The sequence below is a fragment of the Mugil cephalus genome, chromosome 2 (genome assembly GCF_022458985.1).
Source record: "Mugil cephalus isolate CIBA_MC_2020 chromosome 2, CIBA_Mcephalus_1.1, whole genome shotgun sequence".
In the NCBI taxonomy this organism is placed as follows: domain Eukaryota; kingdom Metazoa; phylum Chordata; class Actinopteri; order Mugiliformes; family Mugilidae; genus Mugil; species Mugil cephalus.
The window spans coordinates 16983206-17055294 of record NC_061771.1 but is presented as its reverse complement, the minus strand read 5'-3'; the positions used below and the strand labels follow the sequence as shown (position 1 = coordinate 17055294).

General features: G+C 42.0%; 2 protein-coding genes across 3 annotated transcripts in view; both read right to left on the bottom strand.

Annotated features, from left to right (window-relative positions):
* Positions 1–2093, bottom strand: part of LOC125004482 (nephronectin) — a 6668-nt gene extending 4575 nt beyond the window's left edge. The window contains exons 1-2 of the mRNA XM_047579107.1: positions 1916–2093; positions 26–141 (exon numbers count right to left, since the gene is read on the bottom strand). Coding sequence (XP_047435063.1) covers positions 26–141; positions 1916–1992 — 193 coding nt within the window. The 5' untranslated portion in view covers positions 1993–2093. The remainder of the gene's footprint in view (positions 1–25; positions 142–1915) is intronic.
* Positions 2094–19544: 17451 nt separating this feature from the next.
* Positions 19545–50562, bottom strand: LOC125004320 (hedgehog interacting protein). 2 transcript variants are annotated; one of them, XM_047578838.1, is made up of 13 exons: positions 49725–50562; positions 45805–45997; positions 41333–41477; positions 39474–39675; positions 33498–33649; positions 32052–32225; positions 31804–31947; positions 31516–31634; positions 30413–30536; positions 29473–29618; positions 28179–28260; positions 22226–22374; positions 19545–21988 (listed from the first exon to the last, which is right to left on the bottom strand). In XM_047578838.1, exons 1-13 carry the CDS (start codon positions 49992–49994, stop codon positions 21792–21794), a joined length of 2097 nt encoding a protein of 698 aa, XP_047434794.1. In that variant the 5' UTR covers positions 49995–50562; the 3' UTR covers positions 19545–21791. The 2 variants fall into 2 exon arrangements, with proteins under 2 accessions (XP_047434794.1, XP_047434796.1); XM_047578840.1 differs by lacking the exon at positions 49725–50562 and adding an exon at positions 49011–49449.
* Between the last annotated feature and the right edge of the window lie 21527 nt (positions 50563–72089).

The window sequence follows — 72089 nt, the reverse complement described above, 5'->3', positions numbered from 1 at the left end:
TCGGTTGAATTGCAGAGTGTCTTACGCTGACAAATGCCGTCAACATTCCTCCATCCCAAACAACAGGAAGTGGTCTGACCATAGCTGCAGAGTCCCAGCTGTGCGTGACCCCCAGTGTGCTCGAGCGCATCCTCCGCTGACCTGTGGAGGCAGAGACAAAAGGTTATCAGATCATTAAACATCGTCAAGGCTTCAGGGCCTCAGTTTCAGCGCATAGCTCACACAGTTTGATCCGAAGGGGAGCACGCTGGACTTTCTGAAGTTTCCCTTGTTAAGTTCAACGACGTAACTGTATGCAATTTAGGAAATCACTTCTAAACGCAAGCAAATTTAGAAAACATCTCCATCAGTTTGACAATAAGCTCCAAATACTCACAACTGAATACTGAAATGTAGCTACCAAACACAGAAATGCAACGGAAATATGTTCCCACACAACAGTGATCAAAGGAGTGAATGTCTGAATATTATTAATGCAGTTAGCAGGTTATTTAAATTGGCTAGAGGGTTGTACAAGGAGTCATTATCATTATATTATCAATAATGATCAAAATAATGAACAATCAACAAAAAACGAGACCGTCCTAGTTAAGTGCATCACTTTCTTCTGGAAACATTTTTGTTGTTCATTGTGATGTTTGTTGAAGTGAGTTTCTGTGAAGCTTGAGCTACACAAAGACTCAACAACATAAGCCGACATGAGAGGGAAAAAGGAAGGAAACTGGAGAGATATAACTGCAAGAAATAAAGGTTCGGAGTTGAAGACAGATGATCCATACTACAATGTCAACTGAGCTAGCCGCTAACGCGTTTTCTTCTTCTTTTTTTTTTAATGACACACATACCCATAAAATTCAGGCAAAAAAAAAAAAGAAAAAAGAAATTCAGGTCAAAAAAAAATCAGGCACAAGAGAAAAAAAAAGCCAAGTGGAAAAAACCCTGCAGAAGCTCGACCACAGTGCCACACTTAATGCGACTGACGGGCTGGATTGCTCGCAGGTGCAACCACCAATATCCCTGCATCTGTCCACTTCCAGCTATTTCATTTTGTATGAATGCAGCCACCTCCTCCAAGTTTGTCTGGTTTTTCCTCCTGAACAAACAAAGTTTCCTACACAGTCTCTTCAGCGTCCTGATACTTATGACCACACCGTGTTCACGAGCTACAAGAGTTTCCTTATTACTGAAGCCAATTCTGAAATATAGCTTAATCAAGACATTTGTAGAGGTAGGCATGGCCTTCGACTATAGCTCGTAGTTTGATATTTTCTCAGTTTACTTATTTGCCTGGCCCTTATTTTCTTGTGCTGTTTTTTTTTTTTTTTTCTTTTTTGGCTGGCCCTAATACTCTTCTTCCAGACATTACTTCACCAACACCTACAACTATGTGGAAAAGGCACTAATTTACTTTCATCTACCTCTCTGATCACATATAAGCTCTGCCACTCTCATACATCGTTTTTGCTATAGGATCCTTCAAGCACACTGGAGCCCCCTGAATGTGGCCGTATATTGTAAATACTTCTGAGAAGAAAAAATAAAAGTATTCCCATGCAATCACAAGAAAAACCTTGATATCCAGTGCAATGAGAATTTCTCCCTCATTATTTGCTGCTATAAACAAAAGGGCAATAAACTACATGCCAACAGAACCACAGAACAAGTTCCACTCATAGCTGCTGTTAAATCTCCTCGAAGCCACACTGCATTAAGAGGCCATTAAAGGATCTGACACAGGCCAAGTAGGTTAGTTTTACACACTGTACTAGAAGAGGCCACCAACAGTCTCTGACAAAGACCCACAAGCCTTTCTTTGATGAAACTGAAGAGAGAATCCTGGTGTATTTCTGCCATGTTTAATTTAGATTCCCTTCAACTGCAAACCAGTAAACTTCGCGTCATTACGAATTCTTACCTTTCCTGACGGTGAGCCAGGGAGAGCATAAAGAGATGCCCCACCAACACAAAGACCCATCGGCTTATTCCAATCATTTTCTTCCACCACGCTTCCCAGTATAACCCCCGAACTACATATTAGCTTCTTCTCTCCTCGGAAAACCTTTTCTCAGTCAAACTGTGCGCTAGTTTAGTGATGTGTGTGGTTAAAAGGCAATTGTGGAGGTGTTCTGCGTGCCAAAGGGCATTTAAGTGTGTCTGAGCGTTTGAGGAGTGGTGCTGGGGTGGTGGTGGGTCACATGGTGTAATTGTAAGGTGCTGAGAGTAAGAGGTGTGACTGCTCACCTGTGTGAGCAAAACACACAAAGAGAGGCAGCAGGACAAAAAAAAGAGGAAAAAAAACAGAAGCACAAAGTGGAAGAAAAAATAAATCAATCTGTATAACTCAATCTTTACTTGATTACTTCCACGTCACATAGTCTTCACCTCTTGGACATATTAAGTGTAACATCATGGGGTTTCAGTGTCTGTATCTCAGCTATAAAATATCAAGATTAGCTGAAGCTCATTTACTGTCTGATTTTCTGTCACTTTTGACCAAAATGTCTTCTGCTAAAATGTGTCTCCCTGCCTTATTCAGGATTAATTGGACTTGGGAAACTGGTGATCTTCTCTTTAATATGCAACAACAATGACATTACGAAGTTAGAAGAGTTAACCCCCTAGGTCAGACCCTCTGTCCTCATACGGGGACATTAGGTTTCAGGTTTGCTGCGGCTTATTCTGCTTCATTTGAGCCCGATGTCCTCATAAGGAGACACTTTTGTCTGCCATGTACTGGTGGCGAAGGGTCAATACACTTGTTTACACTTTTCTAGTTTGATATGACATGAAAATGAAAAAAATTCACAAGTACACGTTTGAGGACGTCGGGATTTCATCGTAAAATCGTCTAAAATCGTAAAATAACCAGCTTTATATGTTGGTTACACATTGGTGACTTAAATTGTAATATACAGTGAAATAATCCCTGTGTCCACATCATTTATTTAAAAAACTACTTCCAGTTCAAGGATGATGCTTATTTTTTTGTTTATATTTTTTAGGTCCTCTAATCCCCCAGATCTTAATCTTATCGTCAAGAAACTGAGACACATTCCAAACAAATGCTTAAGTCTCAGCAGATTAAACTCTCCCTTGCCGTTTTTTATCAGGATTGTATTGACCAAATATTTCCTGTTCTTTGTCTACAAAATCATCCTTCATTGCAGAGACACATAAGGACGTAACTTGGCAAACCAGCAGGTGGCAATAGTCTGCATTTATCATACACAGTATTAGCTGTGAGGCTAGGAAGCTACATACAAAGTTGACCTCTCCTAAATCATGCTGAGGGGAGTCGAAAGTTGGTGCCATTTAAACTTTTATTTCCATTCATTGCTTACATTTTCTTTCCAACAGCGCAGGATGCACCTGAGAAAAATTTGTGTTTGCAAAATGTTTTCACACTAGTGTTTTTTCCTCTCTCTTTGGGCACAGAGGCTACTTTTTTTTTTTTTTTTTTTTTTTTTAGGTGGAAAATACAAAGTTTCAAAAGTCAGGGTCAGAAATAACCGCTGGCAGCCTCAAAGAGGCAGTGTCTTTGAAGCCTTAACTATTACCAGCACTGATCAGAGAGCAATCAGTTGTATTAAGCTCAAAGGCGGAGAACATGTCTGGATGCCCGGTGGTCTGCTCACTAACCGCCCGCCCCCACCTCGACCCACCCACCCACATACACTGACACAAAGACACACACACACACACACACACACACACACACACACACACACACACACACAGTCCTTTAACTCTGCATCTGTCTGATGGATGAATATCAGCTGGTAAAAAAAAAAATCACTTAATAAGCTGCTGTCATGTGTCACGGCACAGACCAGACTGATTAATACGCACCTACCCACCGAGGCGCAGCAAGTCCAGAGAAAACTGGACCTCTCTGCTCTCAACTGACACCTCCCCCGTTTGTCTGCCCCCCCACAGAACAACTAAATATTTGGCAGGTTCCTTCAAACCCCTACGACCAATTAAGAGATTAAGTGGCCCCAGGGTGTCACCGCTGCAGAGGAGACCATAAACCACACTGTTTTTAGATTCGGCCAATGGTACTCATAGGAAAATTAGATTATACGAGGTGCTGGGTGGGCACTGAAGAAGGTGCGGTAAAGGCTGAGTGAAAGCTGAAAATTAGTGAGTTTTGTCCCAGTTCATTTCTGACTCAGGACCCCACCCGCCCCTTCACCTTGGACGGTTTCTGTCAAACGTGTCACCGCCACACCATCAGCGAAGTGAGGTGGAAAGAAACCATAAAATGGCTGCGCACGGTCCGCCTTGAGCCGGAGCCAAACCTCACTCTGTATCTGTCACACACAATACAGTTAAACTTAGTCCTGCCTGCCAAAGAGGAAAGGAGTGAGGTGGAAAAAAAAAAGAAAAGAAAGTGGCCGTCAACAGTAAAAACCGAGTGATAAACGTTGTCGGTGCTGGCTCGGTGTGTGGCAAGTGCAGGAGTTAATCAGAGAGCTGAGGCTGAGCTCTCTTCCATCTGCCAGCATGGGCAGTGCGGGAGAGGATCAAGATTTTTCGAGTGCGTCCCAGAGCCAGATCTCCAGATTCTCCCCCTGCCTCCTCCTCCTCCGCTGACCACATCAGAGGTGTAACACATTGGTGGTCTTTGATTCCCCAACTTGAAAAGGGATGCCCCACAAAGAGATCAGATATCATTTAAAGCTCCTTCCTCGCCCCCCGCTCGCTCGAAAAAAATACAACATATCCGTCATATGTGATGAAGTTGAGCGAATCCCCTCATGTGGAAATGAATTTTGTGGAACAGTGTTGGTGGTCAGTCGCACACAACCTACAGACGGCCCTTCCACTCGCATTAAACTCCACTTACTCACATGTAATAGTGACATTTCGCATCCCGTTGACGGTTATCTGAAAAGAAAAGACCGCAGACCTTCTGGAAAGTCAAATTAAACTTAATTTTATAACTGCTGATCATCATTTCGGACTTGAACAAAGCCACTAATGGTTTAATTGAGGCTAAATTGTCAAAGGTCTGATTCCAAGATCAACGCATGCGGTTTCAGGAGTGTAGTTTTGCCCTTTTTTTTTTTTTTTTTTTACACTAGAGTGTTTGCACTTGTAGAAGAAGAGAGGTAATGACACTGCACCAGGATGTGTGACAAAATGAGAACATGTCAAAATAGCAGTCGGTGCAAAATAGCATTTAAAAGGCACCCGGTTAAATGAAAAAAAATAAACGGGAATACCGTGTACTTTTACCATCACCACAAATGAGAACATTTTAATGGTGTATTTTTATTTACATTTTTGGATGAGGAGCAAACCAAATGTCATAAAATATGCGCATTCCTCTATTTTCAAAACAACAAAAAAGGTTCTGGGTTTCAGTTCAACGCTACAGACACACAAGAACGGACGGTGAACGAAAACAGGCTCACACATTTCTGTCTGACAAATTAGATTATAATCAGACCGGCTGTTATTCAGTACGAAGGTGCTCAATTTAGATATTGGGGAAAGTGGATTAGATTACCTTTCTCCAGCGTCAATCATGTGAACTTGCAAATGAACTAATTTCAAGCGCGTCTGACTAAACCAATTGTCACCAGGTCTGGTTTATTCTTATACAAACAAGCTGTTGATGCTTGAGGAGGTTTAATGCCCAATGAATGCATAAAATATGAAGGACAAAAGATTATTAATAAAATAGTCTGTTTAAATAAACTGTTTATGTAAAGTTGCAACACAAATTTGCAACTTTCTGTTCTTTCAAAAATCATTTAAAACTGATTTCCCAGCATGAGAGCAACCTAACCTGAAGAGGGCAGAGGTAAACAAGTGACCAAGGGAGGCAATGTGACTTGTTGCATCAGCAACTACACAGTCCTGCACAGGTAATGGCTCAGCCTCGTGACTGAATTTTAAATTTAATTCTGACAGAAAATCATGAAGAAAAAAAAAAAACATTTCGGCAGTGTTGATTTTGGAAGCACAAGCAGCATCAGCAGAAATTAGAGCTTTAACGTTCAAAAGATGAAATAAAACCGCACAAGACGCACAATTTAAAATGTTAAAATGTTGGATTTGAAGACCTTTGTCCTACACTGTTGATGCTGTTGTCTCACAGTCTGTGAGACATCTCTCTGTTTGTCTGTTCAGCTCACAGAACAAGTTCACGTCGAAAGACAAACAACAACTTTTGAAAGGCATCTTTATCTCATCTGAACGTTTGGATACGCATTTATTTTTACGATAATGTTTGCGAGAGGAGGCAGGAGCTAAACAATCATGAGAGGTTCTGGGTTCCAAAAATGTCAAAATCCAGTAAAAACAAACGAACAAAAAAAAATGCTCACATTATATTTGTTAATTTGGCTCGCATCACAAAACCCACTTTTGGCCCTAACCCTTCTTCAGAGCGAGAATCAAGTCACTGAATCAAATCAGCTCGGTACGAAGGTTTGTAGCTCTGTCCAGTTTCCTGGCCTCTCGGTTAATAGCAGCGCTCCTTGTTTCCTGAAGACACACAACGTATGGTACGTGCCAGGTGAACGTCGGCTACAGTCTTTGAGGTGTGTTCAAGTGCAACTTTAGACTTGCTGGTAGATTTTTCATCCAGATTTGGTACGTCTGGGCCTTTACTGAACCTCTAAGAAAATCAAAAATATGTCAAACTATTGAATAATGAGGTTGTGACTCTCTAATTGTTGGCCACTTGCTTTCTAGGCAGAGGCTTTGCCTAAATTATAAGCTCATTTTAGTCGCAGTAGTTCCTCCACTTTAGTTTGAACACAGTGTAAAACGTAAAGCTGCGGTATTAGCAGATCAGTGTGCCTTGATTCTCAAAATCCGTCCTGACTGGAAACGCAGGAACATTTTTCCAGCAGTTCGATGGGAAATGCATTGGAACCAGAGGCTCTGGCCAAAATCAGATTAAGCAGGATCAGAACGAAATTACGGCCGAGGACAAGATCAGTGGAGACGCACAACTGAGAAGACGACGGCGCCATCCAATTTCTGTTCGGACGATTATTTAAAGTGATCGGGGGACAAATGAGTTTTCAGATTTTGAACCATATTCATGTGAAACATCCAGGCAACTCCTCACCACCAAGAAAGCCAGCGAGTCGTTGAACGCTTCACCTAAACCCCTAAATATCTGTTATGTGCTCGAACCATAACAGTTGCAAGAGAAATGACTTAATTCGTTGTATGTATACTGGATATGTAAGTTTATGTCATATGACATGTTACTAAAAATCTTTTCACTTACTCTTCTGCAGCTTCTACAACTTGCACAGCTATTTCAGTGCTTTGAGGTCTGAAAATGCTGAGGCTTTTATCGCCACCGTCTGGCTACTACAGCTTCTTTGGCTAATGCTTTAAACAGGTGACCCCAGAGTGATGGACAGCCGGGGGTCAGGGTTCAGAGAGGCTATGCAAAGGAGTCGCCCAGGTGTGAGGGGTGAAAGGCTGAAGGTCGGGAACGGAGGTCATGAGTCGGGACACCTGCGAGGGCCTGATGAGGACAGCAGGGACGGCTGTGGCAGGAAGACAATGTGACCGCTCTGAAGAAGAAAAATGAGGCAGCCCCCTCACCAGCTTTACACACTCCCCCTCATTCTGATCCTACAGTCGTTTACACGTACTTCTTTTCCGGGCCAGCTTGTTTTTGGACGACTTTGAGATCATATTAATAAGATTAACATGAAATGATGCGGAATATTGATTTTACTTGTTCTAAACAAGAGCTGGACAGTCAGGTGATGACTGTGTGTCACATACCTGTAAAACATCTTACAATAATTTACTAAAATCAATATTATATTTATATATTTAATATTTAATTAAACTTATATTTACTTACTTTAATCTTTGTCCTAACACGATGACTTAACCCTTTAAAACAGACCGTATCGCTCCGATGCGTTAAAACACGCGGTTTTTGAATTACCGTAACTCACAATTGCTCCATTGACAAAATTCAAAGTATAACTAACTATCGTTTTTACCAACAAATTCCTCCAAACAACTCTCTCTTCCTGGGGCTGCCCGATCTTCCGTGCCCCGCCCCCCGCCGAAAGCAGCGGTGCGTCGTCATTACCGTAATGGCAGTTTGTTTTGTTTGTTTGTTTGTGTGTTTGTTTGTTTTTTTGCCAGAAAGCCCAACTTCCCAGTGTTCAGCCACGCTTTGAATTTTCCATGGGTCCATCAGTGAACTACGGTAATACCGCAACCTTTTTTTTATGCGCATGTGATGTTCAGGTCTTAAAGGGTTAAATCAAGTTTTTCGCACTGTAGGTCTACACTTAATCATTTGTGTAATCACTCAACTTCACGTGTTGATTCATTTCATAAACTCTGACACCTAGTGTCTTCAGCTGCTGCAGTGAGGAAATTTATAAAGGAATGTTCATAAATAAGCTTTGTATGGGTTAAACTTCTAGACATTCACATGGATAATGTACAACAGCACTAACTGGGAGTAAGTAGCACTTTAAATGTGTGTGGTACTATGCATGCTTTCTCTTTGGGTCTGTTTTCAAAATGAATATGGAAGAACACAAACCAAAATGGGAATTTCTGACAAACACATGGTATGAAGCATTCAGAATTAAATAATTAAACTGCATAAAAGAACTTGAATTTACAATGAAGTGGGGTTAGGACTGAACCAAGCAGCAGCAGCAGCAGCATGGATCCACGTGATTAAAGAAGCTGCTTGGCTGATACTTATTCTGTCCTATTTAAAGAGGCAGCACAAAACATCAGGAATTGGGAATGCAGTGTGTCACTCGTATTTAACTGTTTGTGCTGTTCTAAAACAATTGTTTACAGTGGGAAAAAAACACTAAACACAATCAGGAACATTTCAGATCATCAACATTTTTAGATCATCAAACAAAACCAAACATTTGCTGGTCCTAGTTTCTCCAAGTAAATAATGCGTAATAAATGTGTAATGTTTTGACCTTTGGTCGAACAAAACAAGAAATCTGAGCAGAAAAGTTTAATTCAAACATCACGATCCGGTAACAAGACTGATTAACAGGACTAACAGCAAACTTATGGCAGTTCACGTCTGCGAATGCTGAAAAAGGTTTGTTTCCATGAGTAATGGCTGCGGAAGTGCGACATAACAAACTTGACTTTGCAATTACGACGACGCCTGAAATTTTAAATTGCAAAAAAAAAAAAAAGAGTTAAAGATGGAACCTTTAAATTGTGCCTTCCTTGCCAGTCTGTTTGTGCAGCGGCCTCTTCCTGTCACCACTTTGCCATGCCTGTTAGGCTGTAGCTGATCTGGAAGTACACAGTGTTCAGAGAGGCAGTGCAGCCATTCGACACAGAGCTTTGGAGAGATTAGGATGCACACAGTACACCACCACCACAGGCAGTCTCTGTACCAAAACGAGGATTAAGGCTTTTGGCAATGGTGAGGCAGCACCACCGAAAAACGCTTAACCATACAAAAGGCACCAGAGAATCACCGGTGAAAAATGTATACACCACATGTGCCTTTTTACCTCATGTGGCACTGACGAGGATGAATTGCCAGTATTTTTCTGAGGAGGAATGGACTGCGTTTCTTTTTCAGTCCGATATTTCACAAGTCTGTGATCCTCCATTTCTGGATTAATTCTGGCTTGATTTATTCTTTGCGATTCATTTCGTAGAGTGGGTTCTGACGCTGGAGCTGGAATTATGGGGGTGCATTTGTGTGATTGTGCGCCTCTGACTGACTGTCGCAGTTTTCTGTGATAGCCGACTCATAAACAATCAGATTTTGTGTTTACCAAGCCAAAAAAAGCTTTACTTAATTAAATGTCAAACTGTTAAAGAATAGCTGGTCATTCTGTGCCGTACAGTTTGGTTTCTTGCTTTTTAGGTTTTACAGTTTGTCTGTGTCTCTATTTGTTGCTTGTTTTTTCTTTTTTGTATGTTTTTGTTCAGTTATTAGACTATATATATATATATATATATATGTATATTTTTTTTTTTTTTTTTTTTCACCTCCCAATGGGACTCAAGATGGAAATTAGGCGTATGGCTATAATCTCTTGTATTAAGTGTAAACGTTCATTAATACGAACTCTCCAATTTTAAAAATCAATCAAACATCTATGACGTTGCTTAGAGTTCATGTGGTAACAGTGGCCGTAAGTCACAAGAGCTGCGTTACCAGGGAACCGTTACCAGGCAACCGATACCATCTAGAAGCCACAGAGGCTAGCGGTTAGCATGCTAATCACCAGGTACCTAAATGTAACCAAGCAAGGATCCCGTAATGATAGGTTATCAGCATTATCCTCGGACGTAGTAAAATAATTCGGAGAAAACTCAACACAACTAAATTACAATATGATCCATTTCTGGAAACTTCTCATATGTCTCAGTAGGTTGTTAAACTTGTACCTTTATGACAGTTTCAACTTATGAGGCTTTGAATACAACAAGAGGGGGACGTTCATATGAATTCATCCCGTGAACTCAGCTAACGGGGCAAAAAAAGACTGGAAGCTGCGAGGGACCGATCAGATAAACACAATAGGCTACACATTCAGTGGGCTAAAACTGAGCACAGCGACACTGAACTCTATAAATTTTATTATATTTATGATATTTTGGTATATACTGCGTGGGGTTATGTGTCTGGCATGTTTTATGGCCTCACATTGTGCCTTAATTTTAGTGGTTTTCTGTTGGTCAAATGTTTATTTTAACGTATCAGATAAAAACGTGTCTGCCAATAAGCATAAAGGATGATGCAAGACCTTTTGCAGGGGGAACAACATCGTAGCAAGGAGCTGGTTAGAGGAGGACACAAATGCATGAGTCAGGTGGTGGATAAGAAGTCTTTACTTCCAAGATTAGGCAAAGACAAAGTCTAAAAATAACTATGGAAAAAAGGTACAATGTACACTAGGAAAGGACTAGAATGACACGTGCTGCATTTCCATTACCCCCAGAAATGTGCAACACCTCTCAAAACCTCTCTCTCTCTCTCTCTCTCTATATATATATATATATATATATATATATATATATATATAGTTGTTGTTGTTTCTGTCAAGTGAATTCAATACACTTCTGTAGTTTATTGGTCGGGGGAGACGTTAATGTCTTTGGAGACACAATTTTACCGCAATACGTCCTCTGGAAATGGAGACAGATAGATTTAGGCAGTCCCACTGATCTGTTTATCAGAATGTCTGCACGTAAGTGTTCAAAAACACATTTAATGGATGTGAAAAAAGCAAATATTTGTGTTTTTTAGCGACGGACGGAAGTATTGTGTTGAAAGTAGTGTTTCAACACAACTGACGTGTTGTATTCATTCGAATCAAGACTCAGTTGTGGACATTAGGAAGGGACGTGGCGTACGTGGTGTTTGACGGAAAAAAAAAATAAAATGTTATTTTCCACATTAATTTCTGCTATTACATAAATGTTCATTTCCTTGTCATGTGCACAGCAGGAAAAATACAAACCATCAAATTTCAAATTCTTGCTTCCACTTGTGGTGTTAATACTCATAAATGAACATGCTAGGTGCTATGTGCTATGTGCTATGTATGTACCACATTAGATGGCAGCTAACTGGAAGGATTTAATCAGGTTTTTAAAGCAAGAATTGACCGAGCAAGAGTTTGAGGCGCACGTGTTCCTGCAAGTTTTTTTTCCCGTACAAGCATACGTGTAAATTTGGTTTGTGCGTGTGCATGTGAGCTATCACTTGTGTAAGACCCTGGCCTATTTGCTAGTGGCGTGTGATAAACTGCTTGGCGCTCACAGCCTGTCCAGATAACAAGGCGGCAGGCATCTGGCAGAGTTCACTGGCCTGGACACACAGAAACAAGCTACGGCTCCACTTCTGCCAGAGGAAACCGCATATTTGCAAGAAAACCGAGCGTGCTTCACCTTCTTTTTCTTCGCCGTCCCGTCGGGCGGGAAATTTCTGCGCGGAAGTCTGTGTTTGAAGAGCAAATATGTACGAAGACATGGTCATCAGAAAGCACTTAGTGTCTACACGCGGCTGGGAAATTGTTCCTGGCCATTTCTTTTGTAAACGCCGCAGCGCTCAGGTGCTGCGCAAACGGCAGCGGACACTTTTAGCTGACTCGCTGACCTTTTTTGGCTTTGCCTCGGCCTCTCTGGTTGACACACACACACCGACACATACGCCCAAAAACACACACAGAGTGTTTGACCCCAGTGTTAGCAGTAAGACTGAGGCGGATGTCCCTCTGTTGACTCTGAGCGATGTAAGCTCGAGATGAGCCCTGCAGATTAAGAGTGAAGGCAAACAAAGGGCCCTGCCAAGATGAGCCACAGTGTATACAGATTAATACAACAATACAGCCACACGAGCGCTGCCGTAAACCATTTGCATAACTCCTTTTAATGTGTTTCGGAAAATTTCCTCGCTTTGCTTTGAGGATATACCCCCACATGGAAACTTATACTTAGGTGGTCCATTCCAGCCGACATCAGTTGTTTACCTAGACTGAGAGGGGAAGCAGAGAAAGAGCGATGTGTTGTCTTTGACAGCCATCAGACACACACACACACCCACGTGCATGCGCGAACACACACACACACACACACACACACTCACACACACACACACAAACCTATACATATGCATTTTTCTGTACATGAAGTCACAGTAGCACATTTTACACGTACATGCCTTTTTATTTTGAAAATCTTCAATTTGATCAAGTGAACTGTTCTGCTTCATGTGAGTGGCTCTCAGCTTGGAGGGCAGGACCCCTGCTGCATCTAAAGACACTCACAGTCGTGTTATTAAGATTTATTCAGAAACTGAAATAGCATACAAAGTATAAAATGGCCAGAATTCTGAGAGATGAAGCCGACACGTTGGTCAAAAGGGGCAAAATCTTTGGTTGATTAAATGCAAAATGATGATAATAATGTTTATTTATAAATAGCACTAGTTCAATATAGAACACATATAGTAGATAGGGGGTCCCTATTTAATCTCTCCATCAGTTTGGGGCAATTGACCTGAAAAATGTTGAAGACCCCATCTCCAACGTACGGGTTGTTGTTCAGTAAAAAACACTTTCAAATGATACAATTCACGAACGGTGCAGAACCTGCATGTCTGCAGTGGCATCAAGCATGTCTATGTTTGCAGATCTGCGGTCATATCTGCATCTGTGTCTAGCTTCGGTGCCAATAGACGAACCTGAACACATCTTATGCCGTAACGGTGAGACGACGCTTTGAACTTTGAAGGGTGGCATGAAAAAAGCTTCAGAACAAATAGTATATTTGATTAAATTTATTGTTTAGATCCGATTATGGAGTTCTGTAACAGTGTCATAGATAACTGTTTGGACCCCAGAGAGCACTGGGATTCCACACATTTAACATCTATCAGACTCATAATTTCACAGTTAAGTAGATATTAAACCAGAGACATGTTTGTGGGCTTGTCTGACTTGATTAATGTGTCTGACCAGCTGCCCTAAGATTCTGAGTCTGATACACTCCTCCCTCCACCCCAGCTCCTCCGTCTCATCCAACGTGAGGAGCCAAATGCCAAACTAGAGGCTTCAAAACATTAGGCCCCAAGAACCAGTGGGTGACAAAGTTCATCTTTTCCACTAAATCACTGTTCATATCTGTTCATAATGAGCTGCTCTTATTCTTATACAGGCTATCTGCACAAGAATTTTTTTTTAATAAGTATTACCTGGCGGAAAATGAGATCCACTGATTTCCTCTTTTACATGTTGTTCGCTCCCTTTCTGTTTCTCTTGTTTTGGTTGTTTTTGTTGTATTTTTTTTTTGTTTTTTACCACCACCCCTCACCCACGTCAGTCTTACCTGTCGCCCCACAACACTCAGTGCTTCTCCCGGCCCTCTGTGGGGGTTTAGCATGTGTTAACATGACAGATTGAGCCCCAGTGGGAACCTTAATTGCATCATTTCATGGATGCGAATCAGTGCTGTGGTCCGGGAGAGTAAACAAGCTCTGAATCCAGGAGCTAGAAAGAGAGGGAAAGGAGAGGGAAGGGGAGAGGAGGAGTGAAGGAATGAAGAAACGCTGGCGAGGAGGACGAGCAGTAGGTGTAGTGGACCAGGAAATGGAGAGGAATGGGATGTAGACACAGACAGCAGACGAAGACTGGCGACAAAACAAATCAAAGTAGATGTCTAAAAAAAAAAAAAACTAAAATCAACAGCCTTCATAAACCCAAACCTCCTCCAAGGTGGTCACAACGCCGGGTTTGTTTTGATTAACGGAGAGCATAGTGAGGGAAGAGGAAAGGCAGCCAGGGTGGAAAGCGTGTCTTCATTAGTAAGTGATCAGCGACGAGGAATGTGAGATTTCAGCTGCCTCTGTCGTGAGTTTCGGCAGTAGTACTCACCGAGTCAGCCTAGAGTAAACACATGAGATCACCACGCAGACAGGGGTGTGACAAAACCACGCACACAACCGGAGAACACAGGCTAAAGCGTGCACACACAGAAAATAATGCAGCTACAAACACTGACACAACCGTCCCAGATGTTTACACTGTCCAGATCCTTGCATCGGTTGGCTGAGACCCGGAGGGGCCACAGCTGAAACTCGCAAGAGACCGAGTCTTGTTGTGGGCAAGCGTTAATGTACAAGATTAATCAAAAGTCAGCTGAGGAGCCTTCCCCACGACGAGACATCATGACTTGGTATGTTAACACATGACATCAAACTCGGCTAAATGTATAACACACTAAACATTTAACAGGGGTTTCCATGGCTTTGTGGCACTGTGGTCAAGTGTTTGAGTATGGTGAGATGTCAGTGGAAACACTTATTCATGCTGCGGGGAACTCTTGAAGGGACGCCACAGGCGGAGCGAAGCGTCGTGTCATGTGTGGGCACGGGTGGTATCAGAAAAATGAAATCATCTGAGTCATGGTGCCTAATGATGGACTATGATGTGGCTTTGATAAGCGAAGAAAACGTGACAAAAAAAATTAAAAAAAATTAAAAATGACTTTTTTTTTGCATAAGTAAATAAACAAACCCCGGTGGTCTATTTAAAACAATCTAGCAGATTTATTCGAATGTCCCAACACACATATTTATATTACATGTATAAAACCTTGAATGAGGAATGAGGGCATTAAATATTTCCCAGCGACTTCTGGGTTTTTCGAGGGACTCTCTAGAATTATGAGGGTTTTTCCACCGTGCTGGCAGAGTATGTTTTACCTCCACACGCAGTTTGTGCCATAAACTTTACGTCCATGGGGAGCTCGGTGTTCATTTACTGCATATGTTCACTGGTTTCTCCTGGTTACAGTCACTGCACAAATAGATAGTGTTAGCATTTCTGCTGCTAAACACCACTAAATCAGAAACGCTAGTCCTTTATGACTATCCCAAAGTCTTAGTCAAACCAACATGTTAACATTTAAAAATGAGTAAAACACAGTAATAACACTGGAAAGTAAAAAGAAAAAAAAACATATTAAGGTATGGACAAACCAAACCGACTAAACGCTAGTTTGAGTTTCCTCATCTTGTCCGTTTCTGGGCCCCCAAAACTCACAAAGACTACAGCCACTGGTCAGCTGACACATGTCTGCATCTGCAACTCTCCACACCAGGAGGTGGCGGTAGTCTGTACACGTCAACCAGAAATCGAGCTGGGAGGCTAGGAACAACTAGGAGAGCAACAAGTTATGTAACACCAACTGATGTAAGCTTCTTATTTCTTAAACAACCACATGGAAAGACACATTCTGCGGTGGTGGAAAAGATGTTAGTCTGTTTGAGAAGGGTCAAATCATCGGCATGCATCAAGCAGAGAAAACTAATGAGAGTGAAGCAGAAACTACTAAAATTGGGTTAAGAAATGCCCGACGTCTGATTGATTGTGATCAGTGATCATTTAAACGTTTGGTGAAATCAAATTAAAGAAAAAAAAAGGACAAGAACATTACATCTACAGGCACAATGTGAATGGAACTCGAGGGATTGGGACTGAACAGCTGTGTAGCCTAAAGAAAACCACTAACCAGTGAGACTAACCAGGAAAAAAGGCTTCAGTTTGCTAGGGAGCAATGGAAGGAGGTCATGTGGTCTGATGAGTCCAAATTTACCCTGTTCCGGAGTGATGGGGCATCAGGGTGAGATGGATCCATCATGTCTGGTGTCTAGTGTACCAGTCTGTGGGGGCAGTGCTATGATCTGGGGTTGCTGCAGTTGCTCAGGTCCAGGTTCAGCAACATTATGACCAAAGAATGAAGTCAGCTGACAACCTGAATATACTGAATAACCAGGTTATTACTTTAATGGAGTTTTTTCTTCCCTGATGACACGGGCACATCCAAGATGACAATGGCAGGAGGTGATTCAGGGCCACCGCAGAATCCAGATCTGAACCTCACAGAGAATCTTTGGGATGTGCTGGAGAAGACTTTGAGCAGTGGTGAGACTCTCCCATCATCAATACAACATCTTGGTGAAAAATTAATGCAACAGTGGATGGAAATAAATCTTGTGAAGCTTCTTATCGACACATTGCTGTAATCAAAGCTAAAGGTGGTCCAAAGAAATATTAGAGAGTGACATTGTGTTTGGGCGAGGCAGTGGTTTATCCATTCTAGGCAATAAGCTTGATGTGAAACTATCTATAAAATTGTTCCAGTGAGATAAAGATCTATGTCTGCGAGCCCTATGAACGTTGATGTTTTATTTAACTCCTTTACTAAAAAGGGAACGGGAAAACTACTGGCAGCACATTAAAAACTGAATAACTTGGACGTAAGCATATATGTATAAAAAGAAGAAACAAGTACAGCTGCACTTGTAGTTGTTGTTCACTGTCATGCAAGCAGATTCTTTAGTTCTAAAAGAACAGAAAGGAAAAGTTTCTACTTTCTACTTGGATGAAAGATCATCAAGAAAACTACAAGTCCAGCTGGTGATTTTTTTTTTTTGGACAGGTGTCACACTGTGGCCTGGATGCCTGAATTGGATATATATTGGATGTAAAACTACTGTAACTACTACTACTCTATATCTACTACTATAATATAACCGTAACATATTACGGCACAGAATACAAAAAGATTTTCTAAACAGTGGAACTTTTAACTATACAGTGAACAGTTAAAACAACTCTGTAGGATAACTGTAAATACAAAATCTGCCTATGCAATCAATGAATGCTGCATCACCTGGGGTCCACCCAGTAGTAGCATCTGTTGTGGGACTGTAGATGATGTGTACAATGGACAGTGTCAATTTTTGGGGGCAGTTGGGGAAGAGGAAGAGCCTTTAGGGGAACTTACCCCAGGTGATGCTCTGCCAGCTCAAAGACAACACAGGTTAATACACAGCGGTGCACGGCGCAGGTACTGTATGTTAAATCTCATCAATGCCTAACCTCAGATTTACTCCTCGTGCAACACAGAAAAACAAGTCGGTGCACTTTATATTGAGTTGTCCACCCTGTTCTAGAAAAGGGAAAAAAACAACAAAAAAACATGACGTGTCTCTTTTTAATCACTGGGCTATTGTTTTCCTCCTCTGCAGGCCTCCTCCTGTTACCCTATAAGTATTGCTTGTGCTGACTCTTTCAGTCATGTATACAGTATTATAGCATGCACTTCCAGCCATCTCAGTCCTACAAATATTTGGTATACAGGCTCCTCATGTTTATTCAAAGTACTGGGTTACACTGTTTGGGAAAGATAGCCAGACAAGGGCCCTTGGGGAAGGAAAAAGAAAACTATTCCCAATGAAAAGTAATGATTCATGCCACAGATAGTGTATAAACTAAAATATATGCTGGACCTCGCAGCACTATTGGACAGTTCCACTTCATGCAATTTTGATTGGATCTGAACATTGCATAGACAAGTTAGTATCGCATTACTCTAAATATGGCAGCGTGTGCACTTCTGTGTGTGCGTGTGTGTGCGAGTGAGACCAGAGTGAGGTGGGTGGTCTCCGCTCACTTATCATTATACAACACAAAAGCCTCATCGGTATTTTGAGAAGGAAATTAATATTGCCATCAGCGGCGGCTCTTGCGTGTGTGCCTCCACGCAGGGAACTAGTCTGCGCACTTCCGAAAAAACAAGAGTGGAGAATTTCCACTTCAGACCAGGAATTTCCAGCACCGAGCTTTTGAGCGATGGCGTGACGCTGCTGCGTGACGACACAGCAGCTCATCACGCTCCTCGCTGTCAACCCCCGCAGGTAACTTTTCCATTTAAAGCAGGGGTGAAGGGGGAGTCACTGGCTCTGGTTTAAATAAGAATATTATCACTCACGTGACACGTTTTATTTATTTTTGAATGGAAATGTTGCAGCTGACTTCTTATACATTTGATGACCCGTACTGACAGATTGAGATTAAGATTAAGAAAGAGGCTGAATAGTTCCCAAAAGTTAAAATTAAAAGTAGTTTGTACTCAGTCATATTCTGTATATTGAGAGTAGCAACAGAGACAGAAGGGAAACCTAGCAAGGGAAAGCAAAACCAAAACAAATACATATAATAATGTAATAATAATAATAATACAAAGTGTGCAGTAATAAACTACATAGATCATAGTTAAAATATTGACAAAATAGAGTCACATTTTATATATGTATATGCTGTAACTTATAAGAGCAAGTAAAATGAACATGTCCAAAGTTTAGTATAAAGGTCAATATACTGAATGTTTCTGGGATCCCTAAGGGGAACACCAAAGATTAGAAGCGTGGGTGTGACGACATCCCTGCTCCCAAAATTAAATATGCTCACGTTAAATAAGATCAAATAAAATGCTTAGTGTACAGTAAAAGGTTAAATACTTGTAGGGTACTGCAGGACCTAGACGTTGTAACCTACGCATGTAGCCTACGTCGATGCGAGACACTTATACCTGTGCACTCATCAGTCTGGGTCAGTCTGTGAAAACTCCACCAAACACTGGTCAGCGCTGTGTCTCATTGTGCGTTGGGTTCATTTTTGTTTCTACTTCCTGCAATAATGGCGACTGAAACTTCTGTCGAAATTTCGCAGAAGACGAGACAAACAAATGTTTGTAACGCTGAACCTCCTCAGTTTAGTTTTCCTCTCTGTTTTCTGTTTCTGTATTAATCCAAAACTATTGATGGGAAATACTAAAGAAGAAACACGCTGCTACAAAGCGAACCAATCACAGCTCTTGCCCTGTGCGTCGCCATGGTGACACCTCTGCGCAACTAACATCATTGTTTCATGGACAAAACATGTCTGAGAAATTTAAATGGTGTCTGAGTCAGCCTAACTTTACTTTTATTAAAACCTGAGAGCACACTTGGTCTGAACGTGTCATTTGTGACGTTTGTCAGATTAACATTAACACAGTGTAGTGTAACGGCTGCGTCTCTGGTCACATTTGAGATTTTTCTCTGTGTGAGCTGCAGGTGAATATGAAACGTTTTAATTGAGCTCTTTTTTTCAGGGAAATGATTTATACTGTAATTAGTATCAAATTACAAAGTTATCTCCTGTGAAAAGACACCGCACATCCAAAAACTGAGGAGACACATATTTCATACATGCTATAAATTTTAATAGACATATTGATATTTCTGAAGAGAAACAAAGTTATCCCTAGTTTTATTTACAATACAGGAATACAAAAAAAAAATGTCACATACAGTACAATGGTAAAAACAACATAGAGAACTTAAATAATTATTTTATTTGTGTAACTACTTAAATAATGAAAATGGTTATTCTATTCACACCACGCCGTCTCAGCAGCTACAATGCAACTTTCACATTAAGTGCTAAAAACAATTATAATTTTCCATTTTACAGCATGAATTCCATTTTGATTTATGAAGACCGGGCAGAGTTGATTTATTACAGCAAACACGAGCGAGTGACGAACAGTGAACACATCATTTACGGAAACTGAACTTCAATTGACCTCGAACCCGAAACACGTCAAAATAAAAGTAAAGCGGAGGAAGTAAAACTATATTCGTTTGTCTCCAAACACAACAAACTGGTGGTTCTGCCTCGTTTAATGGAATTGAAAATGGCACACGATCAAATGTAAAGCACTTAATAAGATTAGTTATTGGCTTCAAAGAATATGTGCATGCATGTACTGTAAATAGTCTGAAATCTGAACAGACACACACACACACTGACGTGGCTCCAGACAATCCCAGTCTGTGTTTAAGAGTCATTAGTGTTTTCAATTGACATTTTCTTCCTCAGGTTAATCTTCTCTCCACAGATAAGATCTGTCTCTTAGCGTTTTAGCTGCTTCCACAGTGACTTGGAGGCCCGACGCGATCTTAGATCATCTCTCAACGGAGACACTTTTCAGACAGTTGTAATGTAACCGCGCGTCAGAGGGAAGCGTTAGACGGACTACTGCTCCGAATTACTCTATGCAGGCACAGACATGCTTTTACACTGGGAAAAAAAAACAAAAGAACAAAAAAAACAAACAAGTAAAACAAAAATGTCCTCACGTGTCGCTCATAAAAGCTGCATATGTATAAGTACAACATGAAATGACGAGCTTAGTGTGAAACTGCTTTCTATAAACACCATATTCTCCCATATATTATTACGCTTAAAAAAATAAACCCTCCTCTATGATATCAATAGTAATGCTATAGATTTTTTTTGCTTTTTTTTTTTTTTTTGCAATGCTAAGTAGTACTTAGATAAGCTCTATTGGAAATATACATCACCATGCTACTGTATCTCTTCCCTTTGTAGTTGTGAATTTGGGTTTCACACACACCTGCCGCAGTGTGAATGTGAAACTACTCTCACTGCACCTCAAACGAATGCCTAACTTCATTTTGAATAATAAACTCCATGAAACAAAACATGAATACAGTGCACGGGAGCCAACCACTCCATTCAGATTGCATGAAACTGGCTTTGACAAAGTTCTCGCTCTGTTGTTACTACTTGTGTGTATTTAACAGTCCTCTGATGTGGATCCATTCTGTACACTGGTAGCAGGTCAGTGTTGCAAAACAAAGTACACAAACTGCATACTGCTTTAGCTTTTTACGACAATGTGCCCACAAACTAAATACAACATCATATGTGAGACGACTTTCGGGAGTCGGTGCCTTTAGAACAGAAAAACCCAAAGCACTGCGAACTCTTTGTGACCCATGACTCGTGTTGCTTCAGAAAAGTCTGTGTAAGCCGACATTTATTTTGCTGAGTACTGAGTGGACCATGAGCACAGAATCCTTAATGAACTCCTGAATAATCAACTGTCTCCACTGAAATGCCTCCAAGTCCATTTTGGGGGGTGGGGTGGGGGGGTGGGGGGGGTCTTAAGTAAGGCAACAGATAGCCCCCCTGAAAAGATCCAAAGCTGTGGGTTAGAATCAATGTCGGTTCCTGTGGAGTTCCTGTTCCTGTGGAGCCAGCTGTGTGTGCAGGCGTGGGTCAGAACAAGAGAGCAAAAAGTCTTAGTGGAACCTCCATAACTTGGTCGCGCTTGTTGATCAACTCACTGGCGTCTGCAGGTCTCTTTGAACTGTGAACACGGCTTGGATGCCAGGCCTGGTGCTCAAGAGCAAGTAGCTTATAGGTGAGAACAGGAAGAGCTTGGTTTGGTGATGTGGATCGGAAGCAGTCAGACGGGGGATCCTGTGTGTATCTGTGTGTGTGTGTGTGTGTGTATGTGTGTGACAGGGATTGAGAGGCCATACTAAAGACACCTTTGTTAAGAGTCTGCTGGTGGTGATAGGTAGATTTGTGTCAACTTGAGGATGGTGGTGGGGAGCAGCCCCCATCTGCGCACCCCTATACGATGTAGCTGGTCAGGTCTAGGAAGTACGAGGTCATGTCGATGATGTGGTCCAGGATCCCGTCTTTCTCCTGGTCGTTGGGCATGCCGCGCTCGCTCTTCTCGCACTGGGCGCCGGAGTAGCCGCTCTTACACAGGCACTTGTTAGGCTCCATGCACACTCCTCCGTTGCGGCAGGCTGGTTCACATTTGGCTGAGGTCATAAGGAGGGAAGAGACAACAACAGAGCGATCAAACATACAATAAAAAAAATAAAAAGCTGGAAAACAGTTTCGTCAAATGGGTTTTTAATGGTTTATGAGAAAAATTGCAGCCGGCCTACTTGCACGTTGTGCGTTCATAAACTTAATTTGGACATCTGGAGGGAAACAACACACGGATGTCGGCCCAGATGACAACCACTCTGTGTGAGTAGCGGATGTGGACTCACCAACTCTGCAGAAGGGTCCTTCCCAACCAGGGCTGCAGCAGCACTTGCCAGTGGGAGTGCAGTTTCCGTTCTTACAGTGTCTGGAACAGGCCGTCATCAGCAGCTCTGGTGGCTCCACCTGACGCTGGCACTCCTTCGGGGCGTGAGGCCTGCAACAGGTGTTAAAAAGGAGGGAGGAAAGTCAGCATGTGGAAGAGGCATTCGTTTGATATTATCACCTGTGTTTCCGTCAGTAAAGTCACATCGATGATAAATGAAGCTTTTTCAGGTTTTCTAATTCTAAAATTTGCTGCATGTCAGTTTTGTTGTCAAGGTTTCTAATATTGCAACAGAATAAACCATGATGAAAACTCCAGGCTCCTTTTTTTTTTTTAATTTTAAATGGAGTTACGTGCTGAGCTCATCCAAAAGAAAAGATACATGATACAATTAAGGATGCATTTCGTTTTGACTTGTCAAAGTAAAGCAAAGTGTGAGGTAAAAGTGAGTGGTTTTCACTGCGTTGTGCATCATGAGAACACGTCGTTTCAATTGTGTCTACTAATCAACGCTGCATTAGTTCAGCTGCTGTCGCAAATAAGGAAACTGGTACTATATACAAAACCGAGATGAGTTCTCGAGTGCACAGGTTGTTTGATTGGGCAAGTAATGGATGGTTTCCTTCTTGATATTGTGGCTTTTAGGAACACTGTGTTATATAAGTTTGTTTGTGTCTCACACACATCAGTTCTCATTTGCCATTTCACCACAGTTTCCACAAAGTTTTGTGCAGAATCCCCATGTAACCTTTTAAAAATGTTGTGTTAAACAAAAAGCAAAGACTAGACAAATACAAACAAAACAGTCATCCAGCTCCGACTGTCTGGGTTGTACCGTAATACTATACTGTGATTTGTGACAGAGCCGTAGAAACTATGTTCTATTTAAACACCCAGCACTTCATTTTGATGTACTGTGGTAGCAGAAGCTATTTATGGTTTTTGTATAACACAACAAAAAAGGCAAAAAATAAAATGTGCCATGTGCCCCGCGTATGATCTCAGATCAATTTGAGGGACGTCACCTTCTGCTGATATACAACCACCTTTAAAGTGACGCACAATAAGATGCAGATGTTAGCCTTTCCAGTGGTGTGTGTGGTCTTTTCCTTTCGCAGTGATTTGCCATTAATGTGTTGGTGTTCTCCTGTCTAATCTACTGTCTAAGATGGACGTAAACTGTACCGTGTCAAGTGTGTTTTTATTGCTCTCACTCTCCCTTCATTCTCTTGAATTCACTCAAAGCACCAATCAACACATAGGGCTCCCACAGATATAAACATGAAGTGGAAAATGCACACAGACACAAACACAAACATCTTCACACCATATGTGTCAAGATTGAACACCAATGAGACATATTGTGATCATTCCACATTAAGACAAACATCCAGACACGCACATCAGCAAATGGGCTGAAACTGAATTATTTCATATCACGCTCAACAAATCTGGAAATAATACAGTGAGTATGTAATCAAGTTTGAATGTGAAGCGTCTGTTACTCGCTGGCCCACACACACTTGTCAGTATGTGTGTTTGAGAGAGAAAGACAGGAAGAAATATAGATGTGTAAACATTTCTGTTGAACGGAGGTTATATGAAAAAAAAAAAAAAAAAAGAAAAAAGAAAAACACACATAGTGGGACAACCAGAACATGTGGACACACACTGAGACACAGGTAGCGTAACTGGACTCCTGTGCTGATGCTGTGGGCGACGCATGCAACGCTCAGTCCACAGGAGAACAGGCCTCATCAATCACAACACGAGATCAAATGGTCAATCAGCAACGGAAACCAGAACTAGATTAGACTTTAGGTCCCACAACCAACATTTTCTACAATGAAGCTGAAACCAACATTGTTTACATATTGTATTACATCCATGTGAGTAGCTGATTTGACCGTGAACTCACTCGTAGTTTTACTCCAGGGGCAAACTTTGATCAAGTTTCTCTCTATTTGTTTTATTTTTGGTTCGACTGTTCAGCTTTCACCCTCCAAAAAAATTAAAAAAAAACAGCCAGTTAGAGGATAACTAACTGTAATTTTTGAGGATCCTAATAGTTATTATTTGACTATGTAAGTGTTTATTTTCTGGTTTGAAACACTGTTCTGACAGATGCACTGATTGATGGCAGTGACAACACTGCGGTTGTGTGTGTGGTAAAGTTGCTTTTTAGAGGATGGAGGGCAGGGAGGGGTTGATTCCCATGCTCCCATCAGCACCCAACTCCAGACTCCATCCCTGCTGGCTTTTGTTGTTGCAGGCTGCATGTAGTTAAAAAAGAGCAAAGGAGGGAAGAAAATAGAAAGAGAAGGAGAGAGAGAAAGAGTAAGAGTCCCTGGAGAATTGGGGGGTCTGTAGCTAACACTGTTAATAGCAGGCAGGGGTCAGCAGCGCTACTAAACAGTCTGTACGACTGCCAGGGTGGCTGTGAAAACAGCACCTGCTGGTAGCGCCACTTGACAAAGGCAGCTGGGTCAACAGCCACTGTGGGAATTTATCAACTTTGGGAGGGGTGGTGTACGTGTGAGAGCGAGGGAGTGGGAGAAGGCTACCGTGCTCGCATACGGGTAAGATTCATGGATGGGCACAGAGAGAGGGAGACGAGCAGAACGGCTTCAGTCAGATAGTTATGTAAAGCACGGATGATGTCGCAATTAAAACAAAGATAAAGTGGAAAGCCAGCTTAGTTTGAGAGTGAAAAGACGGATGCAGGGGGAAAAAGACCTCCCTCTCCTCCTCTACATGAGCCAAACGTTAAGGCATACGTAGGAGGGTGGATGCTCCGTCTCAAATTCATTCCTGATCTCTTTGATGATTATGTTTGTCAGTGTGTATGCGTGTTTTAGCTTGTTAGCTCACAGGGCCCGTTTGATTGACACGAGGTATATGTGAGAAAAGGGCTGTGGAGTGGTGTACATTGTGCACCCTGACAATGGCTTAATCAAACGGCCCAGTGTGGTCTCTTTTGCTGTTTTGTCATCTGACTCTATTGTTTAGGGGCTCCTTTTGTAGCTTCATTCCTTGTTTTAATTGTGCAAGAAATTTACTGTGTATTGTAGGAGCCAGGCCTATTCAGTGGGACTGGCAAGCAGCTTTGTCAAGGGGAGGACCACAGCAGAGATGTAGGAAGATTTAGGAGGGATAGGAAAATAAAGAAAAGGGCTTTTTTCCTGCAACATGCTGGGAGCTAGCGTACCACACGCTCACACAGGATCACAGATGTGCGTGTGCGCGTGTACCCACCACCCACACGGTTTATATATCTATACAAATAACACGCAGAGAAGCACACATACAGATACATATATCCACAAACGAGAAGCCACCGTGTCCTTCCCCTGCTCATCCAGTGATTTGTGACTTCCATTGCTAATGCAGTTCATAAAGGAGGTCCCAGGACCCCATTTAAAGTTCGCTGTGTCTTTTTAAGGTCTCCGCTCACTGTAATTCAATCAGTCCAGCCTGCAGCTGACAAAACCTGAACATGTAAAAAGAAAAACTTCATAATAGTGCTTTCCCTTTTTCCTCCAAGCAAAGGGGCTGCCACAAACAGCCAGGCTGTATTTTATAGGAAGGGGTCTGGCTCTATATGTTAATTAAAGTTTTGCCAAGGAGTGAGGCAGATTTTATCCAACGAGGCTGGAGGGCGACATGGGCCTTTTGAATTATGACTTGATAGAGGCTGAAATTTATTCCGGTGTTTTGCCTCATTATAATATACATTTTAGAAAAATCCCTAAAAAAATTAGTTAGGGACATGAGTAGCTAAATCTGGCCATGATTACTGTAATATATGAGCAGAGCATCTGGAGGGCTACAGCTTTACTCCGTATGCTGAAGTCTCAGATAAAAAGCAAAATACAAAATAAAATAAATTATACGATTACGATACTTATATTTACATTGATATGTGCCTTGAGTTTCTCTTAGATCTTGTCTAAATGCTTTTTTGTGTCTTATGTAAAGCACGTGGCTGATTGGTCTACGCAACACATACAGTTCCCAGGTTAAGCCTTTAGGATGAGAGGGTGAAGAAAAGCTCTATGGTTGCATCTCATGCTCACCATACAGAAACTGTAACTGGAAATACTTCTATTCCACTGTTTTACCACAAACAAGCCTCTTCTTTCCTTCTTTCTTCCTCTCAAATACACCCTCACCACACACATTCAGCATGTTTCAAAATGCATGGTGGCCCATTTATTATTGGAGGGGTACTCCAACTGACAAACAAATACCTAGAAATGAAGTCATCTGGTCGGGACATGTTTACACAAACACTGCTGAGGGATTTTATAGCTGATGTTTCCTTGTAAGCCTTTACCGCTCTCCCCTAACAGTTCCTCTTTATCCCCCTCTATGTTCCCAAACACACAGTTGATCAAAACACACTACATGCTATCCTGCACCACAGAAACCACCATAGTCTAAAACAAACCTCTTTTTGAATAGGCTTTAGGGCCCATGCGTCCGCCTAGGGAGGAGAATCGAGGAGAAAAGATGGGAGGACCACCAGACTTGATAACGTGCTGAGGTCAGACACGTTAGCTACCCCATTTGCTCCCCCCTGTCATCCCCTCTCCGTCCTCCCTGTAACAAGATCCTAATAACGAAGCCAGAGTGTATTAGGAGTCAGGACTCTAACACCACAGGGTCCACACAGACTAAACAAGTCCAGTTGATGGTGGAAAGAATTGTTCTCCGGGAGAAATGCGTCCAGCAGCCATGCCAGAAAACATAAATACGGAGCAAGCCACCAGGGCCCCTTTGAAACATCTGGGGCGTAATTAATTGTGCTAACGCCTGGGTGGCACTGTCGTCACCCGCGAATAATCAGCTGCGGATATGTTTCTATTGTGATTCTGAGGCATGCACGTTCTCTTTCCGAGTCTGCTTCTCGTACTTTATCTGCCTTTCTCAATCAATTCTGACTGGATGTTGAATATACTGAACATACAAGAATAGTCCCAAATGAATAATATTTCTTAAATACATAGCCAGATATGACCCATTCACTGACTGACAAATTGGCCTAATCCTACAATATCTCACTGTTTCATCTTCCAGCAAAAGAGCAGAAAAGATAGGCAGAAGCGTCAGCAGGGGTTCGGCCTGAAATCTAATACGTGATTGGTTTGAATTACAAAGTCTGTTTATGTTTGAAGTGGTCTCTTTACTGCCAAGGTAATATATCAGACACAGCTTCTTATACATCCTGCCCTGTCTGCATATTTTCCCATCCTGAGTGACATGTACTTGGCTTTCCACGTACAGTTTATAGATCCATCATTATCAGAATTATTTCTAATACCGCTGTGCATATGGTAAGGATTATGACAAGCGCACACATTTGAATTATGAAGTTGCACTCACACGCATGTTCCCTCCACATTCCAGTAGTAAAATCCACTAATTAATCATTAGACTGTACAGAAACAGACTGGATTTAACCACTCAAAATAGTGTGTGCTGAACTGTTTTTAAACTTTATTCATAATAAAACCACATTATTATGAATAAAATACACACTGCGTGCTGTGTAAGGACTTGTGCATGTGTTTCTACTTTATACAAATCAAGTGAACAGGTGCATTAGGCAGAAAAGACCCCACTACACGCACTTCTTTTCATTAAGAGTTTGAAATGCGACTCACAAGTTACTGGCTACTAATTGTTTTTGCCAAGGCAAGCGGTTATGTGTTGACTTGTTTAAGATCACAGTGAAAAATGACTAGAGGGCCGTTGGATCTTCTAAGTCCCACCACAGAACAAAGACAGAAGGGAATTAGAGGTTTTGAGCTAGTTTGTCCCTCTGTAGTAGGACGTAATGAGGCATCACTTCCTTTCCGAACAGACCAAACACATACACCACCACAATATACAAAAACACTTCTTGATTGTACCTTTTGGGGTCCACCAGCTTGTAGAGTTTCCCGCTGTGTGACTGTGCCATACTTTTACTGCTTGCCAGTATGTAGACTTCGCCTGCAAAAGAGGAATGGAATCACATGGAAATGAAATCATTTGCGTTAAATACTTTTGATGCTCCAGCCTATTTGTATGATCCAATGAACAATCTTCCCACTAAATAATTAATTTTTGCCTTCCAATACAATAAAGACAGAGAAAAAGATGAGACGAGCAGACGGAAGAAGATGAAAGAAGAGGACATGAGGGGATGAAGAGGTTTTGCAATGTTGAAAAGCTTCTGCAATGTTGCACTTGCCAGAGGACTTTAAGAAAGAGTTTAATGGGACAATTGGATGCTCATGACTGAGAACCAGGCGGATAATTTAATGAGGAACAAGCCTGCAAGAAAATTCCATAAGGGGACAAATTGTAAACATGTGTCCGTGAGGCCCCTTCTTTGGGACCTAAGCCTGCTCCACCTCCCACAATTCTTGCACCGCTTGCAAATCATGATCAAATGCAGGAATCTTTAAATACCTCGTCAAATAATAACTCCAAGACCTGGCAATAACTGTGATCAAACATTTCTGACGGCTGTGTGAGTGATTCACATCATATGCTCATTTTAATCAGAAACACCACAGCTGACAGCTAATAATTCTGCGAGTGATAAAAATGTCTTGTATCGCATTAATCCGTTCACCTCAGTTCACCCTACGCATCTTACCTTACTTGTGCAGTGAGATATCTCACCAGCAGTGTAAAACATGTCCTTGTAGGTGGCCCAGTATAATAAGTAGGTCTTTGCTATGCTATGGAAATGGCAACAAACCCAGAAGGAAGTGTGTACGATTTCATAACCTCTTGGGAATGCGTGATAGAGGTACTGAAAGAACAGCATGACTTCAGTGTAGCTTTGAGTGCCTCTTCCTGTTCACTAGGTGTGTAATTTTCCCATACTTTCAATTGTGCACTGCCCTACACTCTCTGTTACAGTAAAAGATCCTAACCCCAGATTGGAAATTTCTATACTATAATTTAAATATAGGCATCATTGATAAAAATACAAGAAAATTACTCTAAGCAATGACTTTTGCATAGCTTAACATCCATCATATGAAGTCAAAAAGTCCTAAAATAGCTCTGAAAGTTCACATATCGCTGTCTCTCACGTGGATATCGGGAGAAAGACCAAAGCGCAGAAAGAAAAAAAGGGACAAAGAAAGCTAAACTGAATTTCTGAGTGGAGAGGATGTGTGTGGTTTTCTTATTAATTGACGTACTAACCGAGTTCGTCCTCTCCAAAGCCCAAGATGTGTCCAACAAGCACAGAGCCACAGGAGCCCGCTGAGCCCAAACACAGGGGTTTTTCCTGCCACTGTTCACCACTTGCTGATGTTGAAAATGTCGACTTCTGAAGGATCCGGAGGTTACTGAGGCAAACATAACACACAGTGTCAAAGTCACTTTCGTTGTATAGAATATTCTGCAAAAGACAGGAGAATTTCTCAGATTTACAAATTGCTGCGCAAATGTAAAATAAAATATAATTTAACTTGAGCTGTATGGGCCAAGTTACATTTGACTTCTGGAAACTTCCCATAACATGGTTCATTGACCCATCTTCCTTTTCCACCCCGTGTCCCACATGGTGTTATTTAAGACCTCTGCTTTTAGTTTCAAAACAAACATCATCCCGGAGCCTTCACTTAGCCACAACAATATGCCCCCAAATTGTAATGAGGCGCAGAATTAACCGACCACACATTGTTTTAACCACAGTGCCAACTCCTGATAGCGCGCCCCCCCAACACTATTTACTTCCTCTGTTTACTCAAGCGTCAGTGTTTGACATCAGCAAAGTAGGATGAATTACAAACCAAAGAAAAGTGTGAACAGCACAGGGCAGGATGTCTAATCTCCATTTACACTCAATGGGCCGTGCTGTAGCGGTGACAGTAACATAAAACTTGTTTTCCCCCACGTGGATGGAACTTGGTGTTTACATTGGCACATTCTGATGCAAGGGACACGATTTTCAGCATTAGAACAGAAAGAAGAGTTGTGTTGGCTCAGTGAGACATAAATCAACTGGACGTGACGCCAGGAGGATGAAGCCACTCTAACAATGTCAGGACACAGTTTCGAGAGGATGTTTGCAGAGACACAGTCAAGACACAACAGAAAACACATTTCAATGTTAAACCATGTTTTTTTTTCTACCTACCCATTTTTATCTCCAAACACATAATTGCCATAAAGTCGTCTCGACTGGCACCCCCTGTAGATGAACCCCCCCACAGGTGGTGCTCCTCCACTGGACTGCAGGTCATAGACAGAAGGCTCATTTTCTACACAGGGGCAAGGAGACATTGGTCTGATTTAAGTATTGCTAATCGACATATTGTCGGCCAGTCATCTGTAACACATTTTGTTTTGATGGATGATCAGTGAAAAGATTGAACACAGACAATCTATTTCCTCTCAGTGACAATAAAATGTATTCATCTTATTTACATAAGAGCTTACTGTGATTTACGCATGCATGCCTGCAGTGTTGTTTGTTTTAGAAACTTGACTGAATTTTTTTAACTAATCCGACATAATGGCTTTGTTGTCCATACTAAACTGAAGACAAAAGGAAGCGTGATCCAAAATGCAACGTGCTCATTTCCCAACTATGATCACTTTCATGTTTGGGTCACTGGCTAAATCTGGCCAGATGAGACGTGGATTGTGGCAATTATTTAACTCACCAGAGAATCCATGATTGTGGCAAAAAAAAAAAAACCCTGCCCAATGTAAAAGAAGCGTGCTACGCATTGTGAAGCCGCTGGTATTGTTGTTTTGTCAATGTGAGAAGGACGAGGCCCCTCTCAGCTGTGTTTTCAACAGCACTAAAACCATCATCTAGACAGTTATTGTTGTTGACGGCTTTAAATCTTACTTGTGGACACAGTCTTACATTTCCCAGGAAAATCTACACTCCACAAGGGGGGAATCTTTCTGGATTTTTACTTTTAACTTTCAATGTCTTTGCACTCAACCTGGTGTGTTTCTGAATTTGTTGCCAAAACACTGTGTTCTTACAAAATGAAAGACATTCATAAAAACAGATGTAGCTTTCAGAAGAATAAATATGAAAGGTTATCCAAGAGGCTAATGTATTTTCATTTCTTTCTCAAAACGTAATGCCATCAAACAAAACTCAGGCAAAGGTTGCATTCAGTAACTGTTATTGTAACGTTGCAAAATAATGAACTCCTTCCATATGTGAACAAAGAAAACATCAGAACATTTCTGGAAAAACTCATGGAAATCATAACTCACCATAATCCTTCCCCTTAGTAATTTCCAATATTCTTCCTGCTGATGTGTTTTTGCCACTGGCATCTGTACAGAGGATTAGGAGACTCCCATTGTCTGTCTGCAGTCGATCCACTGCACACCTACACCGTACACAATGTACAGGAATTAATGTATAAGATGTAACATCCTAACACAAAACAACTACAAGGTGGAAACACTTTTCCGAAACAGGTATAACAATAAATGCTGTTTAAAGATTGATGTTTCAGTGCGATGGCGTTCAAGTGTCCGATCCAGTGTTTCACTCACCTGCCTGGGTCATGTAATCCATGGGCAAATATTTCAGGTGGCTGGTTGGTGCTATTAAAGTAGGGATTATTCCGTGGTATGGAATAAGGTGACGTACAACTGTCTGTGTCCACGTCTACCCTTAGGACGGACCCTGTGAAATCACTGCATTCAAAAACACACAAAATACACCTTCACAATAGTAGGATGTTGTGACACACAATAGTATTCAGACTTTTGAAATTATGATTTTTGGCCTTTGATCTCACCTGAGTCCATCCATTTCCTCCATATCATCCAGCGTGATCATGCCATCTCCCAGGACGATGTGCAGCAGGCCATCGGGACCGAACAGCAGTTGACCCCCTAGGTGCTTCCTGTGGAGTTCGGCCACTTCCATTAAAACCCGGACTGTCCTGGTGTCCACCTGGTTCGGGTTTTTCCTGAACAAAGCAAAACAACCATTGTCACTGGGTTTCTATGATCTTCGTTCTGTCAAAACATTCTGCTTGCCACAACTGCAAAGTATATAATATTTTATAATGTGGCAATGTTTATATACATGCTTTCCAACATTCTCATGTACAGTAAATATTAAAAAAAATCTACACAAGTTTGGTCTTCCTTAGTGGCTTTAGGACAGTTGACACTGTATCTGGACTGGCTTTAAAGTCGCACAAGAAACGGAACATGATGTTTTGAAATATAAAACATAGGCCGTGATTTAGTAAACGAGTACACACTCAGATTGCCTCCAATCACTGTGAAAAATGTTACAAGTGAATGGATAATGGAAATGCTGACATGAAATACCAAACAAAATCCAACATGAGTTTAAATATTTAGTTGTCTGGAGACATTTGGTTTAAATCTGATGTATTTTCTCATTAACTCACTCATTAACAGTGGGCAGAGTCATAACACAAAGGCTTGAAAGCGTTTTTTAATTTTAAGCGCGAAGTGAGAATTTGGTTTCACAGTGTCAGCAGTAAATACGTCTTGACGTGCAATTTTTAAAAAGCACCTTGCCAAAGTTTTTAAAAACTCTCTTAAGCTACCATCATACACTAAATACGTAATTTAGTCAAACTGAGGACAACAAGCTGCAATCACTAGAGCCCACATGCCAAGACTATAATTAAAATTAGATAATTTAGTCAAACATACAACTGTGATTATGTAAATTAAAATGTAACACTTAAAGACGTTCGTGAGAAAAGATTGTTTCCTTAATCACGGGTCATTGTGAAGGGAGTGTGAGGCACTGACACGGGAAAAGTCGAAGCTATCATTGTTGTACATATTCAGCAAAACATTTGCTGAATGAAACTGTCTATTATTGTCTGCTGGAGGTTTGACCTTCATACCTAATCCTCATGTGACAACTATTCTTGTTTTGTTACCATGGTTTCTGGCAGAAATGTGTGATATAATCAACTGATCCAGGATTTTTTGTCAGCAACAAATTAATGTAAATGAAGAGAAGAAGAAGAAGAAAAGAAGACTGTCTGGAAGACATCTGCAATAACTGCAAATTGCCTTGTATTTATGTAATAGAAATACCTTAAAAAATGTTGATTGGCTTAGTAGATTTTGCATAAAGCACTGCAGGCTTAGTTTGTCCAGGAGTATACTGAGAGGCAGCTGAGGTTTTGACATGCTTTCAGACAGTGGTGAAAAGCCAGTGTAGATTTGGCACACACTTTTCCTATTACCTCGAAACGGTGTATTCAACTACACGGAGAATGTGGTCGTGTGGTCCGATGGCCCAGCGCTCTTGGTTGGTGGTGTAGGAGACGTAGAGCTTGCCATTCTTCTTGTAATTGGGGTGGAATGCCAGGCTTAGCAGGCCCCTTTCATCTCCACTCTGCAGTCAGATGAGAAACACAAAAGATCCAGGAGTTAATTATGTCCCTCTTTGGCTTCTGCTTGGCTGTGTGGGGCTGGAATCACCCCCCTCTGTCATCTTCATCATCACCAACATGCAGCCCCTGCACACCCCTCACATCACCTCCTTTAAAATCTTCAGCTTCTCTAATCTGCTCTTTCTTATACGTCCATCACATTCCCTTTGACTGGCCTGCTATTTTCCCTTTCTCTCTTTTTCTACCCTCCGTGGTTTCACTTCACACCTTCACCCACCTTCTTGAATATACCATTACCAACCATTATACAGCATTTGACTCTGTGCAGTGCTGCACCTTCTCAACAACCCCCTGCCTTTGCAGAGTCTTCTCTGCAGCCTGGCTATGTGCGCTTGTCCTCAGGGTCAGGGGCCCCTGTGACGCCCAGACCCTCCCGGTGGCCTCCATTGTGCAGTGATTTGTGTGTGTAATCTTTGGGGGATATCCGTGAATGCTACGCTGAGTGGCTGAAAGAATTTATTAGCTCACTCACAGTTCATAGAGAGCACAAAAGTGCAGAGTGCTTCAGTCCGTGCTTTTTGCTCCCGGTCCCCTCGCTCTTTACTGATTTACACAAAATCCATGCAAAATTTGAGGCTCAGAGGGAGGAGAGAGCAAGGACAGAGTAGAGTAAAAGAGGAAAAGAAGAAAACCTAAACAAGGAAGGAGCTGCCAACTCCCACTGTCTTGGCAACATGTTTAGAAAACATCTAAATTGCTTGTGTAATATGTAAACCTTTGTCTCACCCTGGAGGCAGCTACATCAGTTGTCACTACCCTGGTGGTCCTCCCATCATAGTTAGCTGTAATAATCAGCTATAGCATTTCATTCCCTAGGCAAGGCAAGCCAGGTCGGCCCTTTTTAATGTTGCACTCTCCCTCACTATTTCATCCTGACAAAAGAATGAAAAGAATTCTTCATTCAGCTTAGGTGTGAAGAACATTTATAAAGTGGTCTCTGTGTGAGTGTATCCCTCCAAAGTAGTTGACTCTTTTACTTGCGCTAAGAAAAATGGGGATGAGGGGGTGGGGAGATATTTTACTACAAATAACAATAAAAGGCAATAGAACAACTACCTATGCTAAAAAAAAATAAATCCAAAAAAAATCTTTGCTTTACAGTGGCAGGCACTTTATAGGTGTAGTCTCGGTCACGGGCCAAGAAACACACATTGTAAATTGGTGTACTAGATCGCCTAGTTCTGTTTGGACAGCATTAGGCCCAGCCCAGTCAAACACAGCATTGACAAAGGCCACATGCGAATGTGAAAGAGATTACTTTTTTGCAAAGGAATGTACTCTAAGTACCAACGAGCAACAACAGAGACCTACAAAATAAGCCACAGGTGGTCAAACAATCTGAATATAAGGTGAAATATTGTGAAAGTTGACAAATAAATCTCAACCCCAAAAGGCAGAGTTCCTCCGCAAAAAGTTACGAGTGCTACTAAATGTCAGATCATTGAAGTCAAATAAAAGCAGAGTTATGTGGGAATGGACGCAGCACACTGTGCAGGTGGATGTTAGTTGGATCAAAGGTCACTGTCCTTTGCCAAAGAAATTCAAAAAGTTTTATCTTCGCAACTAGAAATACTACAGACTCACCTTGAAACCATGGACCAATATGTTAGATTTGGAAAGGCAGTGACCCACTTCCCCAAAATAAACACCATAGGGAGTGGGTCAAAGACCATGATGCCAAAGAGGGACCACCAAGATACACATTGGTTAAATGGGGTGAAATATTAGCTCCCTTGCTAATGAGTAGCTCCTTCAGCAGCAGGCGAACAGTGGAGCTGGCACCAGAGCCATAAGAAACAAACACTACATCAGTGAGTCTTTCAGTGCAAAGCCAATCCAGGGAGATAGCTTGATTAAAAAAAGACATAGTGCCAACCCGAGACTCCTGAGCATTGATCACGGTAAAATTTCTGCCAAAGCTGCAGTTGGTAAGATATTCTTGGCACGGCTCAAAAAATAACACACTGTACAAACAAGCTCATTTAGAGAACGTACAACCTGCAGGTTTCACATTTTGTCCCTGTAAAGTAAATCTTCTGCGGTTTTGGGGTCTGTAATATGGTTATAAAGGCTGTACTCAGATTTAGCAGGTTCGTTCTACCTCGTGTCATGGCGTCTTTCATCTACTACCAGCATCTGTGCACATATTAGACTGCATGTGTGCATAAAGCTGAGGGACGAACACTGCGCCTGCTTCTTAAAGCTCCCTGATTGTTATGGTGACATACAGTAATTTCTTAACAGATGTTAAATGCTTGACTTCTCCAAACTTCTACAAATGTATATGCTGCGTCAACGTAAACCACATTTTTCCCTTGAACAGCTTAAGTCTTTTTTATGACTGCCATCACTCTTCCTCAGCCAGGCAGGGGGTTCTGATTGAATCTCTCACGAGGTATTATCTCTTCATTTTTCACAAACACCTGCCGCTGCATTCCTCTTTTCCATCCAGTTCTTTTCTCTGGGGTTCAGACCTTGGCTCTGTCAGACTCCTGGCGTCGTTCCACAGAAAGTTGGGAATATGAGGTGCAAGGATCAGGAGCGGTTGTTATCTCACATCTCACGGTGCATTATATGGAACGCTGACCCTGTCTGAGCGGCAGCGAGAGTGACAAACATAACACTACCATTTTCAATTCTGTAGAGGCAGCTGTTCTTGAGCCCTAATGACACATGTGTTGGCTCATGCATTGTTATCCTGAACTTTTTGATCCTTCGTCAGAGGCTCGTGGGCATTCCTCTACCAAAAGACATTCCACATGAGTTGACTAAAGCAAAACAATGTCTACACCCTTCACTCAAACACTACCTAAAACATATAAGTTTACACCTCCCTCATACACAGACAACACACACACACACACACATCCCGTCTAGTATTCTGTTCATTTGTCTTGTGCAATCAGAATCACGCTGTCAAATCTCAACGGAAACTCCTTCACTACAACACAGCAACGCATGAGCCTTCCCACCTACCAAGAACAAGATATAATCCATCATCCGAGCCATAAAGTTATAACATGATTTTTCTACCTGCTACATTATATAAGCACTTCAGCTTTCACTAGCAGGTATCTTACTGCCTAAGTGAGATCAACATGTGTCTGAATCGAGCCCTGCTTCTTGGCAGAGTAAATAGTGAAGAGGAGTACGGCCACTTATTTTACTCCGGCAGGCCTGAGCTTCTGACAGCAGGGACAGAAAGAATAACATGCTGTGACTTATTTGTTTGAACAGTGAAATATTTTATAGAGGCCCACTCACCCCTATTACACAGGCTAATTGATGTGAGTAGACTGTCAGCCCTAGGGGGCTGCTCACAGATGTCTTCATCCATAAACCACTGCCACTATCACGCATGCTTCTCTCAAGTATCTTTTCTAAAGTTGCACAGCGCAAGATGCTGTCACGGTTTCAAGCTGAAGCTTAGATACATGTAAATAAAAGAGTGTTGTTTTTGGTTGTCTATGAACATAACTAACTTGAGAGAAACTCTGAATGGACACAATTTATGTTATGTATGGTACATAATGTATGGTTCAACAATTTGTGTCCAATAAAACATCAAAAGAGATGGAGATTTACCCAACTTTGCTTTTGTAATACTGGGATGTAGAATTGACTGCCTAAACACGTCCTGAAATTTCTAGGACAAGACGTCCTACTGAGCTACATACAGAACAGAAATTTGTAGAGCATGAACGTGTTGTCACCAGAACCGTATGACATTAAGAAGCAATCACTTGGATGTGTCTGTGAACGTTCTCAGTCATCCAGGTCATGGTTATCCACAAAGCGTTTAAAAAAAGGCAACCAGACTTGTAGAGTTTTGAGAAGACGTTTCGCCGCTCATCTGAGTAAATCCTTCAGTTCTAAGAGGCTGGTGGGAAGTTGAGGTTTAAATAGGAAACTCTGTGGGTAAACCCCGTCAGAAACTTGCTTGAAGCAGAAGCTTCATTAAAATGTCTGAACAATACTAAAAAAAACAATAATCAGAATAAAAAAAATGTAATCTTCGTATGAGTTTGTGTACTGAACAAATAAATTGGTTACTGAATCATTACTGGGTCCAGTAAGAATAATCAAAAGAACATTTGCCAAAGCTGAACACTGTGCAGACAGTGGGTACTGTCGGTAATGTGTCTGAGAGTGGATGTGTGGGGGTGGGCTGCAGATAGAATTTCAGGAGAACACCCACAGCGCAGGTAGAAGCCCACACCACCACAGCACAGTATTGTTTCTATACAGCTTGGCTTAATTGGCACCAAGGGGATCCATGGAAGGAGGGGGATAGAAGAGCAAGAGGAAACACAGAACATTACAATCAAAGCATGTGCATGGGGCTGATGATAAACTTGTTATCTTCCCTGTCTCCTGGGTTCCTCTCTCTGTATAAAGGCAGCTTCATCCTGTTGATGCTGCCAGTAAACACCTTAGCCCTCCCCTGGTCCTGTCAACATCACAGAATAGGACTCTTGGGGCCTGCAGGGGATGAGCCACATCTAATTGTCATAATGTTCACTATATCCACAACCAGTTTGGATTGAATTATGATAAGAGAGCTGAGAAGAGCCAGGAGAGCATCCTGCAGGGGGTAGCTGCATATTGAAATGCTGTGCTCCGTTTGACTCCTTGTAAGCAAAGGGTCTTGACAGTGGAAGAGACATGCGTGATAGATAAACTTCCTGTCTGGGAGTGTGCCCCCCCAAACATCCCAGCTATCCCATCTCCTCGGACAATCGGAGATCCAGTAAGGATTATGGGTGAATAAGGTATAAGATATTACCCCGAAGATTAAAATGTCTGTAAAGTGTTTCTAATGGACATATCTATTGGACAGGTCACACAACTCAATGACACGACAGATCTAGCAATTACCAAAAATCTAGTCTAGGATCAAATTATATAAATAAAAAAAGATAATTTATGTGGGCATTTCTTTCTTTTCTTTTTTTTTTTACGCTTTGACACAGAACTACACAGAAGAAGATCACATGTTTACTTGCCCTCCGACATCCCAATATCTATCGCACTCCCTCTTCTGGCAAGAAGACCTTTACAATTGTGGGTGGTCAGACAGGGAGGCAAATGCTACATAAGTGCTAATTTATATCAGAAACACAGGCTCCTCTGTATCATGTTAGGAAAAGAAAACGATAAAGAGTATGATAACAGTTACATCACATCAATGCATCTCTGTTGAAATATAACAAGGTTGTACTTTACCATCGTTCCAATATCATCTGATGTCATGTCAGTTATTGTTGGGTAAATATTACAGCATTTATATTAGTAATCTAATATTATCACTATGTATTACAACCCCAACAGGAACAATATGGGAGACATTAAAAAAGTCATTAACAATTTTTGGGAGAATTAACAGAAAAGTAGCATTTTGGACAATGTGTGCAGTATGTGTACAGTTAATTAGTGCATAACAGCGTCACATTTGATGAATGACTGCTTATTTGGTCTAATTATATAATTGAATACTAATAGTGAGCAGGCACCACTTTCCAGGGATTTATGTTGGCTGGAGAAATTCCTAACACGTTTACATAGGTGCAAATATTTTTGCGTTGAAACCATGTGCTCTCTCACATTACTTCCTTCCTTACTCCAGAAGGAAAACTATTTCATACTAACAGCCAAGTTGCCTTCCTTTTCTCTATCTTGTTTACATCTGTGCTCAAATTACAGCCACATTAACAAATTACCGCTTCAATTCCTTCGACACAGTTAGAAAGGCAGACTCATTCCTACCTTCAGGCCGCTCTGCACCAGCTTGTGGATGTCCAAGAAGGGTTCCTTGATTAGCTCGAGGTCATGGTTGAGTATCCTGACAATTCCCTCCCTCTCCAGGACAAAGAGCCGCTGGGAACCATCACCACAGTGCACCACAGCCACCGGCTGCCTCAGACCACTCAACACCTCCTGGGCGCAGTAGCAGTTGTGTTTGGGTCTCCTGGGTAACAAGGAAGAAACAAAATGTCAGAGAATGATGTTGGTGGTATATAATCCAGTTATTAGGTAGAAGGGGCATGGGAGACTTTAAGATAGTAAGATAAGGAAGGAATCCTTGAATACCTAGTAATGGTATCAGTTTAACATAAATTCAATAGAAACCTGATAAATGTAAATCAGAACTAGACACAGATTGTGTTGTCTAGGGTTGCATGTACTTGAAATTAGTCTCAACTGACAAAACTAGCAGACGTACCCTTTGAGTGTCCTTATTTTTGAAGAAAATAGTTATGTGTTGCATTTTTAAGGCTCAATGAGGTTTTTCTCCTCTTTATTTAATTGCTGGCCTTTTACCATTAGAGGAGAAGAGAATCTACTACACTTGAACATACAGTCCATGCACTCCCACTAAGCACATTTAACCACAAAATATGTTTAAATGCTAAGAAAAAATAGTTTACTGGATACCAAAATAAGGCCAAAATAAAAGTGTACATATATACGTGCTACAGTATATGTGCTATGTGATTGTACATTCATTTTTTCTGCAGCCATTGCACTACAAACAGCATTTTTCAATCTGCAGTTTATTGTTCTCATGCTGCCATGCATTGAATATAACTATAACGATTTAAGACAACTACTATGTCAACTACCACCTCTTTCTCCCTCCCATGTTTCTATCTTCATTTAAAATGTCATCTTATCAAGGCTTGACATTAGTAATCAGCTTTATCTTTCCTTTACGAAATTTGGCACAAAATACAGGCCTCTGGTGTACGACTTCCCTCTGGAGCCAAGTTCAAGAAACCTTGTGACTTTCCCATCTGTGAACATGAGCACTTGAGGACAGACGGCACAGATTTCAAGGGGGATTAAAGAAGCAGATGTGATTGGCCACAAGTGATACCAGAACATCACCAAGACATCCCAATTTCTATGTGCTCCCAGGGTCAAAATATAAAAAAATAGAACCAATTCTGTGTGTTGTGCGACATGTACACAAGCATTTTAGCTTTGTGCCATAATTCCCAAAAATGAAGCCCTTAATCCTAGCCAATAACTTTGACATACTTTTGGCTTTTTCTCCCAGCCTTCAATGTAAAAGAGTCCTGCTCATTGTCATTTAGGTGAGTAGACCTCTCAGAGGAGGAGGCAGATAAATTAGCCCCTGGCTCTCTAAGTGTCGGAAGTTATTTGACTGAATGTTGGTTGCTGCTATTCAGGTGCACATGCTTCCTGGCCTATTTGCCTCAGGGAAAACAGAGATGAAAGGCATCCCCCAGTGGACAAAAGGGCAAACCCCCCTGTGATGCACAGACCTTTGCAGTGAGGGAGGCAAACAGAATGACGCAGGATAAGCATTTTCATTATGTTAGCAAAGCTGAGCAAAAGCAGTCTGGAAAAACTTTAGGATTAGAGGATAAATTGCATAGCATTTCTGTCTGAAAGTATGGACCATGTCAAAATGGACCAGTGAACCCAGAATGCCTGTTTCTATCATAACATAAGAACTCATGAGACCTGATGGCACTCGATTGAATCACACGAACTAGTCAAATCTTATTTAAAATAACACCTTGGTTACTTTTATAGTGTAACTATGTGCTTAGATGCACCAAAACAAAGTAAATGTAATGTAAAAGTCAGACTAAAACCTGTTCATATCTTCTGTTTTCTCATCTCCCAAGTAGTTGGAATCTTGCCCATGTGGTTGCTTTCGTTGAAAATCTGGAAAGCATAAACTGGCGTCTCTCCTCCCATAGTATTGGCAGAACTCATCCACGTCAGCTTGGAACAGTTCTACAAAAACAGATACAGATAGAGTCAAAGGATCTTGCATTTACTGTAGATACTGCATGGTTAAAAGACTGCTCAAGTAGCCGGCTAAACCGAGAAGATCCAACGAATGTTCTCGTAACACTGTTTATATGGAACCTTAGTTCTGTCTGAGCATCTCTATGTCATTACATGTACGTACATGGAGACTAAAAGGTAAGTGGAGGCAAAGGTCGAGACAAATGATAGATGTAAAATGTTGCGACACATTGTACTTTGGAGAGGGTTGGAGTTATACTTCATTTGCCAAATCCTGGCCAGACAAGCTTAAAATTAACAAGTAAAAAGACACCGCGCCAAACCAAATGGAACACAAAGTAGACAGGGCTCTATGATGAACTGTGCCTCTTCCAAAGAGCAAAAAGGCTGCTTTAGTTTAACGTGTCATTATTTTGATTTGTGAAATGATGATTGTGCACTAGTCCTAATGGCTTCCTATAAAGAAGTCATTCTGCCGTCTATGAAGTCAACTACTATAAAGTGTAGTTGGCAATGAGGTTTCAATCCAACTTTAAGGATCGATTGAGGACCCTTCAAACAAAAACTACTTTGGAAAGTTAACCAGTGTTAAGTTTCCATGAACACCAATTGTCTGCATTTGATAAATTTAAAGTGTCTTCTAATTGAAGAAGAATAAAAGGAAAGGCAATCGGAAATGGATAGTGACAAATAAGTCTGCAGAAGAAGTGCAGATCCAAGCTGCAGCACATAATGAAGAAAAAAAGAAAAGAAAATGGAAATAAATCCACTTCAAGATCAGGTATAATCATTCATCATCATCTTTGACACTACATAAATCATAACTTGGATGGTTCATGGGTGATGTGTGGGTCAACTAGGTACTGACATGCCCAATAGTGTACTCAAGAAAACCCTGCACTAACTTTCAGCTCATTATGAGCTCAGAAGAGCTTTAACGCGTTTCTGAAAGATGCTGTACTTAAGGTAGTTAACTGAGTAAACTCAGGTAAAAAGTCTTCTAGTCAACACTGCAACATGCCTCCAGGCAGCATGCAAGTCTGAATATACATAGCTGTTGCACAATTTGTTACGAGATATTAAAGAAACAAAAAGAACACAGTTGTTTCCAATTAATGATGTCACAACTTTTACCATTATTACATCAAAAGTGTTTGATGCTCGAGTATTTCACTTTATTCCTTTGTTATTCCTGCAATTCTAAGGCATCCCAAAATGTTCTTTGATAAAAACAACCCACACTCCTGTTGTTTGTCTTGCTGTTTTGTATTACTGAGCTGCACATGGACACGAACAAGTAAAATTCAATAATCAGCCCGTTAAATATGGCACGTCAGGCTAAATAAACAAAAATGTTTTCAAAGTGAGACAGGTTCATTGCTGGCATAGCTAAGCAACGACATGATGTTCTACTTATTTAGCATGTTCATTCAAAGTAAAAATTACTTTGTATCATTAGCTATTTTCCGTTAGTTTCCTTTAACAGTTCACCTAAAATATTTAAGAGCCAGAGTAAAAGGTGATCGGCAACAAGAGTCACACACATCGATGCCTCCAGCCAGCGCCGTCACAGCATTATTCCCGGCCAACAGGAATAAGTGTGCAGTGGGTCTCAGAGGCCCTTCACAACCTAAAAACAATCTTGCCAATATTGTTTCCTTTAGTCAATCCCTCAGAGGACAGAAGAGAGCAAATACACCAGTGATAAAAACACAAACAGGGCTCTCCCTGTCTGTCCTTTCATCTCTCTGTCCTGCCACACACCGCAAGGACTGACCGCACCACATACTGGAGGTGATAGGATATCCCCTCAAACATCTAAACACAACATGAAGATCAAACACACAGCTCTGCCTATACCACCCACACTCTTGTGTCTGCAGTTATCTTAACCATGCTGGTTGGGGACCTCGGGTGCAGGGTGGGGGGATGAGTGAAGGAAGATATGAGAGGAGTATAGAGAAGCTGGGAGGCCCCTAACCAGAAGTGAGAGTCGAGGCAGTAAATATCTTTATGGAGAAAAGGGGGCCAAGTACACTGCTTAATCAAGGGCCGGTAGGAGGTTTCATGGGAGCAGAATGACAGTTATGGACGCTGTAAAGGCTACTGTTTCAATTTAAAAGCTTTGGCCAGTTATTTTGAAAGAGTCAGGCTTTTACATAATGCCTGTTCATGGCTATGATTACATTAATTGTATCTTCTTACTTGGTTCAGATGAACTATTTTTGCATTAAATATTTAAAAATTCCAACAGAACTGTTATGCTTACATACATATATGGTAACATGACTCTATGGAAAATATTTGTCCGTCAAAGGATTCAGTCAAATGAAGCTGCCCATAGTTAGTTATTGTCACTTCACATGCTCTGACAATATGCTCTACCTTTAGCATAACTTTAAAAGGGAAAAGAGTATCATGCAAAAGAAAAAAAAGAAGAGACAAAGAAAGAGAAAGAGCAAAGAGGGGGAGAAAGAGGGAGAGACAGAACTCTGTCCATATTCCTGGCTCCCTAGCGCTAAAGTTATACTTCCATCTGGTTATCTTCCAAGGCAACCTGGGTGGCCCACCCAAAGTACTTGACATCTTGATGCACTTCAGCAGTTTTACATACACACAACCTTTGTAGAAAAATAAATGTGTCATTCGTCACCACATATGCTGATCTGTGTGGGGCTGAGGGTGGGTTAGCAAGGAGGAGCACAACAGCGAACAGAGGGAAGCGGGATTCTTCTCCGGATTCTTCTATTTTTTAGTTTGCCTCCGAGTCCATATGTCTGTTAGTTCATGAGCAACTAATGCAACTCCTGAAAGACCTATTCTTTTTCCTGCATCTTTCTTTGCTCCCACTCACTCACTGCAACTGCAGTTGCAAAAGTGTTGGACATGATACGCCAGCAGGCCACGAGATGCAGACGAGGATGGACTCGGAAGGAATGTATGCGCCTGATATTTGACTTGGGCTGCAGCATACCATGTGGGTGGGTTGCAGACAAGTGTGTTTGAAACTGTTCTCTGTTTGCAACCCTCAGTAGATCTAATCAGTTTATGGCGACACAGGCTAGAAGAAAACTTTGGCTGGAGGAGAAAACACAGCCCAAAAAGTGTTTGATCATGTTCAATGAGTTCTCTGAAGGCACAGGTACCTGTGATCTTGCATCTCTTCAAAGGATTTTCTTCTAGCGAACAAATGCTTTCAGGGACAAATGGGTCCTCTCATTTAGCAGTAACACGTATAGAGGGGAAACTTCCATGATTGAGTTTATCCCTGTTCTGTGCATCTCTTTTTCAGGCAAGACAGGAGTCACTAAAAAAAATACTTGAACTATGTTTAGGACCTACGACTCAAATGAAAACGTTGTAATGACAGAGCATGTGAGAGTCCGAGGAAGTTAATGCGCCCAGGAGTCATGTCTAGACTACAGCTAAGATGCATAAGCATCACAAATACAGAATCAACCCCAGGAGTTGAGTCTAGTGAGTGCTATCCAGGAACAGATCATAAAATAGTTCATTCTGCTCCAGTCAGTCAAGTTTTCTGGTACACTGCACAGGAGGTCTGTCTTTTGTCAGTGCATGTGAGAAATTTGTTTTCTTACCCACCTTTGCAAATCTAATATTTTCCATTCGTGTCAGGAAATATCCGAAATCTGTATATTGTTACTAAATTCAAGAAAAAAAAAAGTCTAATTCTTGCAAATGTGTGCGGATTAAAATAAACTTCCATGTTCCAAATAAACCAGACACACAAAAGAGACACACAAGAGAACAAAAATAACAAAACTATCTGCATCTGGCGACATCAACACAGCCAGACCTAATACCGTCATAAAGGAACAAATATCAGATCAAATGTGCTGCATCAACTTCAATCAGGTATTGTGTCTATATAGGCAAAGTGTGGGCAAAGTGATTGTACTGATGCATTATTATACAAAGGTAAATTAGGACATGAGGCACTGAGCAAACGGGTGAGACAAACTCAGCAACAAATGGAGGTGAGGTCAGATGAGGTAAGAGCTGGATAAATAAATATTCACAGACCAGACTACTGACGCACCACTTCTTGCATAAGTCCAAAAATCTGCCACTTCTACATGTGCGAGCTGAGTCTCAATATAAGAAATGAGGTCTGCTGTGAATTTTAATTAATCCCAATCAGACATGTTTGTTTCATTTCAAATGCACGATGAACTTAAATGAAGCATGTATGCTTACTTTCACTTAATCTGAATCTCTGTGTTCGCCTGCGCTCCGCCACACAGGCAACTGTTAAATTTACACTCACGGCCATTATTATCTGCATAATTACCTGGTATGTGCCCCCTGCAGGTGTAGTAGAACTCGCGGCAGAAGTCCTGGCAGAGCCGGGGCAGGTCTGGCTCCCTGTGTGGCATCTTATCCATGTCCAAGGAGTGGAACAACACCTGGGCATTGGGGGAGCAGCGAGCACACTTGATCTCCTCCAGGAGACGTCCACATTCTGTATTGTTGGTGGAGAAAATCTGGAGACCACACGCAACAAGGACCAGTGCCTGATTAAAATGTTGGGCTGTTAACTTTTACCTCTTGTTTCACACTTCACAAACAAGACCAAGTGTAGTTTAGGATTAGCTGGACATTTGATAATATTCACAGCGTAAATATTACTCTGCAAAGTAGGGAAAGTTTAGATTGAAGGCGCATTTTCAAATCTCTGTTTTCATACAGTACATTCCTCATACACTGTTTGAATAAAGACAGTAACTACACAAATCGAGGTGTTTGCAAATCATCTAGGTGAGTTCAAATGACATTCTGAGACAAATATTATTTAGATAACTAATGCTTTCAGCACTAGGCTTATGTGTCAGCCCACGATATTCAAAATGATAACTTTGATTAACTGTTTTGATGATTACAAAAATAAAAAGAAATGATTCAGCCACCTCCCCAGTCCTTCTCTGCCCTACCCTTTACTTTCAAAATATGACAGGTAAATAAATATAGTAAATATATGTTGACAAATGCTTGCTTCCTTCTACTGAATAGAAATAGAGATGGTCTCTTGCTTACAATAAACTGTGAAGCCACATTTGATTTCATGAACCTTGTTCTGACCACCATAGACACATCACAGATGTTATTGCGAACAATTATATTTATATTCAACGGGATTTGCAAATGTGGTTAAATCAGATAGTTAGTGGCACTGTGTTAAACGATTTATTTCCACATTACGTTTCTTTCCATCAGAGTAGCATCTGCGGAATAAAGAATAAACAGTACATTGGCATCTCTACTCAAACTGCAAAGGCACTACGCATTTTTACTAGTAAGAAGTCTCATTTTCTATGGTATCTGAACAGCAGTTTACATTCTGTATCTTTTGATATCAATATGTTAAGCACTGAGGTTGAAACACCCCCTCTGTTTGGTGAAATAAACACAGAAATCTTCTCATCCTCTGCCTACTTACCCAATTTCACAAACAGTTAAAGTCAAATTACAATTTCTATGTCTGACAGATCTCAAAGCATGAAATGAATGAGGCCAAATAAGAGCCCCAAAGCCTGTCTTGGGGTCATTACACAAAAGTATACAACAAGTTAATCCAAAAGAAATTAGCAGGATTATTTACATAACAAATTAGCTATAATAAAACACAATGTAATCTGTTTTAGGTCAAGTGCTGCTTGTCGGCTATGCAGGCTGGTAGTGCTTTGCTCTGTGTGAGGTCCATGTGTAAACACCAATTTAGAGATAGACAGGCACATCATTCCCACTCTGGTATCAACAAATTAGCAGTCTGTCGAAGTCAATTAGACCAGGGGACCCAAGGCTAACATATGGACACCTTATACTTCGGTCTGGCTGTACAGCAAACTGCAACTGTGGAAAAGGTTTTCCCATGCAGAATTTGTGCAGGGTTTTGTGTTTACACTGAAACTCTGGGGGAAAAACCATAGGATCTACCTGAAAAGCATGCTGACATATACACCGGATATCTCTAAATAACGCAAAGGACAACATAAAGGACATAAAGTTTCTATATATTGACACAAATCTGAATCTACAATTCGTGTGTTCATGTTTTCCTCATAAAGGGAGCTCCGGGCTGGCTATCGCTCTGTATTTGTGGTTCCTTCAACTGTCTTGGAGCCCTTTGCACTCACGCCATGTTGTGTTGCGGGCTTGCCTGCTCTCCTGCTCTAAATTGCCCATTGATTCGGTGTGCCATGGGCTGGCACAAGGTCCACAGAGAGTAGCATTTGTGTGCTCTCAGCCATGCCCTGCGTCCATATGTTGCTGGGATGGACTCCAATGTTGCCATCATCCAAACCAGAACAAGTGGACCTTTGTTTGTTGTCTTTTGCTGAATCTCAGTGAGCATGTTCCTCAAAAGCTGGGAGAAAATAGCGGTGAGGCTCAGCTGTTGCACTTTTGCTGAGGTCAAGAACAGGGCTGCAGTCAGAAACATGGGACTATCGTGGCGTGAAGGAAATAATATTGTCAGTAACTTACTCCCTGGCTATTTCAGATGTTTACACTGCATTTTATGAAACCGGCTTCACACCTGCAACGCTCGGCTTCATGTGGGAGAACAGCTGTTACGAGATCATTCCTTTCTATGATCGCATCTGCTTAATGGCTTGACAACAAACTTGCCAAAACAAACATATTACTACACAACGCCACACTTTCAAAAATAACAACGTAAAAAGAAGCACTTGTCATTCGTCTGCAAAAAAAAATCTACAACTCTACAGACTTCACATTGTCAGAGAGACTTAGAAAGAGGGGGAGAGCACTGAGGTAAGCAACACTAAGCTTTAACAAAGCACTTGTCCTCAGGGAATAGGTGTAAGTTTGTTGGCAGGGGATCTAGTGAAGGACACACACCCTCTCAAAGGCATTAACACTTGGACAGGGTTGATGACTGGGGGTGAGTGATGTTCTCCAGCTTCTCCCATTAGCGAAACCAACAAACACAATGGTGTTGTTGTTATTCTTTTGCCATAATCAGAAAGGGCTCCGTGTGTGGGCAGTGTAGTGGGGAGGAGGAGAAGTCGAGTTCGTCCCATTCAGTTTCCCCCCTCTTATTTGCATGACTTGAGCAAATTAAATGATGCAATATGGCTCTTTGTCGCAACACACAGTGACATACCACCCAGCCACTGAATGATTCCAGCAGTGGTTTACATGAGAATGGCCCGGTGACGATCCAGCGGAATCCGCTGCAAGTTTGGCGCATACAGTCGCCTTTTTTATCCCGCACTCCGTAAGGAGAGTTTTAAGCAGCTATCTTAAAGGCTACGAAGCTTTTTTTTTTAACCATTTGTTTCTTAACGCCGTAACGGCCAGCGGCGCCATGTGAGAGCGCGAGCCGCCTGTGCATTAACGGAACTTTACGTTCGGACAAACAAATGTCTGAAACCCGCTATGAACACGTCACTCACTGTTCGCTATCAGCTCCGAGCTACGGTAAAAATAAATAAATAAATAAAAAATGATAAAGAGGTACAACCGAGCTCCTACCTTTCCGTGTAAACGGTTGAATGGTTTAGCTAGTACCCGACTCTGTCTCGTGACAGTTGTAGACGGGGGTAACGTAAATCGGTGAGTGATTGCCATGGTAACACCGAAGCGTATGGGACACGCTGAATTAGAGTTGCACTACACTGACCGTATATACTATGGTTGCACCCATTGACTGTATATACTACGCCTGCACCCAGTGACTGTATATACTGTGCTTGCATCACATTGACTGTATATACAATGGTTGCACCACATTCTGTAAAAGCGAGATACGAAGTAAACAAAATGTACCCCTTATGATAAGGACATGCGGAACATATGCGGATAAAAAAAAGAAGTTGCTCTCATATGAGTTATCTCAAAAGAGATAACTCAAATTTAAACCATGATAACCCGCTCCGGTATACATGACACAAGGGGAGTTGCACAATTTGAACCTATAGATACTAGTGTAAAAACACAAAGTGTGCTAAGATCATCTAACACTTGAGTAATAATACGCAATATAAGAATATTTAAATTTAAATTTATAGGGAAGAACAGCCCGGGGCAACTTCCTCCGACCATCCCCAAAATTCAGCTGTTGGCAGTAAGAGGCGGAATGACAATACACAAGAGCTGTAAATGCGTCTCCCGAGGCGGCTTAGCAGTAAAAAACCCAGTCCTTTAATTTGAGGGAAATGCAACGTGGTGGATGGGGTTTGAACTTACCCGGACATCCCTGCGGTGGAGGATCTGATAGGCGGCTCTCCTGGTGGGGCAGCAGGACACACGGGGATACAACCTGTGGCAAACATCTCCGCTGCTGCTGCCGTCAAGCAACACTTTTCGCTCCCTTTTCTTCAGCCGCTTGGGCAAGCTTCCGTCGTAGCATCTTCTCCTCCTGGGGCTTATCTCTCCCCTCTCGCCGAACTTTGCGTCCCCACATTCCCACACGTTGACCGCGATGGCCAGGACGAGCACGAATTGCAAATGCTTCATAGTTTTTAAAAAAATATATGTATGTGTAAAATGATGTCAAATAATAAAAAGAAAGTACAACGAAAAAAAAATAGATATAGTTGTGGATCCCCTTTGCAAGAGAGATGCGTTAACCTGAACTACAGTACACTATGTGTATTAAATTGAGCTATATTTCTCTAAGCAGCAGCTGCAGCGGCAAGAGAAAATTACAAAAAAAAAAGGTTAAACGCAGGTGTCCTAAAATGTGATTCACTGCGATGGAAGCAGGTGTTTAAAAAATAAATTATGTTTCTTTTTTTGATTATACAGTAAAACACTGATATTTAAAAATATAAAATAGCAATATATATATATATTTGACACACTTTATCCTGATGTACGAACACACACACAGAAAGTCAAAAAAACAAAAACAAACAAAACAAAACACCGTGAACTGAAAAAGAGATGTGACGTTCCTCTCAGATGTAATTCCTCTTGAGCACAGCGCGGCGGTTTGCACAAAAACATATAAGAAAATAAAAGTTGTGTCTCACTAAAGTCCTCAGAGCGCTCACATGTTTCCCCGTGCTCTTTCCTCCTTCTTTTTAACCAGCGCGCGAGAAGAGGAGCGAGCACGGTGACGTACGACTTGACGGGGGCGCGCGTGTGCGGTCGCGGTCGCGTCCACGTTCGAGGTAAGCGGTCACCTGGCGGAGAGCGGGGGTCGGAGACCGTGGATGGCGGCGCGCTCACTCGACCGCATTAAATGTCAATCATTCATAATCGATGACGTCCGCCATCTTAGATCCGCGATGTAAACAAAACACTTATTTTTGACTCTTCTGTGTTTATTTATACGTGGCAGCTAGAAATCTCTTGACGCGCAACAGATGAGCAGACATTATTTCATGCAGCTCAAAAACGTATTGAGACTACTTACTGCACAGATAAAAATATCGATTTGGGATGGGCCATTTGGCGTTATTAATACTGACTCACGACATTTCATTCCAGTGTATAATAGGATCCTTTACTTTTATGCCTTCTGTTAGATTTTTCTCATAATATGCATTTGTGTTATTAGTACGTTTGCCTAAAGAAATCCGAGTACACCTTTCACTCCTTTCTCTACAGTAAAATGATTTATTTGTCATTATACATTACTGTACAACGGAATTACAAATTTACATTACAAATTCTCAGTGTTAGAATGACAGAATAAAGCCAAAATATATGATGTATACTAAAACTCATCCGCGGTAACTCATTATGGGGGAGGCGACTGATATATGCCTGCGAAGCTCTGACTTTATGAAAACAGGGAACATAGTGTTACACCATGTACTGTGTCATGGGTTGTTTGTCTTAGTTTCTTAATATGGTCTAAACGGTTTATTCTGGTGCTAGCGGGAGAATGTGTAGCTGGCAGCGGAAAACTGTCTGCAATGTGAATCAGCCACTGATGACCTGATGCCCAGCAGCAGTTTGCTGTTACCGTACTGGGGGTGTACAAATACTGTAAGGCATCTTAATTTGACTATAAATTCGTCTGATAATACCAAACGCGGGACAATTCCTCTTTCATTCCCCTCGTCAGAAAAGTCACATGATAGTGATCCACAAGGGAATGTCCAACCGGAGCAATTACTGGAGAAGCAATAGCCTTCCCCTCTTTTCTTCTGGATACACAGAGAACCTGAAATCAGTTACATTAGCGGCACCTGTTCTTACTTGGGGGTCTCCAGCACTTACCACAGACCCGGCTCAGCTTATCTACAGGAATCTGGAGCGGGTGGAATCCAGGAGGGGTTGGTTTGATTGTGGGCAATTATGGAAATGACTGTGTGTGCGCTATGAAGCCGTGGCAGACCCTGCCAGATCTGACCCCCCACCCTCTACATTCTTTATGTTACCCGACTGGAGACATTTCAGGACCAAGTATAGCCAAAGCGCTGCTGCTGCTGTACTCTGGACGTCAAGGAGGGAAAAGGAACCGTGCAGCAGGGGAGGAATGTGCCACCATCACCGCCACTATCACCACCGACACCACTAACACCAGAGCTCCAAGCACGGAAAAGAATATAACTGCATTGTCAAACAGCGTGAAAACATGTGGGATGCAGCTGTGGTGCGGAGAAGAGGACATCTGCTGGGAGAGATAGACCAAGGGAATCACAGTTCAGCAGACCACAGTTCTTAGCTGACATGGTGGGGCTTTACAGCAAGCGCACACACATACAAACACGCACACACATGCAAAGAAATGGTCGCACATTCACATTAAATGTCTTGCCATGTAATACTTCCTTCGCACATCACTGTCTCATTAATTTAGCACATTTACATTACATTTCAGATGCAGAGATGAGATCCGGGGCTCCCTGTGTATTCATTCGGCCCATGGGCTCAGTACTGAGATAAGTAGACCATTCATAAGCAAAGAGCCTGATCATTTTCTGACAAGATACCACCTGCTTCGCCCTTTTATTTCTGCAGGGTCAGCGGGGGAATTCTCATGCGCTCAGCGTCTGACCCTCTGAAAGGATATCCCAGGGGATGATGGTTAGACCACATAAGCATCAACAACATGAATATGGAGCTCCGCGACCTCACATCGTCGTCTCTGCTGTTTCCCAGACTGCAGAGATGTTTACGGACCATTCAGTTTCTGTATTGTGTGCTTCGCTGATTTACAGTCACAATGACAAAACTCTATCTGTGCCTTTTCCACGCTTCCCTTTCATGCCGGCTAAAACCACTTCCTCCTGCCTTATTCCTGTATGTTAGAGGTGGCCAACACTTAACTGTGGGTTCAGCAGGGTTTATCTGCAGAGCTGCAAGAAAAACATGGTTTTAATTAATGAACTAGGTAGTAATATATGAACATTAGCAGAACACGGTGTCTTTTCCAAATAGCTGTAAAAATGGGAGCCAGTCCCTTCACGGCTCTTGTGCTGTTGCTGCAAATATGAATATGTTTAAATAAAAAAAAAAGTAGTCGGATGGATTTTCATAAACACTGACACTTACATTCCCCTTTATCGGAGGACGAACTCTGACAACTCTGATGATCTTTCCTCTAGCACCAATAGGATATTTGACTGCAAGGACATTTTGTTCACACGGCTGTGAGGTTCCCTAAGGTTTGATAAAGGCTTTCATCGGGTCAGACTTTTTAGTCCGGCCTGTACCAATTCCTTTCAGCCTAATATGAAATATTAATTTTAACTCAAAGATCGACTACAGGCCTTCAGGACCAAGGGGCCATGTGATATCATTTAGATACTGACTTAACGGCGCAATTTGTAGACTTAAATAGCATTGTTGATTGTGTGACGAGAATAGTCGTGTCAAATAAGGAAAAAGAGGCCAACGGAGGGAAGTTCTGGCTCAGTCCTCGTCTACGCAAAGCTGACCAACCATCATGGAATGAAGTAGGTGTAAATGTCAGATTGTCATTTTCAAACATGTACATAATTGGTCTGACGCAGGTCCACTAGTGTCATAGAGATGAGGGGGTAAGCTGTCGGTGAACCTGTTCCACAATATGAAAAGCTCACAATTAACCCTGTTAGGGCTCAAGTACTGCAAACGTTTGTAGAGGTTTACATAGCAAGGAACACACAGGTATTATCTAAATGAAGTGTGAGTAGCAGACATATTTCTGATAGTGTAACTGTACTGTACTCAGAAGTGTAGTGCAGCGCATAGTAAACGTGCAGCGAAGCACTGCGGGGTGAAAGAATTCAGTCCTGCTGAAGTGATGAAATCACATCACATTATTTCATTCTTCTCGACCCCACCACCAACATGAAATCATTAATGTCAGCCCACTGCTAACAGTCGCTCAACCATGTGTGTACTTTTCTTTCATGGCACCCATCCCTCACCTTGCAGCACACAGCAGCATTGTATTACTCTCACACCTTCTTTAATGGCCCCGGCTTTGGCAATCGTGCGCCTTAAGGCATACAGACCTCGGAAAGTGTTCACAATGTCATTAATAGTCCTGACAACAGCTTAATGAGCCTCTGCCATCTGTTTATGAAAGCTTCAGGGAAACGCAAGGGAGAAACAAGAAAATCAGATCCAGTAGCGATTTCCAGCTGTGTCAGTGCGGCTGATTTCCACTTGAACGGATCTAAACACATGAGGACATTTTAAGTGTAGTGACTTATGCAGCGTCACCCACGGTGAGTCAGTGACTGAGTCTGGGCTGTCTGCCCGGTATCAACAGCCTCTAAATCATGGGCTTCAACCATCAGACCACACTACCTCGCCTTCAGCTCCTTCCTCTGTACCACCCTGGAGTGTCCTTAGGCCTTGTTTGGCTAAAGTATACACATGGCATGAGTAAGTGAAGCCACCCAGGGCTCCCTAGTGCTGCGGCACGAGACACATACCAAGTTGCACAAGTGGAGAAGACAAGAGTGTGCCATAACTGTTCGAGCTTCACTCAGTGCCCCATCCACACAAATATGCACAAACACAGTGACATGGAGGTAAATATGACAGCGCTGATTTCCGTCATTCCTTTAGTCGTGTAGAAAACTGATCACTCGTTTGCTCCGGACAGATGTCTTTCCAGATGTTCCAACATGGTGACTTCTTAGATTACAATTCAGCGCTCAGAACGTATCTTTCAATCTCTGACAGGCCTCAAATCTCTCGCCTCGCTTTGATAATCACTTACTAATCATAAAGTAGAAAGAAGACAATGATTAAAGTGACCGTAACTTTGTCCTGTAAGTACTTGGCTAATTGCCGCTGCACTCTGCTTTGAAAGGAGCTATTTCCATTTGCCCCCTTTCAGTTTCTTTGGTCCTGCCTGCACCCTCTAATAGTGTATAGCACAATCCCCCAAAGGCAAGTAAGAGGTTAATGTGCAGATTGATGACTCTTTGTGGTCACTTGTTTGTAAATGTTTCCATCAGGGTTAAACAGATCCCAAAGTAGTACCATGTTAGGCACTGTACATATGTGTGCAAATTGCAGATTCATTACAGACGAGAATCACTGCGCTGAAAATGAATTTGCTGGGATGAGATGGGAGCGGGCGGGCGGGCAGGCCAGGCGAGCGGGCGGGCGGGCGGGCTGCTGGTAAGTGTAGTCTGGTGTGGGCAGCAATGATGGTGGTCCCTGTCGATGCTCTCTCCCTTCTTTCCCTCCCTTTACTCCCTTGTTCCCAGTACCCCGCCGTCCTCGGCCCATCTGTTCCTGCTTGGCCTCTCGAGCTCTCCATCAGGTAGGCCTGAGCTATGGAGTGCTCCTTCAACTCGTGGCATCTGAATAAGCCAAGCAGAGAAGTGTGCGTATGCAGGCGCGCACCTGCAATTTTCTTCTTCTTCTTTTTTAATGTACCGATTTGATCAACTTTTTTGTTTGTGGGCTGCGTAAAGAAATACATCAAGTGTGCACCGAACATTTCTTTAAAATGTGGACACGTAAGAAAATCAGGAGATATTAAATCTGGATGTTCTCTGCATTAACAAGAGGTGTTGTTTTGACACTCTTTCAGATCCAAGTTATGTCACTGTCTTTCAAACCAACCAACCAAGAATTATTAGGTTTATGCCTCAAATTCTTGCTTGCTTGGTGAATATGGAAGACATCAATTCTCACCAAACGTGAACATTTTGTCTGCACAGTCGTTCAAACAAAAAGAGTAGCAGACCCACCAACTAGATTAATCAAACCCACCCTTATTTAGATTAGGCAAATGGAAAGTATTTTACTCCATTATTTGGAAATGTAGCTCTCAAGGTGGTCCTCAGCATGGGTTTGATTGGTCTGATTGTGCAACACTGTGTGACGTCTCTCAGAAGAGGACATTATATGGTTTTTCCAGCAATTGTAGTCAACTGTGAGATCCCAGTTTGCACCGTTTCTTTGCATTGGGATCGTTTTACCACAGAGAGACTAGACTGGTGACTAGAGCGTGAATGCAGTTAGGTGTGGAATCAGCTTGAGGTTTTATTTTTTCTTCCTTTCATCCCCGCCATACAAAGGTCACTGTTTGGGAACCTACTGCGTTTTATTGTCTCGCAGAACTGTTTTGAGGTCTCATTTCAGAGTAATATTTCCTCGCATGGTCCTTGTTCTTTCATATCAAAAAGTCAAAGTGAAAACTTCCCCTTTGTCCGGGATCTGATTACGGAGCATGAGTCATTTTTATAACGTGCCAGCCTCTCCTGTCAGGATGTTTTTGTTCTAATCCCTTTCAGTTAGTCCAAGGTATGTCTGCTAGAAAACACTGCCCGGTTATTACAGTATACATTTTCATATTTCCTCCCTAGCTGTAATTCAAACTCTGGCCTCCTTTGTGATTTTGGTTCATGCTAGCCAAGAAAGGTATTTGGTGGTAGCTTTGAAGCAACAGCTTGAAAACTGTAATGTGCCAGATTTGCCACTGCTTTTGTTAGACTCGCTCGCACTAAAGTCAGTGTGACATCAGTATGTTTCGTTATTTATGTCCAGGTGCATTTCCACCTTGCCCCTGCTATTATTCTTTATGTATCACCTAACACTTTAATAGCTACAAAGTCTCTGAATTGGTCATGCACAACTGCATGTTAGTCAGATGTTTTGCCTCCTCGTGGCCTTAAGGTTTTTATTAACAGCAGAGTGAGCTTTGTGTCAGGAGGTGGTCTTCATGCTGGCCTCGGCGATGGCAGGTTTGAGTCAGTTACTATGTACACACACACGCACACACGAGAGAACAGGGAAACAACAAGTTTGATCAGAAATCTCAGAAGGGGTTTATGTGCGCTCCAGTAATGTAGAAGCTTTTTTGAGCAGTCCTTTATTTATGGTCGGAGCATTTGAGTTTACAGTCGTACGGCGCAGTAGGAGAGCTGAATCCAAGGTGAACAGCAGTGAAAAACAGTGAAGTTTTTACTTGCTGCGTAAAAGGTTTTTAAGTTTTACAAACACCAGGTGTGAAAATTGTGGTAACTTTGGATTAGGGCAACATTTTTGCAAGGATTTTGGCTTTCAGAAAGAGCCTCATAGTAGAACGTAAGTTTGTCTCAAAGTCGTTATTCCAGAGTTTATTGTGGTTGATAAAAGGTATACATGGTGAGCCTACGCAATTAATATGGATTTATATGTAAATGTTAAGCTCTCGTAGAGTCTCTACTGTGGCAAAAGCTGATGAGACTCAAGCTCGGGCATACGGTTGACAATAACAAAAGGGTATCAAGATCAAAGGGTTAAAACTGAAGGGGGGTAGGAGACAGTCCAGACATTACTTAATTACATGTGGATCTGACTCTCTGGACCATAGTAACAGTATCGCACACAGCATGTGTATTTTCCACCAGAGGCTAGTAGGAGTGGAGAATAATGAACCTGTATTGGCACGCTCCGTCACTGGACAGTTTACACAGAGATTAAACAGTTTAAACCCAGAACGGTGCCTTGGGTAAAGGTACGTTCCGAAGGGCTGTCGGATAAGTTTGTGGATGTTGTTGTTTTAGCGTAATTAGAGCCGACAGTGACTATTTCAGTTCTAACAATAAATAACAATAAAATAATAAACAGAATATTTGTGATCACTCCTCATCGTCCTCTTAACGTCCGGTCAGACGCTACAGTATCGTATGGCTGACGTTACTAGCATAAGCTTCTTTTATTTAGCTACATTTATCATAACTGAAATGACCTAAAACTAACTTAAACTAACTGAAACTGTGGCTGATCCCCTTTTCCAAATTCATACTAGTTCATATGTTCGCTGTCGAGTCCAATTGTCCTTAATTTGATCTGAGAATCCACATTTTCCCCGGTCTCTCTGTATTTGCTGATACAAGAGAACTGAAAATATGATATATTAATATTTTACTGGTGAAGACAGTCAGCAGCAGCAGTAGTAAAAAAACATTGCACAAAAAAGAGGTTAAAACAGAATAAACAGAACCAGATACATTGTGCATGATTGGTCAATACTAGGCAGTGGAAACCAGAACCAAAATCGTGTGTCTTGAATGCAGATTCTCCATACTCATATATGAATATCTGGTCAAGATTACTGTATAGTTTACTCAGTCCTTACTACACACTGTCACAACAATACCTTATCTCTCTCTCACATATATGTATATTTGTGTTTTGCATGGCAGAGGAGCTATATTTCTTTCGTGGAAACGAAGTCCTCACACTTCTCCCAGCAGGGTTCATCTCAGATGAACAGGGGTCACCGCCCCGTCTGCCACTGTATGCCCCCTCCCATTCCTCAAACCCTCCGTCACACTGACACATGGACGGACAGTTTGTTCTCACACGGTCTGAAAAAACTCGCAGATGTCTTCCATACATGTGCACGGGAACGCAAACTTCGCAAACAGTTGCAGGCCTATTACCACTAAGCACTCAAAAACATAAACACTGCTTCATTATCTTCATACTCCCCTCACAGCCATTTAAAGCAGAAAACAAATTAACAAAAGTCAGTGACCATAAACACAGGCTTCATGTTTGTACTTTCTTGTGGGAAATATCATTTTGTAAATAATTTAAGAAACAAAGGATAAATCAAGACAGTGTAAAACCCAAGTTTATCTTCAGCTAATTGCAAAGATACAGAGCAGAACTTTTTGGGTGCAGTCACCACTGTGCTACATTCCACATGCTGATAGCAGTTTTGGACCACCAAGGATTTTAAGTATACTTACATGAGTTGATATGTACAAAGACTCCGATAAAACATTTCCTCCTGCTCCTTATCCACCCTCTTCTTGTCACAGAGGCAATGTTGTGTCTGTAAGAGGACCTCTCTCATTCGACTAATCTATAGCAGAAGGTTTAAGCCTGTGCAATATGTTTGATATACAGATATTCACGGACACGGGGGGAAGATCGCGATTAACTTTTGATTTATGATGGATGGAAAACTGTGGCGCAAACGAACATCCATTCACCTCGGCTGTATTGATTTATAGAACGATTTCTGAAAACGCAGCACAAATAAAAACCAAAACTATCTGCATGCTAAATACCACTAAGGGTAAGAGAGGGAAGAAAAAAAAAACATGTTTTGGTGAACCAACCCTTTCATTTAGGGATGTGTTTGTAAAAAGCCTGTCTGGTACAAGTGCTGTACGTAATTGTGAACAGCAGTCTTATGACACGAATTGTGGCCTGCATGAGCAGGTGTTTAACGTCAGCCCTCGTGGATGTACTGTCTGTGGTAATGTGCTGTAAATTGCTGTCTTTTTATTCACCCTTTGGCAGAAGAATATAACAAATTTATTGGGGGGGGGGCCTTGCCAACTTCAGGCCACAACTGGAATCACTGTTCCGTAGACGCAGTGTCTTTGATTAGTACGGTTGTTATGATTTTACAGGCCAAGACGTAGAAGCCACGTGGCATGTTTTTTATTAAAATGCTAAATGAACTGAGCCTTTATGTTCTTGTGGCGCACTCGGCCCACCAAAAGAGTTCAGTGAAGTCTGATATGATGAGATAAACCAGCAAGCAAATCAGAGGACGGAGCGGCCATAAATCATTTGTGCACTACAGTGCAACATTCAGATAAATTTCAACACTTGTCTTTCGCTGGGAAAGTGGATTTTTTCCTACCAGTCTTTCACAACCTGTGGCTCGCATGCTGTTTCAAAGCGAAGGAGGCTGCCAAGTATCACTGCGTACTCCAAATATTTGTGTGGTCATCTGGACGGCACAGTGCGGTTGGATCGAATCAGTAATATTCAAACACTCTTGAATCCGCTTCGGGTTCCGCTCAAGTGTTGTGAGTGGAGTTTGTTATTCAACGAATAAAACTGGACACTTATCGTCCCATTGTCTGCCGGTTTCTGTTGTCCGCCGGTCACAAAGCATCGTGAACATTTGGTACAGTTTTGGCTGCAGCTGAATGGGCAATAAATCTTAGTGTGTGTTTGCAATTTTACTACCTTTTCTTTTGGATCTCTGCTGAACGTTGCTCTCGTGAAACTCTGACTCGCCACAAACACCTTAAGGGTGGGCAGATACACTCACTTGCCACTTCATTGGGTACACCAGTGGCAAAGAAATGCATTTAATAAAACTATCCGGCACAAATAACCCTTGACGCCTGTTTTAATGTTCAGTTTATGCAGAAACAGTGTAAAAAAAATAAATAAATAAATGTGGAGAAACTTTCAGAGTTGTGGTACTGGTTGAATTAACAAGGCCAGCCCTCTGACAAAAATGGGGTTGCCAAAATAAGAGAAAAATGATTATTATTATTATTATTATCGCGGTATTTTAAACAAATACCGTATGCTCTGTGAAGCGCAAGACTGTTATGTAAGTTAATGAACTGGCCAGTGGGTGTATGTACTGTATATTAAGAAAACGCTCGACATATTTAAGATATGTTTGTGATAAAGGTTAGAACTGAACTTCCAAATACAGCAAACGCACCAAAACCAAAATGCATCATGCGACCAGTCCAATCATTCATTTAGTCATTTGAGTGGGTTATATCAGTTTATTTTCTACTGCCCCCACAGCTGTCAGAAATCTGCATCTCAGCCATCTCCTCAATATTTACAGAATGAATGTACTGCATACTGTGCGGTGGTAAAAACACAAGATACAAACCATTTGTGAATCCACTCACTGAAACGCTGCTTTTCAGCGCCAGCGGTGGTTGAGAATGTGCGAGCATCCATAACACGTACCAAACAACTTTGCAATTCTTTTCCACCATGTGCGCCGTGATTTGTTTTTTTCTGTCAGTTATCACTGCCAGCTACGAGGCCCTTTGTTTCCAAACCTCATGCTTACAAAGTTTTTTTCTGTGTAACCCAGTTTAGACGGCTGCCACAAACAGTACAACATCATCCGTCGAGCAAAATACGATCTGGAAGTATGGACATCTACACTCACAATATATAAACTTATGTCATTGTTCAAATGCAGTCACTGTAAACTCCTTGTTGAGTCATTACCCTTGCAAGACCTCCAGTGTAGACAAAACTGTAACTTAAGAGTGAAACATAAACTTAAACACACACACACGCACACAAAAATGAGGAAAATAATTGCATTTATTGGAAACGCTGTGGCCTCCCAAGATCAACTTCAAAATTCTGGACATCCTTAAATCACTGCAACTGCAGCCTCATTAGTGAGCAGCAGACGAGAGGAAGCCATATTTTAGCAAATGTTTGCATATTCAAGTGTGACAACTTCACCAGTGGCCAAGCAGAGAGGTGTCATATGTTTGTAACCGTCTTTGTTGAATGCTTAGCAACCAGCGGTTTAGACATTTATGACTCTTGTAGATCAACATGACCAAATTACTTTCCGTCACAACACAGAATTTAAATGATCTCCTCCATACTTTGACTTGCCAGTGGAGGGCAAAATATCACATAGCTTTTGAAAAGCTAGTTGGCCACCTCGACGTAAAATGTGTTATTCTATATATTTAATTAACGTCTACTTAACCTCACAAATCAACCGGACAGGGTGGCAGCACTGCAATATCAGTCAGGAAAGAACAACATTCAGGACACAGTCGTATTAAAAAAAAAAAAAAAAAGGAGTCTGACTTTATCCCCGACTGTTGGCTATGTTTTAGTCGTACGTTCAGGAAGTCTGCCCAGCAGATCTGATGCGTCATTAGTAATATCACTGTTGCGATGCGTCTCAGCCAACAACTGGCCCAGTGAGAGCTGTTGTTATTCCGCTGCCATGACATTCACAGTTTACTGTGTTTTCAATCAGCTTCTCCGCTGCTCGCCTGGTTATGTACTTCTGAGATTGTCGGTCTTGTGCGCATTGAGCTTGTTTTATATGCACGGTTTCAGAATTTTTGTATTTGTGGTGCTGTGTCGCTAGCGAGCCAGCGGCCATTATTTATAGAACTGACTTCAGACCTTAAGATGTATGTTTTTTTTGTACTGCTGTGTCACGATGATAGTCAGTACAATTTGACATTTCGAGCTAACAAAATATCACAAAGCCAAATACTATATTGACGCATGGATACATGACGGAGGCAGTGCAGTATACAGATTATGCCAATGATAATTGTTTAGCAGGTTGTTTGGACTGGCTGTGTGTCACAGTGTGGAGTCCTGGCTAAATATTTACTGGTTGCCTTGGCCCGAACGAAGGGATGAAGAAGGGGCAAGATGGTGAAGTCACTGCCACCGACTAATGTCGTTAGCGAGCCAGTGACGTTCACTCCTGACCCTTTTACCATTTAGGGGGCCCTGGACTGATATGAGTGTTATTGACCCAGAGGCCATGCGTGGCATGTTTGGGGTCTGCAGAATATATCCCAAGCTTTAACCTATACAACGGAGCCAATTATAGCTGTGAAAGGCCAAACAATACTATCCATCAGTCAGGTTTCTTGGGTAAACAGGAGTGGGCGGCCCATGTTGGGGTGTAAACTCCAAATCCCAGAGAAGCTAAGGGTCAGTAGAGCTGTTTGATTGTCTAATTGGGGGTTGGTTGGACGCTGCGTGAGAATGTGTGAGAATGAGCGATAAAAATGAAGAGTAAGGGAGACTGTGCATGCGATTTTGTGTGTTGATATATATATATGTGTGTGTGTGTGCGTATCACCGCTCAAACATTACCATTCTAGAGGCACCAAGTCACCTAATGAATGTGTGTTTGTTCTTCAGACCCCACACACCTCTGTTTATTTGAACATGGGATAGTGTTCCTGAGCTGTTTTATCCTCCCTGTGTTTGCCACTTAACACGTGCACCGCAGTGTTGGCCTGTGCAGCGGTGTGCACAGCATTAGGGAAGGGAGAAAAAAAAAGGAAAATACCGGTCCGACTGACAATAATGACAGAGAAACAAACTTCGTCTTGTAGTTTGTGGAGACAGTGTTCTTCTTCATTATTGTTCGGTCTTCATTACGAAGCAGAGTTATAATCTAAACAGCTCCAGTGCGGTCTGTGCCAAAGGCAACGGGCCAACGGAAGATTGGCGGTCGGTTTAGTGTCAATGATGTGGTGATGTGGGTCAGGGATAGCAGCAGCAGCGGTCATTGCACAGTGGCTAAGAGCCCAGTCAGACCACCGGGGAGGCGGCCTTCACCTCTTTCCTCGGCCATCAATCACTCACAGACACATAAGCAAAGATAGATACAAGCAAACACAACCAGACGCTCATCATCACACCTTGCCATTATGGATAATTTACACTTCCAGCTACAGTTACTGTCAGTGAAAGTATATTGTAATCTACCATCCTGTATATTACCTATGTCAGGTCTCTGGTGCACAAGCATTGATTAATTTAATTCAGCAGTGTGTGCTATTTTTTAAAGAATTTTATTCGTGTTGTTCGACCGTCATTTTAGTGAGCAGTCACAGAAAGATCTTTGAAGGCTTGAAATGAACCACTTGTTTTGTGTTATGCAACCTCTGGAGCTGAAAGATGAAGCCAACACACCACAGTGCTTCAAAACACTAAAAATTAAAAAAGGTTTACAGCCTTATACTGCAGTTATTTTTCTTTTGCATGCAGTTTTTCATCATTTTTATATAAGTCTTTTGAAGACATGGATAATTAATGATGATTAATGATCAGGTGGGACAGGTACAGGTTGTCAGCTTTCTGCCTTTAGTCCACTTACATTCCCACTGCTCTGTCTATGCCATGTAATTGTTGTACGGGCAGTCAGACAGGTCACTTCAGAAAACAGGGTCTTGTTCTGCAAAGATAAAATTGTTTGTAAAATGCATTTCCAGTTCAGAGAGAAACCTGGAGAGAAAGAAATGTATCCATTAATATAAAATGTATGTTTTCTCCCCACTCTGAACATATGACGGCAAAAACGTGTCACAGCTGATTCCAGTTCAACTCACGATCACTATATTGTAGCTTTGGCTTGTTCACGCTGACCTACAATCTGTAGACCGAAAAACAAACAGGACTTATTTGTATCTTTGTCACTGATGTTTCACATTACCGTAAAAGTTCCCTTTGTACCAAACCTGCACAGCATTATGTCAGTAACAGCGGAGTGTGTCTTTGACCTCCAGGAGCTCTGTGTGCCTTCTGTGGAGGCTCATCTGGTGTAAGCTGTTTCATGCCGCTATTACAGCTGACAGTTATTGTTTATAGTTATCTGCATTAAATTCCCCCCTGAAAGCGATGATGAGGGGGATAAAAGGCGGTCGGCTGTAGACAAAACAGTTTGAATGTTTGACATTCATCGTCTGCGCTGACATTAATTTTCTATCTAACTTTTATATGAAAACAATATGTTTCCTTGATCTCACTCACTTCTCTTACTTTTATCCAACGTCACAGCCCGCATACATATGTATATGCATGTACCGCCGCCGCACACCCAAGCTGCACACTGCCCCAATGTAGCACCTCTTTAATTCACACCAGCACTTGCTATTCTTTGCTGGTGGTGTGATAGTATTTGCTGAGAGTCATTCCCCCTGAGTCTTTCAGTCGCCTGAAACACTCTACTTCAGCGCAAGGCCTTATTGCCCACCCAAAGAGGTTATAGGGATTCTCGACTGCCCTCTCTCTCCCTAAGTGGGTGGTCCTCTGGGGTATGGCTGAGGCACAGGTGGAGCATTGTAGGGGTGCTCACAAAAATAACCCCCCTCACTCCTCACCAACAACCCCTCTCGCCACCCTTTTTTTTTTTTTTTTTTTTGCTGCCACGCCTGCTCTACAGAAAGGTGGACTACATTTTTGCCGGGCCTTTCATGAGGTCATTAAGATACTGATGTTGGCATGCGCTTGCCGGGGAAAACAAAATTAAACATCCATGTATAATAACGCGACACTCTCTGATTTCAGCCTTTTTGATGGATTTGCAAGTGCCTTCATAACAAAGGCATATTTCCCTAATAAATGCTGGTGCCCCATGAGCCATGTGCAAATGAACTTGCGTTTTGTCAAAAAAAAAAAAAACTAAATAAATTAAATCCCCCTCCCGTACTAAAAATATTCCCATGCTCTGGTTTTGTAAATAATTACAGTTCTGCTGAATGTATTTCATAAAGTTTACATGGTGGGTTCAGTGCACCCTATCTGTTGTTTGGAACCCTGCAAACCACCAGCAAGATGTTGACATATGGCAGCTCTGGTGTAGTGCACAAGGCATGGATTACTTGGGACCATAATAAACAGGAGCATAAAGAGGGATCTGTGCAGAGGGGGTGCCCTGCGACGGTTGACTCTCCTCGGACCTCCTTTATCACTGTGTCTGTCTCCGGCTTTCAGAAACAGTTCAACCCGCTTGGCTAGGTAGCGATGCAGGCTGTAATCACGCTTGTTCTCATCCTATACAATTGGGCTGTGTGGCTTGGTTGGTAAAACGCCGCCAGCCACCTGCTCATATGTGTTAACAGAGTGATTTATTGTCGAAGGTCTGGGCCACGCTGATGAAGACAGACAAAGAACACATGTCTTGATAACCTTACAAGCTCCAAAATGACAAGATATCAGCAATGCGGTGGTGACATGATGAAAAATTGCTTGCCATACGGACACATTAACTGATAATAGAGACATATTTGTGCAGGGATACAGCAGGTGCTCCCATAGTGAAATTGCAATGGTAGCGTGCACAAAGACTTGGCTGTGTGCTCCATCCACCTGCACTTGGGTAAAGAGATGCCAGAATTTCTGATTCAATGAACCATTTGTAAAAGGTCGAGTAACACAGCGGCCTGCGTGCTTTCCTCCTGTACACCAGTGCAAAGTGCGCGGTGCGGAATAAACATGAAAAAGCTTGTTAACTTTTTGTTTTTACTGCTGGAAAATAACTGGAGATTGAAGGCTTCGGCAGCGCTGCCAAACACGCAGTGACAGGTATTTCAGACAATGACGGGAATGCCGAACAATCAGCCAACTTCATGTGAAGCTAAGTATCCGCGATCGGAGTTCCTATCCTATGACGTCTCACATAACTTCCTGCTCAGATCTTTGCGAGGGCCAGATGGTTACATTGGCCACTGGGGATAGCAAGAAGCCCAGAGAGACAGTTTTACAATGTGCAATTACGGGACAGATAAACTAAACGCTCAACAAAGCAAGGCATTTCCAGATCCCCGGCTTGTAGACGGTGATAAGCCAACAGGCTGCATTCCTTGGCCAATTTACTGTCTTCAAATTTGGAATGCCAGTCCTAATGAACACTTACTGTAGCTTGACTGGGAGATTTTTGTCTCCCTTTAATGAGCATTGTAGATATACTGTAAAGCATGCTTCACTAATCCAACTGGGGAACCATCAATGTGCGCTTAAAAAGCTCTGCAAAGCACTCAAAGCTGTCTGGTTTGTTTTGGGCTTGGTCGCATGCCAATTGATGCTAGAGGGGATAGAGTTTCTTAACCAATGAGCGGGCCTCCACCTATTGCTACACACTGAGTTCAGCCTGTTTTGTTCCACATTAACATTTCACAGAGAGATCAGGCGCCTGCCCTCTGTGCTTTACCCCAGGGAGCAAGAATCCCCCACAAACTGACACTGATACAATCTCCAGGTAATGGCTGCCTGACTGCAAGCCAGAGGGTGTCTGAGGATATGCTGTATGTGTGTGTGTGTGATTTGAGGAGGTACCCAGAACCACCGGTGTGGTCACAGGGCCAAAGTTCACGCAGGAATGTGTGGCCCCGGGTCGATAGGTGCTATGGCCTCCGTTAACGGTGAGGGTAGAGTTTCAACCTCCACCCTCACCCTCACCTCTTTCTCCAGGCTTCTCTGCCACTTACATTTCTCACCGTGACACGCGTGACGACCCCCACCTTTAAGTCAGGTGACACAGGCTTGATGGAGGTGAAGAAAGAGCAGACAACAAAGCGGGACAGCAGCAGGGTGTTAAAAAACAGAACTCCGTGGCAGGGGTTTGGTGTTTGGTGTAAATTCTATACTGTGGGATAAATGTGGAGCGTACAAATTGAATGAAGAAAAGCAGCCGGTGACTTAAATACTGTACGTGTTGTGTTATTGTGGTTTGCCTTGTCAGCGTGCTTCAGTTTTACAGTATCTTAATCTCACAGCGCTCCAAAGGGGGCGGCTGTACATTCAATCTCTTTCATCTATAATGTGATTATTATTGTTTTCCTGATTCAGAAATGACACAAAAATCATTTCATAAAGTGGGCAGTGCAAATTACTTATAAGTTTCCATTTTTTTGTAATATTTTAGTCAAGTGTACAAACAGCAGCGGCAGAAGAAGAAGGAATTGTATACCTGGCTGAAAAGTTAGAGGTGTGCACCCTGCCGCCTGCAGCCCTTCATCTAACAGCTCACTGTGGCTGCTCCTAATTATTACATTACAGTGCAAAATTTCAAACTGATTGTATTGCAGACACTTTTTCAGTTAAATAGCCTCTATGACAGTGTTAAGCACTAACCTACAGCCCATGTTTTTGCAGTTAAATGCTTTTAATGTGAAGACACAGTAGTTGGAAATGTTCGGTTTGCATTTTCAGGAAACTCTTAACCCATCCACTACCATTTGATGAGGATTTAGCATATATTATTATTATTAGTTTATTAAATTGGGACAACGCACATTAATCAATATTATTGCATTAGCCATCAGTGTAAGTGCGCCAGAATTAGTACAGATGCTAAACTTCAACCAAGGCAAGCAACAATCATACAAGAGACAATTACGGAGTCAGACACAGACAGACAATGTCAAAACAAACCAAAAAAGACGCAGAAAACATCAAAACAGGCAATATTATATAATAAATGACAATATCCATGTTCATTATGTTTTTATTAGCAATAACTTGATATATGTTTTGTGGAAATATCACCACAGATACCCAGCTGGATATGACCCAGATATATAAGTATTACAGTACTTGTGTTAAGTACATCAGGGATCAATAGTGATTTGACTGAAATTTATTTATATATTCATATTTTACTTTTGTTTGTGTAAGATTCTGAATTTTGAACTTAAGATACTGAAAATGACTTTGGCCTTTTGAACTTTGGTATAAAAAAATAAGCTGTATGTTGTGATAACCTTACAAAGCGGATGTGCTGAGCATAGTAGCAGTCACAGAAAGACATACACAAAGACAAATATTTTTATTCGTTTGATGGCCAATATGAACTCCAGTTTGATCTCCACCAGCCTTGGATCGAAACAGTCTTTAGAAACGCTTGCCAGCTTGCCAGTGTTCATTTACTTTGTTTTTAATCTCTAAAAAAGATATTAATTAGAGACATTAGAGACTTCGTCCAACACCTCTGCAAAGGCGTGCCGTCCTGTTACTCTTGAGGAGAAATTAACAGATGAAAGCATGGCTCTGAAGTAACTTTTCCAGTAAATTATTATATTATTTGGTGGATCCTCCTGCAAACTTGGAACCAGACAGTATCTGATCCTCAGACAGGACAGTGCTTCCTCCTCTCGCATTCAGGTCTTATCTGAAGGATCAGTGTGGCGAGGTCATCCAGACAGAGAGGGAGAGATGATGTCTCTCCTCAGCCATGCTCCGGGGCCCGGAAGTAAAAAAATTGTCGTGGTTTGCGTCCTCACTGAAGCTGCTCTTGACATCTTTTTCAGGTTTGTCTTACAGCCTTTCCTCCGCTTTACTCTTCTTCTCCACCCTTTCCATTTTAGCCTCTTTTACTCCCCAATAAAAGACTTTTCGCTGTTAGTTTTTAACAACCTGTTGTTATGTTTTTGTACGTACGCGACATATTTCCAACGCGGTGTTTCTATCTCTCGCTTTCTTGTGCCATTTTGCCTGCTCACCACTTTGTGTCTCGCTCCCTCTGTCTCCGTCTCACTGCTGGTGTTTTTCTGAAAAATAACAAGGTCTGGGGCTGTGTGAGTGCATGTGTTTTGCGCTGGCTGCATAGGCTGGATGCTCTGACTGCACTGGGCTGGCTTCTTGTGTGGTCCTCCGGCAAACTTTATGATTTATTCAGCTAAAGGCAGAGGAGCACGACCCCCAGTGACCACAGAGAGAGAGCTGCACGTGGGTTTAATGATTTCACCACAAAAATGTCTGCTATGGCTGGGCCAGCATGGAGCTCAGAGCCCCCCCACTGGCTAGAAGGTGGAGAGGGAGTGTGGGGGGGTGGGGGGGCTTGAAAAGAGAGCTCGGCTGACCGGCCTGAGTCAATGCAGGCGCTTACCGCTACACGGCGACTCGCAGGGATTGCGAAGGAACGGGGGGACAGACAGAAAGCTACGTCCGATGTTTAAAACTCCCGTCTTTCAATAAATGTGTGTTGTTATTCTTCTATCATGCATTGTGCTATTTTTCTCTCTCTCTCCACCGCCCCCACCCCCCTCGCGTCTCGTAGCCAGTGGGAGATTTCCGAGGCATCATTGAAATGTAGACACTGAGGATGATGTAACCGAGCTTTCACGAACAAGGAGAAGGGCAGAAATAATAGGAGGGGTGGGGGGAGAAAAGGTTGGGCTGGGGTGGTGGTGGTTGCGGGGGGGAAGGTATTTGGCATATTTTTCTCTGCTGGTGTCCAGGTCTGCTGGCTCAAGAGAGTGACTGCTGAGGGCTTGGATCTGGATGCTGCGCTCGGTGCTGCTTCTCTCTCTGTCTGTTTGGCTGCGAGTCCCCCGAACACGATGATGTCATTCACAGGGATTTTAGAACATTCTTGATAGAGAGACAAAATCACAGGGGCGAGCCCAATTACGCTCTCCGAGTGTGAACAGGTCGGAGAGGTATCCTGCTCCCGATTTGGGTTGGGCCGGTCCAATTTTGTGAATCAAAATGATATTTTCCTTGCGTTCTCTAAATATTCTAAATGCCCGAAAAGGAAAATTTAATGTTTGCTGACTGAGCAACGCTACAATTTCAAATTGACCGATGGCTGAATTCCCCAGCGCTTATAAAAATGTTTCAGTCACCATCTGATTGTTCTTTTTTTGTTGTTGTTGTCTTTTAAGATTTTTTTTTTTTACAGCAGACTTGCAAATGCCCACATGTAATTAATGACATAAAATACAAGTTCATTCCATTTAGCTACCTGATTTTGTGCTGGAAGGCTCACTCGGTGCGTTTACATGCGCAGATTAATCGAGCTGTGCTCAAAATTCGACTTTCTGAATACACACGTGTAAAAACACGTCCTCCTCCTCCACACTAGGTGGCGATATGTGTCTTGTCAGCGGATTAATTTGACCCCCTTTCTGGATGTCATATAATAAACAAGAGTTGTTCATGCGGCAGACCGGCATTTCAAACAACAACCAGATGGGTCATAGTACAGCTGGTTCTTCTACTGGCTCTGTTTACCTTCTACCTTCTTATTCTGTGACTGGCTTCCTTGGATGTCGTACATGTCGTTAAAAATCTGATTAAGGAGTTTACATGCTGGAGAAAATTCATTTCCAATCACATTATCTAGGTGTTTTAATCGTATAAGGAGAACTCCAACTTTAGTCGGCGTAACATGTTTACATGCACTTAAGTTGTCCAGTTAAAGTCAGACTAAGGCAATAATCAGTTATTCACTGATCAATCACTGATTGTTATGGATCGCTGGGACACGTGACACATTTAGTCATGTGTAATTTTCCTGCTATGACAGGTTAAAGTGTTTGCTGTTTGGAAAAAAAAACCCTATTTGGTCAGTGACACTGAGCACAGGGGCACTGTTTATACGCAAACTAGTGTAGTTCAATCCCATCTGGTTGTTTGGTTTGATCTCCACCAACTAACTGGAAAGGAATATGACTATTACCTGTGAGATGTTCACTAACTAGAAGCTGTTTGACTGTTTTCTCCAGTCTGATGTTTGGGTGTTGGACTGAATTTGGTTTATCAAAGCACGTTAGTTGGAAATGTGAGCAGAACAACCAAAACCATCCACCTGAACATCTGGTGGAAATGTCTTTCTTTCTACACACTGTTCAGAAAGTGGCACAGAGAAATCCACAATGAGCTTAACTATAGAGTCACATAGTTAATGTAAAAGATCTGTTGCAATCGGACCACGAGTCTCTGCCTCAAACCTTTGCCGACTGCAGCGTTTTGTGGAGCAGTTTGCGCTGAGACAAAGTTTTACTTCGCCCATGAACCTCGTCACCGTTTCCCATTAATTAATTCTGGTGCACAATTTCAGCGTTAAACTCTTCAAAGGTTTGTTTTCTACATGTAAACCTCTACTAAGTGCTCCCCGCCACAGACAGAAGCTCCTGCGGGACAGTATCACTTACATCACAGCAGGTTTTTGTCTGTGTCTGCACGAATGTCTCCCGATCGTCTGTGCATGTTTGCCGGAGAGTAAAACCGTATCAAGCAGTCATCATTACGAGCTCATTCCACAACCCCGGGAGGGATTACACAACGGTCAGTGTGTAGTGGGTGTGACACAGGCTTCTCCATCAACCCCAGGCTCAGGGCTCACAGTGAGTAATGAGTCCACCCAGCACACGCCTAGGGCCCAAGGAAATGTATGTGCTCACCGTGTCTGGTATGACAACCCCCCTCCTCGACTAGCCAGGAACAGAAACTCATATCTGCCTCCCTGTCTTTGATCCCCAACAATCCCTCCCACAAAACATATTATGTGTTTTTATTTTTTATTTTCATGGCGAACTATGCGAGGTTTAATGGCTTATAGCATCTCATAGCTTTACAGCAAACTGTACATACCGCAGACAAACACATGCTCCGCCTCGGTCTACATGCCTCTCTCTATATGTCTCTATTTTTCTATCACACACACACACACACACACACGTTCACACTACCAGTTCCAGACATAAATCAATATGACTCAAAATGCAAAGAAAACATTGACCCAAAACATACGGCGATGATGAAGGCATTTATTTGCTCAGAGGGGTCTGCGTTGATATGTGAACGGACCGTTTTGTTTGCGGAGAAAATGGTGGTGAATTAATTGATGTGCAGGCAGAGTAATTTAATGTCCGGGGGCCCGCTGAGCCCATTATAGTTCAGCGGGGATTTCTTGAGGGGTAGCTCCTGGTTTAACTGCTGAACAGACCTCCATTGCTGCTGAGGCTCGCAGTGAAGTGAAAATACAGCAAGGAGGCAGCTCCACTTTTCAGCTCGTCTCAGTTCTAACTGGAAAATCCAGGGGAAAAAAATGCGATGCGGATGCACATCCAGACAGCTCTTGTTCGTCTTGTCTTTTTTTTTTTTTTTTTTCTCTGCCTCACCTCTTGTCGTTCT

Bases quoted from the DNA above. Each gene is read 5' to 3' on its own strand.
- LOC125004320 (XM_047578838.1), bottom strand. From the start codon at position 49,994: ATGAAGCATTTGCAATTCGTGCTCGTCCTGGCCATCGCGGTCAACGTG. The intron at 45,998-49,724 runs GTAAGTTCAAAC...TGTGGTCTCCAG, and splicing joins TCCACCGCAGGGATGTCCGG to ATTTTCTCCACCAACAATAC. The intron at 29,619-30,412 runs GTAGGTAGAAAA...TGTTTGCCTCAG, and splicing joins GTGTTTGGAGATAAAAATGG to TAACCTCCGGATCCTTCAGA.